Raw genomic sequence first — 72,089 nt, 5'->3', positions numbered from 1 at the left:
AGGCTATTTATGTCATATCATTTTTGAAGTCAATAACTAACACTGTAATGATCTGAAGTCATAGTGAGTTTTCTGTTCCTACTACTGGAAAATGTGTATACAAGGACGTGTACCTGGCACCCAAGCACAGTCCAAAAGTCAGAGTAACTTGGTCCTCCATCTTTAAAGGTTTCTCCCTTGCCTTTTTTCACTATAAATGTGATCGTTTACCACCTGCTCTCCTTCCCACTAATGATACTGTTTTTTTAAGTTGAAGGGAGACTAGTCCTTTAATAGAGGTTGGTATTTTTGCTTCCTTATTGGCAAGGATTTTGATCCAGATTGTCAGCTATGTAACTTTAAGAACGAGGAGAGTTTGTATGAGTGTGTGTAAGAGGAGACATTATTGTTCCAGAGAGTAGGCATACTTACAGATTTCAGCTTTGGCTTTCAAAATGAAATACTGCATGAGACAGGATGAATACTGCAGGAGACCCAGTGGCGCATACTAAAGTTTTGACTTAGGAGAGGGATTTCAACCTTAGTGGAAGAGGTGTCTGCTTGAAGAACCCAAACAGTGGATATAAAAGCCTGTGATATGCTGTAACAAAGAAAATATATATTTCATCTAGAGTCAGTTAGCTTAACAGGACATCTGAACCATATATGTATTGTACTTCTAGCTATTGCCTTTCATGTAGCAGAGACACTTAATAAGGACTACAAGCTGAAAGAAATCACTTTGTCTACCTTTATTACTGAACCATAGCCAAAGTGACACAATTTCCCATGGACATAATTCCCCAAACAATGAAAACGTTACAAAAAAAATCACAAACGTCACTCTCAAATAAACATATTTTTCAGGCAAATTATTCTGCAGCCTGTGAGCATATTTCCATACGAAGCTGCATTTTATGAAATAATTCATTCATATTAGGAACAGACCGCAGTCTCCTCCATATTGATTCACAGCAAAACGCAACTAAGTTGGCCAGCTGCAATTGAAGGTGGCAGGTAATCACCCACCCTCCCCTAAGGCCATCCAATAACATATATGCTTCCCTTTCCACTCTACTCTATACTCATTAAATGTTCTGAAGGTCGCTAGTATGTTTGAGGAGTTGAAAATTCCTGAACTTTTCTACGGCTGTGCCTTTGGTTTCCGTACTGTGCTGCTCAGTACATTTCCTGATGGCCCGCTTCGTTTTCCTGTTGTCTATTGTATGACTTCATGGACTGCTCCAAACCCTACAGACATTCAGTAATGCCACCCTACTGATGAAGCCGGTCTAGAAACCAGAAATCAAACTCAGCTCTGTGACAGAATCAACAGGGTGTGAATCTACAACTCTTGAGTCCAGAGTCTTTAAGATTACAGGAACTTTGAGAGCACTTAGAGACCCACACACACCTACTAATGGCCGATTGCACACTACACAGTTCTCTATGATATAACATTACATTCTTGGGTTTTGAACTCACCTTTAATGTGTCCACATGTAAATACACTTCCTATTGAAAACTGGTTTCATCATAGCAGGTTTTTACAACCGTGCGCCCAACATAGATCTAGGAGACAAGGTGCAAAGGTTCAAGAGATATGCCTAAAATAAATGACCAAACAAAGCATCACAATGGAAGTGTTTAACATAGTTTGATGTCACTCTTAAAATATCGAATGAATCTGAACTTTCCTGGCATTCTTTGAAATTGATTGTTTTATATTTTACACTTTTTCTTAAAAGAAAATAAATGTCTGCAATGAATGCCCATAAAAATATAGTAGATAGGAATTAGAAACAGTACGCAAGGAAGGAAAAAGAAACAGAAATGTGCTTATTGCTGTTAATTTCGTTTTTGTTATTCATGTATGCATTGTGATATTTCGATTATTAATTGTGCACTCTGAACCAGCCTACAACCGCAGATACGTATTTTGAAGCTTAGCATATAATAACAGGATCTTTCATGCTTCTTCATTAATAGGCCTGGGAAAGCAGGCTTGCAGGTGATCACCGGCTCACATTTCATCATTTCATTGGCTCTATTGAAAATGCACACCATGCATGTCTGAAATAGTTTCCCAGATGGAGAATTTTATAGAGTACCGTGCTTGAATGAGCATTTTGTGTTAAAGTTTTATTGGCTAGCAATTGTATGTAAAGCGAGGGTTTGAAGTATGCGGGGCCGTTGGAATTGTTTTCTTTTCTTCTTCTAAAGAACATATGGTCAGTGTTTGGGGGCATTTCATCTTTTATGTCTATAATGTGGTCTAAATCTAAGGAAAAAGGTGACAATTTATCTACATAAAAAGTGATCTGAAACCTAATCTGGTGCTTTTACGTGCAGTAATCAATGAACTTTTCCATATGAACATGCTTCTTTCACGTGTGCTGAGGATATGTGTATGTTTGATTTTTGAGGTTTTCAAAAGGGCCACCCCAAACTCCTAAGGATTGTGGTTCATAATAACAACGTGGTTACCAGAATACATTTTTTATTTTGTATGTCGTAAACAAAATTTTAAAAAAATTAAAAATAACATACTAATATACTGATTACATTGTGAATAATCAATCTACATTCCCTATAGACTATATATTAATATGTATCAATAATTTACAGGCACATTGATGGCTGTAGGGGCTGCCCCACTCCACATAATGGTGACACGTCTAAAATGATTGGTAAATGTGGGCCAGCTCCCTACTTATGTAACTTTGTTAAAATAATGATAATGCAGACATATTAATACCATGGGACAAAAAATGTTGCAGTGCTTGGAAGCCAAATGGTAATGACATTTGAGCAAACCAAATGCCTTCTATGCATATATCTTTTTGAATGTATGTTTTATTTATTTATTTATTTGATGAGGCTGGAAAGGTTAGTGAGGGCTGTCTGGAGATTAGATCTGAAAACATTTGTTCAACTTTTATGATAGACAATCTGGAGTATCAACGTAACTGTATTAGCGACGAGTCTGTGACAGGTAAATAAGTGGATGAGTAAATAATTTAGTAATGTGACCAAATGCACCTGGCCTTATACTAAGGTAGGATGCTCTCATGTTTATAGCAAATGTCCCCAAGATCAACTGCACTCATTCAGTTAGACTTGTAAAGAAACTGCAGTTGGCTATTGCCCTGTTCCTCACTTCCAGGCTACATAAGATCAACAAGATTGAAGTCGTAGCTTGGGCAGGAAAGGTTTGCCGACATTATTGTGGGTTTCGTGACAGATTACCATTAAAAACATATATTTCTTCAAATGAACATTGTGTTCTAAATATCGCTCATGAATATTCTGAATTGGGCGTAAATTTTCAATTATTATCAACAATGGGGCGATATTTTTGTAAAGAATCTTTAGAACACAATATGTTTGTCAGAGAATACATAGGCCTTATAACACACTGTCTTCCTAAAGAGGCATACATTTTAGGTTATATGACATTTTCTTGCCGTACCCAAAGACATACTTAGGCTTTCACATCCATTGCTGTCTACAACTGGCACCATCCACTTCAGTGTCACCCATGTTATTCTTCAATTCATCTACCGTAATTCTAATGAAGTGCAATGTAGATGCCCAGATAATCACAGTGGGTCTCTAGGAGCTGTTAGTAATGACCTTTTTCACGTTTATAACATATCCTTATAACTGGAGAAAATAGTTGAATCCTAATACAAGTGCCACTGACACTTAGGATCAAAACATATCATGAACAAGACCGACTTGTGGAACGATACATTGTTGTTAATTATGTAACATAATTTACTTTATATACATATATATATATATTCACTGAAAAAACCATAGGTTATAGACCATATATAGTTAGGAATTAGCATTTACAAAACCATATTTTACTCACACAAAACCATTGAAATTTCATATATAGTTAGTTGCCCTAACTATATATCGCGCACCCGCAATCCACTGCTGATGATGTCACATATTACATCATTCATGACATGGTCAGTGACATCACTGATGACATCACTGATAACATCTCAAATGACATCACTGATGACATCACTGATGACATTATCCAGTGACTGTATGTTTCTGTAAAGTTAAAATATGTCTTACATATTGAAGAATGAGTGGATGTATAAGTGTCTGGATGAAGGATTTAGTAGGTGCATGACTGACTGTATGAGTGAGTGATTAAATGTGTCTCACTGAGGGCATGAGTTAGTGACTAAACTGTCTTAATTTGTACATCATTATGTCTGTTGTTCTGTAAACTGCTGCATGTGTTGATCAGGAGCTATTTGAGTAACTATATGGGTTATTGGTTGGTTGCCCAAGTATTTGTATGGGAGACTGGATGTGTGTGTGGGTGGCTGGGAGGTGTATGACTCTGTGCATAGATGTGTGAGCAGTTGATTCACTAGATGTATGGGTTCAAAAGTGCATGTGGAAACAGCTGTATGGGCGTTTGACTGTGTGCATGAGTGTATTGGTGAGTGAATGGATATCTCAGTGCTACATGTCAAAGTAAGTACATATGTAAAACACAGTACATGTGAGAGTTGACATATATAAATAACTGTGCATAATGTATATATCATTGTGAGCTTGTATCAGGGATTGTATAAGAGAGTAAATATGTGTTAGTATATGTTTGAATAAGTAAGGTGTGTATAACTGTATAGTTGAGGAAATGGAGGTGTGATTGATTCTTTGCATGATTGACTAGGCATGTGAATAACTCCATGGATGAGTGACAGTCTGTGAGTGTCTGTTTACACTGAGTGTATCTAAGGTTATATTAGAGTCTGAAGAGGTTCATCGTATTATCACATGAATGATGTCATCAGTGATGTGATCAGTAATGTCAAATGAGATGCCATCAGTGATGTCATCAGTGATGTCATTTGAGATGTCATCAGTGATGTCATCAGTGATGTCACTGACCATGTCATGAATGATGTAATATGTGACATCATCAGCAGTGGATTGCGGGTGCGCGATATATAGTTAGGGCAACTAACTATATATGAAATTTCAATGGTTTTGTGTGAGTAAAATATGGTTTTGTAAATGCTAATTCCTAATATATATGGTCTATAACCTATGGTTTTTTCAGTGAATTTCAATGGTTTTTTAAAAGCTAATATCTGTAGCTGTAAAATGTCTTTTTCTTTACATCCCAAATTATATTTTATATGTTTATGATTAATTTTTTTAAAAATATTTTTTTGGTTCGCTCCTGGTTCGCGAACCGGGAAGCTTTCCGTTAGCTCAATTTGATGCCGCGACCCGGTCCGCTAACCGGTAAACGTTCCGTTTGCGCAACTACCGCATCAGAAATCAACATCGTGACGCGTCACGGAAACGCAACATATCACGTTGGCGCGTAATGCGTCTTATGACGCGCCGCGTAAGCGCTCCCGGAAGTGCTCCGGACCGCGAACCGGAAGCGATCCGGGGCGCGGCGCGCACCACGTAACGTGAGCGGAACAGGTCATGTGACTTGTTTATAAAAGTTTTCATTGGTTCATTTCACTTTTGGTTTCCTAATGATGTAAGACTAGGTCATGTGACCTAAAAATAACACTTTTCATTGGTTTAGAACTATTTTTTTCCCAAATGATGAAAGCCCCCACCTTTTTTCTCACTCTGACTTTCAACTTTGAGAAAGGAAGACCTATTTTGCTCTGTTTAAAAAATGGCTTCAATAGTAGCTTCAGCTGGTGCACCCCCACCACCACCACCACCATCTCCTCATAGGAAGAGAGGACCACCTGCACAGTTTCTTGGAAACCCAGAGGAGGAAGAGGATCCAGAAGAGGGAGAGGAAGAAGAGGCACCACGATTTGTCAAAGAGTTACCCCGGGTATCTCATCACAAAAATAGTTTTATCTGGCAATTTTTTTCCATTCCACCAGGAGAGAAAAAAGTTAATGCACGCTATGCTACGTGCCTTATATGCCAAGATAAATTATCCAGGGGCACTGATAAAAAGTACAGCTATGGAAACTACACGATGCACCGACATATGCAGAGGTGGCATCCATTAAATTATAGTCGGGCAGAGATGCGTGAACTACAAGAGAACCCCCCAACTTCGGTGGCCAGAACATCTACTGATATTTCTCTCACAGTTGCAGAGGCAAGCGAAACAGTGCCAAATATTCAAAAAAAAATTGTTCATATGAAGCTTACTTGCTTATATTGTGGCACTTTAATTTCATGCGCAAATATGAGTGTGAAATTAATTAATTTAGCATTTGAGAAACACCGATGCTCTAAACGCTCCAAGTTTTAATTTTTTTTTTTGCTCCGGTTGAGCCCTTTTCAATGCCTCTTTTTGTTCTTTCCCTTTGAAAAAAAACAAAAAAAACAAAAAAGTGTTCAAAAAATACAAAAAAAACAAATAATGTTCAAAAAAGAAAAAAAAATATAAAACAACAAAAACATAAAAAAAAGTTCTTTTCAGAACTACCTCCCCTTTTTACAAAAATTGCTAGAAAGTGTAACACTCTGGCAAGCTGTTTTTTTTTTAGTTCGCTTTCCGGTTCGCTCGCCGGTTCGCGAACCGGGAGCTAACCCCAATTTAAAAAAAAAAAAAAAGGAGTAAGTACAAGGGAAGAAAACAGAGAGTAATGTTAAAAGAAAGACAGCTATAGGGACTAAACCAGAAATGGTGTTTAATAGATTTATTTACCTAAGAAAAGAAGGAAGAGGATATAATTGTGGAAAACAAAATACATAAGGAAGTGAAAGAATCAAGCATTGAAAATGCAATAGGTTTCACAATAGAAGAGTTTGTTCTTTTGGTTTTGCAAATGGATGAGTGGCGTTGTGTGGATGAGAGGCATTGCGTGGATAATTGGCGTTGTGTGGATTATTGGTGTTGCGTGGATGAGTGGTATTGCGTGGATTAGTGGCATTGCGTGGATGATTTGCGTGTGTGAATGGCATAGTGTGTGTGAGTGACGTTGTGTGTGTGAGTGGCGTTGTGTGTGTGAGTGGCGTTGCGTGTGTGAATGGCGTTGCGTGTGTGAATGGCATTGCGTGTGTGAGTGACGTTACTGTGAGGGGGGGGAGGAGAAATGCATACGGCAGACAGGGGAGGGGACGGACCGGGGACAGTAGAATGAGAAGGTAAAGCAGCCGGGGCGTTTATAGTGAAGCTAAACTTCACTCCAAGGTGTGGGAGGAGTACGCCTGAGGAAACAGACGGCGATTTAGTAATGTGCACACGCATTTTAGGTCAATGCACTTGTGTATTGAACCAAAACCCACGGGCACAGCTCCAAATTTGCACATTTAAAGAATCTTTGTTTAAAGCTCTATAGTCTGAAGCCTTATAGTAGGTGAATGTGATTGAAATGTAACGAAAAGAGTAGAAAACATTTACCTTATATATCTTGTTAACTTTTTCAATTCTTTTTTCATACTTTCAATCTGTGAAAGAGAGAACAAACATTTCAAAAATATTAAAACATGTATTTAAAATTTAGAAAAGACAAGGGAAAAGGTTCAAGAACAAACAGTTTTTCAACAACTTTGACATTTACAGAAGCCTCTGCTTCTCTACGTCCCCTACACAGTCCTAAAGATATATATTTTAAACAAACAGTATCTTGATGCTGATGAAGTGAGGCCTATTTTGGGACATGGTGCATCTTTTGCACTGCTGATGTCTCACAATAGTGATGCAATGGCAGCGCAAAAGAGATGTGAAGCCATCATAAAATTGTCTCTAACATTTACAATGATTGTTTCAGGATGCAAATAAGATGTGTCCTTTCCAGAGGTTTGTTTGAGGTGAGGCCTATTCAGGTTTAAAAAAAAAACAGTACCCAGAAGTGCAGCACTGTAAGCATTAACTTTGACACTTACAGAAGCCTCAGTTTCTCCATATCTACCTCAGATTTCTAAATGTATATCATAAGTACAAAAAGTAGAGAATTAATTATACATGTTAAATGGTTTATTTTTGCTGTTCTCAGAATGTATCAAATTTCACTAAAACAGTGACTTGAAGGTATTCATCATGTAACAGCGGGGAAAAAAACACAATCAAAATGATTGTGTTTAAAAAACCCATACAACATAAGAAATCTGAATTCAAAACTCCTTAAAATTAACTTACTTTCCATGACGTCGAAGGATGTCCTATGAATAGCTTACACTCCTTTGTACTATTAATATTTTCAGCCCGCCACTTTCTGAAAGAAACCTCCATCGTTTTGAAAAATATGTTACATACAATAAAAGACTTCTCACATTCTACCACATGTTTCCACATGGCCAAATCATGTTAGAGCGATTTACAACTCTTGGAATTCTTGTAAGCAAATCCCGTCATTTTCTATTTTCGCAACTTTCAGAAAGAAAACGTTTAAGATTACTTTCACAATCCTGGACTACTAATATCTTACTCTTCTTGCTCACTCATGTTCTACTTTTCCTATCACACTGATACTGCTTACTATGAAGCAGACTTACTTGCATCAGGTTTATATAGTTGGATTTTTAAAATGACATTATAATCAAAAATTTGGACCAATAATCTAGACAGCATAGCAGACTTACATTCCCTCTACTCCATGAACCTCTTGAAATTCCTCAGAGCACATCCCGAGATTCTTTCCCAAAAATTTTGGTTTTAAAAACACCAGGTAAGAATTTTTAAGGTCATACGGCAATTTTTTTTTGAAAGTTATAACAGAATCGTTGCAGAATGACCAGCCGTTTCTAGACTTTAAATAAGCTGTGTAATGTCCTGATGTTGTTGAAGGACCGTCATGATAGATTATTGCTACAGTTACAAAAGTCCTTCCTGATATTGACAACTGCGAAGCAACACATTTTTTATTAAAGTTGTCAATTTTGTTCCATCAGGCCGACATCGTTGGAACATTAAAATGACATACTGGTCATATCTTTGTATAAATAATGTTGACATCATTTCAGATTTACATTGGCTACACTCCATGTTGTGATCAGCTGCTTTTACTAGCTTATTAAAGGACACTGATTTACTGTCTGGCAAAGTTAAATATATAAATCTTTCTGAGTCTACACTAGATGTACTTGATACCCTACAGTTCTCGCAGTCATGCTGCCATTGATAAGAAAGCCCAAACAGGTGATCTACATCTACACCCTCATCTTGCAATACATCAAGCATATACATTAAAAACTCCTGACAATCCTGCTGAATATTTTCAGAGAAGTCTGTTTGACCTGAACATTCGTCTAACAGATAACGAACTTCAGACACACTTTCTACTTTTGTTCGATCAGTGCTACATTTGTCTAACACAGAATTCAACAAACAGCATAAACTTTGTTCCGAATTGAACACAATCTGTTCTTTTAAAGTCTCTAGTGAAAAGAGAACATTAACCACTACATTTGCATAGCAGTTGACACCAGAACTGTTTTCAAATTGAAAACCGACAACATCTTCAACAGAATCCGTTTTCTTTCTGCTTACAATTTTCGGTTCATCGACTTTTGGGCTTTTTGCTACAACCTCCCTACTATTACTGATATTTCTTCGTTTCCGGCCTACCACACGTTTCTCAAACAAAGGATATTGAGGCAAATGTGGCGCATACTCTCTTCTTAACCTATTGTATTCCTTAACACAATCTAGATCCGCACAAATGTTTGTGACAATAACAGTCAATCAAGTACAATCCCGATAAAGTTCTAACTCGTGACAATGCCACATATGCCATACCCTCCTTGAACACAGAACTGCCAATATTCACCAATGCACTGAGGTTCCGTGACGATTTGAACCCGTGTTTTCAACATTGTCGTAAACTCATAATTTTGGTACCGATGAACCGCAAATGATCCATTTAGTATATCCTGGTGTTTTCGCTACGCTTCGAGCAAGAGCACTCCTGTTATAACCCCATTTCCGATTTACCCATGGCATCCATTTTAGATTGTGGCATCCATTTTGTATTTCTTGCCCTCACATAGTCAATGGACACGCAGTGACCTCTGATCACTTCATTTCAATTAAGGACACGTAAGCTTTAGCCGCCGATTCACCTCTTTAGTGACACGTGTACCTTAGGACAGAAACGCTGTGGCCGCATGACTCGGCAAAAGCTGCCTCCTCTGCCCGAGGCCAGTCCTGCTATACTGGTTCTCGTGTTCGTTGGCCTGATCATGATTAGGCGGCCGAAGCTGGTAGCCTTGCCCATTTACGACCCACAAACATCTCTTATCCTGCTTTTCTATCTTCTGCACCTGGCTCTGCTCCTTTCCTTCTGGGCCTTTATTAGGGGGAGGTAACAAAATTTACGATGAGGCGGTCCGGCTCTTGAATGAAGAGATGACATGGGATTATGATGGAACAGTGGGAACCGCTCGATTGTAATGTTTTGACATCAGATATTGTTGACGATTCTTGTGTAACGCCAAATATTTATTGTTTAGGACATGAAGGTTTAGAAATGTACTAGCATGTGAAGAATGTTGCCCCAAGCTAAAAAATCTGTATTTAAGGAGCAACCACTTAATGCAATTCGAACAGGCTCCTAGATTCTGCCCATGTGTAGTTTCTGTGACTTCTGTGTCCCTGCAGTAATAAACCTTTGGTCTTTGACGCCACCATCGAGAAGCCCGTGTTTCTGTTTATTTGTGCACCGAGACAGGTAGAACTCAGGGGTCTTCGGGTGTTGTCCCTGACACCTCTGGATGGTACCAAAAAGTCCAGAACTCCAATTGGCACCCAACGTGAGGCGACGTCATTCGGTACCGGTCCAAAAGCCTGAAGAGCTCGAGAAGCTTCGTGTGAAGATTCCGTAGGGAGGCGCCCCACTTCATCGATCCTGGCATATCGCAAAAGTGGCCTGACGTTCTCTTCCACGAGGGTTCCCGTTCGGACGGCTGCAGTGGTCCGTTGCCTTGACCGTCGCCTTGTCTTGGACCCGAGGTGCAGACCTTAGTACAGCGAGACGTGACGGGTTTCTCCTTGGTGACGTCTTCAGTGCCTCAGTTAAGTATTAAGTGGTTGCTAGTTGTTTGGTTACTTCGTAAGGGTTTGGATAATCCTTTTTAGTTCCTTGGTTTGGTTTGGTTTTGTAAGATTATCACTGGTTGTTCTAGTTACGATAATCTTTTGGTTTAGTTTGGGTATCGATACATTTGTTCACCTTTGGTAGGCCTAAGTTCGAATGCGCACCGTTGTTTGTGTTTGTTCTGTGTTCCGGTTTATAAAATGGTAAGTCGGAAAAGTTCTATGTTTTCATGTTTTGGTTGCAACAGGGATTCCCGGTTGGAGGACTCGTGTTCGGTTCCTCCGATTGGAACTCCTCTTTATGATCTTTATTGCAAATTCGGTGTGGGCCCTATCTCTTACAATGAGGTATGGATCCGCTATATGGAGAAAGATGGTGTCCTTAGTTGGCCACTACATGGTAGTTTCGAACCTGAAATTCTCGATAATCTAGAAAGAAAATTGTTTAAAAAGAAAGCCCGGCCGGCAATGTTTGATTCTTTCCATTGTTGGCGAAAAGAATCCAAACAGAGAGAGACTAAAAAGTTGAAGAAAGAGCAGAAAGAACAAGAGTTGACTTTAGAACAGTCTGCTAAGCAGCTGCAACTCAATGAATCTGAGAAAGCGATAGAAGTAGCCGATAGAGAGCGTAATTTAGCGATAGACAAGTGTTACCCTGCTTTGCCATCGAGTACAGCTAAGATAGTGGAGGACTCTGAAAATGATCCTCTGTTGTCTTATTTGTTGAGGTCACCTCCACCGTATGCACAGGGTGCTACAGCTCCACCTCTGCCGAATGTTGTGTTACCGGTTGCTGGGCAGCCTGGTATACCTGCTCCTGCTCCCCTGAATCAAGCTCCTGTCATCCCCGTGGTTATCAATGTTCCTCCGGCACCCCCTCTTCCAGGGTTGCCAGCTCCTTTGCCTATGCCTGTACCGCTAATACCTGTTGTTTTGCAAGCTACTTTGCCTCCTACACCTACTGTTGCTGTCTCTTCTGTCCCAACTACCACTCTACTTCAAACTTCCTCTAGCTACATGACTCCGTTTTCTGTTCGTCGGAGAATTACTGAATCTGTCTCTAATATTCTCTCTCCCTTCTACAAAACTCTGATTAAAAGTCCTGCCTCTGAATCTGTTCAGAGACGTAGTCAGCTTCCTAGTGTTGAGGAACGAGGAATATTAGATTCCACTGCTCTTAGGTGGATTTCGAAAACTGGAAGGTATAGTGTACGAGATGTATTAGATACATTTATGCAATGGAATGAACCGACACAACGCTATGTGTTTGATGTTATGTGTTCACTATTGCGTGAGGAATGGGATGAGAATGATTCTGAACAAGTTCCAGACGAATTAATTCATATTCAACAAAAGTTTGCCGCAGGTATGATAGTTGGCCAGGAAATAAAAGAAGCAATGGAACTAATTTTAGACTTTAGAGTTGATCATTCCCTTCGTTCACCTAGAAATTTAGAGAAAGGTAGCACAAATAAAGGTCGACAATATCCTATGAGGGAGGTTCCGCCAATATGGCGCGAAGCCGTTCAAGCTGACGCAGTGAATGGTATTGCAGCCGCTCCAGCGCAATTCCAGAGAGTGTGGATACACATTCCGTGGAAGCGAGCTGAAGTGTTAGCAGTGAAACAGGCCTTGCCAGATCCGCGTAAAAATCCCGCTGGATATTACAAAGAGTTGGCCCAGACGGTTGAAGCTTGCGTAATGAATCTAGCGGACATTGATATGCTATTTGGCAATGTAGTACCACAACCAATTTGGGCTAAAATTCGTAGAGAAAATCATCCAGTTGCTCTAGGTGGTGATTGGGCAGCTAATATTGCGGCAGATGGTCAACAAATTGGGGGTTCTAAACCTGAACCTTTAATTGCTAATTTGCCCGGTAGAATAATCGATTTAATGAAAACTCTGATGCCAGCATTGCGCGTTAACTGGGACAAGTTGTCCGCATGCAGGCAGAAGAAAGACGAAAGCGTCTCCGACTTTTTCACCAGATTCGAAGAAACTTTCGTAGATCACAGTGGTCAGGATATGAGCACGGAAGGAGGTCAGAGATTATTTGTCGATAAATTTGTGCACAATCTGTTACCAGAACTCAGTAACAAATTAAAGAATTCTGAAAGTGCGTGGGCTGTCTCTACGACTGCACAGATACTTGCAACTGCCCAGTACTATGAAAATAGGGATAAAGAAGAGAAGTAAAAATCAGATAAGAAAACAAAAGATTTAAAAACTAAAGTCCTTTTGCAACAAGCGTATCCGCCTCGCACGAATCAAACAAATACACAGCAAGGGTCATATCAGAGGACCGACTATGGTTCACAGAGACCGCAATACCAATGGAATCAATGTGCCTATTGCAAAAAGGAAGGTCATTACAAGAATGAGTGTCCGGTACTGGCACAAAATAATGCTGCAGCAGCTCAGAGAGGTCGTGGTGGTTCTATGCAAAATTCTAGAGGACGAGGTACTATGCCTCCACAAACAAACGATCGCCCTTCTAATTATTTTGATCAACGAAATGGTCAGTCTACACAGCCAGTTAGATCTCAACAGTATCATGTTGAAGATTACTGCGAAGTTGGTGAGGAATTTCAGCAGAACGAGTACTAGGACAGCCAAGGACAGAGAGAGGGAGTAGTATCAGTTCCAGTAGATCAGAGTGGGCCTTATGTCGCAGTAGCTACATCAGGTGTAGTCGAACCGTTTCTGTTGGATACTGGTGCAGCAAAAAGTTCTATCATACATGCAAAACTCCCTGGCGCACCTTTGTCCGGCTTAACAAATGATTCTGTAGGTTTTTCAGGCGCCCTTGTCCACAACCCTGTTTCTGGTCCTTTGTCTATTTCTGTTGGGCCTCGTCAATTGAAAGCACCCTTGATTTTGACGACTGGTTGTAATGAAAATCTGCTTGGTTTAGACTTGTTAAAACGCCTTTATGCGACATTGTACTGTTCTCCTTCAGGAGTACAGCTTACACTAGGTAGAAGAATAACATCTCCGATGTATTTGTCAATGGATGCGCTCCCACTGGAGCTGCGTTCTCTCCCTAATACTCTTTGGGCGACTGGTCCTAACGATGTAGGTCTTTTGGAAATCCCACCATATGCAGTGACTTTGAAGGCAAATGTCAAATTTCCACGAATCCCACAATACAAAATTTCTAGTGAAGGTGAGCGTGCGCTCCTATTGATAGTGCAAGATTTGATCAAGAAAGACGTGATAGAGGAAACTAGAGGAAATGTCTGTAATAGCCCTGTACTGCCTATTCTGAAACGCACTGACCCCACAAAACCTCCAGTCTATAGATTTGTAATTGACCTTAGAGAGGTTAATAAAATTGTGATTCCACAGTTTCCTGTGGTTCCAGACATTACTGCATTGTTAACGTTGATTCCTACTACAACCACGTTGTTTTCAGTGATCGACTTGAAGAATGCCTTTTTCAGCATTCCGATAGCCGAGGAAAGCAGAGATATTTTTGGCTTCTCTTCAGGAGGACGAAGCTTCAGGTTTAAACGTGCTCCACAAGGCTATTGTGAAAGCCCATCCATTTACAGTCAGGCATTAAAAAGTCAGTTAGATTCTTTTGTACTTCCTCCTGGTTCTGCCTTAGTGCAATATGTGGATGATCTTCTAGTGGCTGCCGATGACAAGGAAACTTGCAAAGCAGCTACAATCTCCTTATTGCATCATTTGTCTGACTTGAATCACAAGGTATCACCTTCCAAAATGCAATACTGTTGCCAAGAAGTGACCTACCTAGGTCATCTCTTGTTAAAGGAGGGAAGAAGGTTCAGCTCCTGTGTTGGGTACACCTGACTACAGTAAGCCATTTACACTCTATGTTCACGAGAGAGAAGGTTGCGCGTTGAGTGTTCTGACGCAACGATTTGGTGATAAACAACGCCCTTGTCCGTATTTTTCATCAACATTAGATCCGGTAGCAAGAGCGTTGCCAAGTTGCTTAAGAGCTACAGCCGCAGCTGCAGCGTCCATTCGACAATCTGCTGGTTTGGTCATGAACAACATGCTAGTGGTCATGGTTCTACATGCCGTGGATACACTCATGAACCGAACAAAGACGCAGCATCTTACCAGTGCTAGATTATCAGGCTATGAGCTGACACTGTTAGCGAGTCATATTCAGATCAAAAGATGCAATGTATTGAATCCAGCAACATTGTTGCCGACTAGTCAGGAGTCGAGTGATTCCGAACCATATGACCTTTGTTTCAGAACTGAGGAAGAGACAAAAGGACGAATTGATTTAAAAGATACTCCGTTGTCAGATCCAGATGGCACGTTGTATGTTGACGGGTCTTGTTTTAAATTGGAGAATGGTGATGTAACAGCTGCCTATGCTGTAACGACTTTGAGTACGATTGTGGAGACTGCAAGAGTGAGTCAGAATTCTGCCCAAGCTGCAGAGTTAATTGCTTTGACTAGAGCGTGTGTTTTAGCTAAGGGAAAGAGAGTGAATGTGTTCACAGATAGTCAGTACGCGTTTGGCGTAGCCCATAGTTTTGGCCGATTGTGGAAGGAAAGAGGTTTTATTATGTCCCATGGGACTAAGATCCAGCATGGTCAACTAGTTAATGACTTGTTGGAATCTCTAACCTTACCAATGGAAGCTGCGATTGTGAAATGCAGTGCTCATCGAGCTATCACGGATGATGTTGGTCGAGGAAATGCCTTTGCTGATGAGATAGCAAAACAGACAGCTAGGAATCCGATGAGTGGGATGTATGTTGCAACGTCTGCAAGATGGGTTACTGATTCGGGAATGTGTGAGGATACAATGGAAAGTGTGAGAATGATTCAGAAAGAAGCGACTGAAGAGGAAAAACTTGCATGGAAAGAGAAAACGGGTAAATTGGACTCGAATGGATGTTGGATTGATTTGACGGAGCAGCAGCGTTGGATGTTGCCTGATGCGTATGTGCTTGCGGTAGTAACGATGGCGCATGGAGCAGCGCACATCAGTTCTAAAGGGATTTGTAAGGTGTTGGCTCCAGTCTGGAAGAATGATGGAATTAGTAAGTGTGCAGAAAGAGTGGTGAGAAACTGCATGATATGTTTGCTGCATAATCCTGGCAAGGGAACTCCCACACCTGCTGGTCATTTCGCTCCCCCTTCCTATCCCTTTGAAGTGATTCAGTTAGATTTCATTCACATGGACCGATGTAATAATCTTAAGTACGTCCTGGTGGTAGTCTGTGCTTTTTCAAGGTGGATCGAAGCCTATCCACTCAAAGACAATACTGCTTTGTCCACTGCCAAAATTCTCCTAAAAGAATACTTCCCCAGGTTTGGCATGCCACGGATTGTATGGTCGGATAATGGAAGTGAATTCGTAGGGAAAGTTATGCAGAGTGTGTGTGCAGGCTTAGGGATAAAACAAAAGTTCCATAGTGCGAATCACCCCCAGTCAGCAGGTTTAGTTGAAGGGTACAATGGCACCCTTAAACTGAAACTGGCTAAGATACAAGCCTCCACGGGCTTGTCCTGGCCAGACGCCTTACCTTTGGCCCTGTTATCCACAAGAGCGACTGTGCATTCCCGAGTAGGGCTTAGTCCCTATGAGATAGTGTTCGGTCGTCCTGCTAATGTTTGGGGGGTACCTAGACCAAAAGAGTTCAAGCAACTGGAATACACAATGTTAATCGATTATCTTTTTGACTTGACTGCTAAATTGAGTCTCATTCATCAACAGGTTTTCGATGCATTGCCAAAGCCTCCAGAGAGTCCAGGTCATCAGCTGAAACCTGGAGACTTTGTCGTCGTAAGGAACTTTGGACGAACCAGAAATCTTCAACCCAAGTTCGTTGGACCATTCCAGGTGCTGTTGGCGATGAGGACTGGTGTACGTGTGGCTGGTAGAAAAAACTGGGTCCACGCGATGCATACCAAGCGTGTACCCTTACCACTCCCTTATGACAATTGGGTGAGAAAAGGAATTGGTGCCTCTGAAACCGAACCAGTTCCTAGATACATTCCTTTCAGCGATGCAGAACTAATTACTGATCCACCGAACTCTGACTCCCCTTCTGAAACTGCTCCTTTGAACACTGAACATTTGTCCTCAGCATCAAACGAACCTTTGTCATCTGCGAACTCGAACATTGCAACCCCTGCTGAAAATAGTCTATTTCCTGATCTAACTACGCCAGGAAAACTGAGATACAACTTACGTTCTCAATCTAAGGACAAATAAAGCAGGACACTGCCTATTTTTAATACTTTTGCTCTGATACATTGCCTCCAGCCAGGAAGTTTGCTAAACATTTTTCATTTCACTGTATATTTCTATTTGTGCTTAATACCTTGCCGTCTGGGTAGCCGTAGGGTCGTGGCTTTGTGCCTAGTTGAATCTGCGGGGGCCAGACACAAGGTCGGTCTTTCTGTCAGTTCTGGGAACTCCCAGGGCTGGTAGAGGCATTTTCAACTACGTACATACCATCAATGGTCGCGAGCGGTTGTAGAAGATGGAGCTTCCTGGGCTGCACCGAGAGAATGTAATTTATGTTCGCAGAAATAGACTGAACAAGATTCTTCATAACAAATGTTTCCTGATGCAATGTGCAATTATGTTTTTAATCGTCTTAATAATGTTGGTGGGTGGAATTGTCTTTGGCATTCATTTGATTTTTGCACCGATAACAACTACAGTACCTCCCCTTGATCCTGTTTCTACTACTATTGCTTCTTATCATTCCTTTCATCCGTTTCCTGAACATGAGCAAGCTCGACGCTCAGAATTTATAAATAACACTTTTGTACAACTCTTGCATCAACACCAACTGGTAGTTAACACAACAGACTGCTGTGTATGTGGTCTGATACCACACACTATGGATAAAGGCATTCCCTATCTGGTCTTGCCTTTCAGCTATAATGGATCATTTCAGGCCTTTCAGACTATATTTGTTTATGCCCTTGAGACCTATCCCCCGCGTCCACCACGTTCCGCTAAGTATAACTCCGCTAATAAAGCTTTAGTCAAGGGAATCATTGACATGATTAAAGACGTCAATAACACCCCATCTTATCCTAGAGATGAACTACGAGTATATCTGAGTTGGAATTCAATGGAGTATCGCATTAGTTTGGGTGAAAGCAAGCGTAAGAGCTCCACTCCAGTTTGGGTCGTGAGTCACCGAGGTCAAGTCTGTTTGCAAGGTAATGGGAGAAATCCAAGAGCTCACCTAGGGAAGAGTGACTGCGTTGAGACTTATGTGTATCCGTCTAACTCTTCCCCTGCCTTTCTAACTGCTAAGGGTACCTACTTCATTTGTCAGGATAGGGCATATACATGGTTGCCTGCTGACTTTTCAGGTTCATGTTATATTGCTCGACTGTTGCCTCCAACATACACTGCTTCCCCAGATTATCACAAGACCAGAGTAGCAAGAGGTGTTTTCAGCAAAGAAGATACCGCTGGTCAAGAAGCCGGAGACTTCTTCAAAGGTTTCCTTCCATTCTGGGGGCCTATGGCTAATAGTAGAAATCTACGTCAGCTAACACGGGTAGTTGAATCTACTATTACAGAAACTGCGGGTGCCCTTAGTAATTTAACAGCTGAGCTTCAGGCGGATCGTCTCATGATGTTGCAGAATCGTATGGTTCTTGACGTAATACTTGCAGATCGAGGTGGGGTATGCAGAATGATCCAATCGAGCTGCTGTGTTTTTATACCCAATAATGCTCCGACTGTATATTAAGCGATCTCTAAGCTTCACAAAATTTCCGACTCTATCCATGTAGACAAGGGAAACTGGTCCTCAATGCAATGGCTTTGGACTCTACTATCAGCGTGGGGATGGAAGGTTCTGATGGTCGTTGGTATTATCTTAATATTCCTATTCTCGTGCTGCCTTATTATCCAATGTGGTCCCGCTTTGGGTAGCCTCTGTGCTGCAACCTGTCTTAGAAAACCGCCTGTATTTGGAGACAAGGTACGAGAAAGGATGATGATACAACAACATGTCACTGACCTAATGAATATTGAGATAGATTCCGACATAGATTGAGTAATTGCCTATGTTAGGGCAAAAGGAGGGTCTGAGGTTCCGTGACGATTTGAACCCGTGTTTTCAACATTGTCGTAAACTCATAATTTTGGTACCGATGAACCGCAAATGATCCATTTAGTATATCCTGGTGTTTTCGCTACGCTTCGAGCAAGAGCACTCCTGTTATATCCACATTTCCGATTTACCCATGGCATCCATTTTAGATTGTGGCATCCATTTTGTATTTCTTGCCCTCACATAGTCAATGGACACGCAGTGACCTCTGATCACTTCATTTCAATTAAGGACACGTAAGCTTTAGCCGCCGATTCACCTCTTTAGTGACACGTGCACCTTAGGACAGAAACGCTGTGGCCGCATGACTCGGCAAAAGCTGCCTCCTCTGCCCGAGGCCAGTCCTGCTATACTGGTTCTCGTGTTCGTTGGCCTGATCATGATTAGGCGGCCGAAGCTGGTAGCCTTGCCCATTTACGACCCACAAACATCTCTTATCCTGCTTTTCTATCTTCTGCACCTGGCTCTGCTCCTTTCCTTCTGGGCCTTTATTAGGGGGAGGTAACGAAATTTACGATGAGGCGGTCCGGCTCTTGAATGAAGAGATGACATGGGATTATGATGGAACAGTGGGAACCACTCAATTGTAATGTTTTGACATCAGATATTGTTGACGATTCTTGTGTAACGCCAAATATTTATTGTTTAGGACATGAAGGTTTAGAAATGTACTAGCATGTGAAGAATGTTGCCCCAAGCTAAAAAATCTGTATTTAAGGAGCAACCACTTAATGCAATTCGAACAGGCTCCTAGATTCTGCCCGTGTGTAGTTTCTGTGACTTCTGTGTCCCTGCAGTAATAAACCTTTGGTCTTTGACGCCACCATCGAGAAGCCCGTGTTTCTGTTTATTTGTGCACGAGACAGGTAGAACTCAGGGGTCTTCGGGTGTTGTCCCTGACACCTCTGGATGGTACCAAAAAGTCCAGAACTCCAGCACTATCTACACTTAAACCTTGCGATTTACGGATTGTCACCGCATATGCCAAGCAAACAGGAAACTGCTTACGGCGAACATATAAGTCTTTAACAAGCAAAAACCTAGCAGAACAACGACCAATTAGCTGTACTTCCTCAATGCCATCAAATTTAATTTTTAAAAATTCAATTCCATCTCTACTTCTGTATTTCTCAAAATCAACAACATTACCCATTGATCCATTTACCAGACCTCTTTCAACATGTAAATTCCTTCTCAAAATGATTCGGCAATTTAAACACACATTCAAAGTCTTTTCAAAACCCGCTGTTTTAGATATTGTCTTCTCTAATGCATCCAATTTTGATTTCAAATTCTCAGACAAAATAATTGTTGATCCCATATGCTCTATTCTGTCAATAGCTTCCAGTTTCACAATCTCTTGCTTTTCTAAATGCAACATTTTGTTGTTGAAGATGGCACATTCTGCAAGAGTTGGCATCAAACATATTCCGGATTTCTTCTCAGTAATTTTCTGAAAAATATTCTCAGGCACAACGTCTTGTTCTGGATATAAATTTGACAGTAATCGTGCATTTAAAGCTTCTTTCCCATGCTCGGTCACTTTTCCAATTCTAATATCTTGTAGAATATTCTTGTAATCTTCATCCTTTGCCTGACGCATATTTTCATGCAGTTCAGCATAATTGAAGTTTAACCATATATTGACGTTGCCAATGCTCCCTAGGCACTTCCTGGTATCTTCATGCGTGAGTATTTTGAACACAGGTTGTCCTTTTACTGGTGTCAGCTGCAGAAGATCTCCGAAAACAATGATGTGTTTGCCACCAAATAACACATCATACTCAGTTTTAAGAACTTCTTGCATTCTCAAATGCACAAAGGCAAGCATGACATTGGAAACCATGCTTACTTCGTCAATGATAAGAAGTTTCATTTTCCTCAAGACTCTTGAAACTTCACAACAAGCATCTCCAGATAACTTGTGGTATTGTATTTTGTTGTCATGCTCCACTGGCAGCATCAGTAGACGATGCAAAGTAATACCTTTAATGTTATGTGCTGCCAGTCCAGTTGGAGCGGTAACAACACAAGACAGCGATGACTCAGTCCTTTCCTGCAAATAACAAGAAATTGCTTTAATGAGGAAACTTTTTCCAGTTCCCGCTTCTCCACTCACGTACAGTCGGACAGGCTTCAACGACGTACATGAGCACTCTTTCTTCTCATGACTTAATCCATGATCAATTGCTTGGTAACTTCATCATATATTTTCCTCTGCTCAACGTTGAGTAGTTTTTCCAAGTCTTCTAAGTTAACCGCATCCTCCTGAGCATGTGCCATGGCTCTTTCCACTTCATTCATAGCAGTGGCAGCTTCATTTTCGATAATAGGTCCTCCTAGTGGATCCTGACTCAATGAAACAGAACTCTGACTGTCCTGAGAACTGTCTCTGGCAATCTCGGCTGCAATCGTTGCTTCCTGCTCAATTTCCAAAGTCAACATTTCTTGATATTTGGGGAAAGCAGGACATTCTATGGTCTCCTTGGCGGCAGTGAAAGAGTCTTCATAACAGAGGAAATCTCCAAGCAGTTCCTCTTCTGCACGCCAAGGCTTGAAAAGTTGCAAAAGTGCTAAATAGAAAAACTCCTTTTTTTCTGGAGATTCGCCACTAAATTTTCGATGGTTTACTAATTGGCATTTTCTTTGCTTGACCAGACATCCCTCACTTCCAATTACAGAATACACTCCTTTCTCAATATCTTCTTTGATGTTCCTCTTGAATATGTAATTTTGTAGAACCTCATACAAACAAACATTCTCAAGGTGACTGCTTCGATTTGGATAATATGTATCCAACATGTTGGTCTTCAAAATGTCGGTACTGTTTGGCTCCTTTTCCGCCAAATACTCAATTTCCCGCACAGGTTTCAGAACTCGATTACGCGTTGCAGCAAGACCAAGACTCGCCCAAACGATACTCCTGGATTTGGCATAAAGACTTGCTGAAGACAACCGGTCAGAACATTTGTAAGCTCCAATTTCCCGATGCGACAACATCTTCAGACTGAAACTGTACAACTTCTTACTGAGGCTCTTTTCATGGGAAATGTCCTCCCACATATCCTTCAATTCTGTCTTTTCTTTTTTGGTGATGTAAGATGTCACATACCGAGCCACAGCCATACAGTTGTCAGCCACGAACTGTATATCCATGTTAGCATTCCACATGGACAAAATCACTGGGTTGTAGTCGTTGATGTACTTGGACTCTTCGTTCCTTTTCAAATTGTATGTATTTTTGGGTGATTTCCTCGTCACATTATGTCGCAGAGAAGACTTCAAACTGTTCACTTTTCCTTTAGAAATCACCGGTCGTGGAAAGTTGAAACAACATTTGGTGTAGAACTTGTCCTTGTTTCTGAATTTACGACGACAGTACTCTCCACAACGATGGCTTTGGAAACGGAGAACTTGTTCTCTTAGGCTTTTCTTCTCCGTTGCGTTTGGAACAGCACACATAGAATACTGTTCTATGAAACTCATCACTAAGTCATCCGGATCTGTTCCAAATTTAGGTGCATCCTTGATCCACAGCAGCATATGTATATGAGGAGCACCTCTTGCTTGGTACTCCTTTCTCCAGAAGAAATCCAACACCTCTCCAAGAGGTGGATTCTTCTTATTCATGATGAAAGACATCATAGCTTGAAATCTATGATTGAAGTACCTGCATACATTCACTGGATCCAAAGAACACAGTTCTCCGGGTGTCTTGAATTCAATGTTTTCAATATTTCCATTTGCCTCTCGTAGAAATTCAAGTAAGTCTTCCCAGCCATACTCGGCACAGCTCAGAGTGAGGAACCATGTTGGAGTTCCTAAGTTCCTCAGCATACATTTTAAATCACCATGACGACGGTACCAGTACTCATTAGTACCACGCTGACACCCCATGAGATTAATTAGGTGAGAATCCAAAATACTGTCTTGGACATTGACTTTATGCATAAAGTCACTTGCCGAGATGTTTCGCATCTGTATACCACTTTTCAAGATGTGGTTCACTGCATATGAAAGTCCAGACAGATCGCTTTCAAACAGGAGATGAAACAAATAGGGAATGCATTGACGAAACCTAGGATCTTCTGCATACAAGCGTAAAGTCCGGTATTCAGAAGCAGGAATTTGATGAGGTCGCTCATCATATCTTCCTCCTTGACCTGTTGGAAATAGCTGTGGGAAACACCGAGCTTCCAAACTTTCCTCCCAAACACTGATTGGACTCCCTTTGGCTTGTTTCATTTGAAACAACTCAATAGCATTCCCCATGACTTCCTTGGAATGCAAAGGATGAACACTATAATGTTCATATATTTCTTCACTTTTAGAGGCTTCTACTTTCTCAATTTGGCCAGCACACAAATCGCTATCGTCTTCATCACTTACTTCCTCTTCTGCAACATATACATTCTTATAGTACTTATTATTTTTTTTCAAATACAATGTTGCCTTTTTGGCTTTCCTAACATCCACTAAATCTTGCCATATTTTCTTATTCTTTGTCGGAACCCCATTACCTAAGGTAACCAGAGGTTCCTCTTCCACTTTTTCTACTCCAATTGTGTTAATGTTTTTGTTCAAATCTAGAGGCAAATAAACAACTCTTCCCTTTAATCCTCTCTGTAAATCTGATGGAGGCAACTTCCCTGTCTTTGGCTCCATTCTTACAATAGCCTGAAAGGGATGGGATGGATACTTTGAATCAAAATAGATTCATAAGTATTTAAATCCTTCAATTCAGAAGGAATCTCAACCAATTCCAGATTATTATGAACCGCCCTAGCAGGCATCTGGTTTTGGTTTAATTTGTTACAACAATAAGTACACACACGTTGATCCGAACCCAAATCAAAACAATTTTCTACCATCAAGTATGTTGCGAAATCCTTTCATTCACTATTATTTTCCTTTTCACTTTTTGCATATAAATCCACTAACTTAATCTGATTCTTATAATAAGTGCGTCGACAACACACACAAGTGAAATTAGGCCTCTCACTTGATTTCACCTGAAACGTGGCAATTTCCTTCTGAAAATTATCTGTACTGGAAACCTGTACATTATCTTCAACATTACCCTCTACTTCTGGGTCAATTTGAACATTCTCATCTTTACTTCCAAAGTAACAAAACTCAATTTCTTCACAAATATTCTTGACATCTATTTCAGAACCATGCAAAAGAGCAGCACATAATTGTTTAAGCATAATTGCTGGACTCTTAGCATAATACAACATTCTGACTAATTTCCTCACTTTATTATGATGCACTGCTAGCATCCTGAAATGATGAAAAACACTCTGGCATACTCTCCTGGAAAGACAAGCCAGTGAATGACCACGCAAACCTGTCACTTCTCTCACTCTGCAAGGATCTAATTCTTGCAACAACTTCATTTTCTGCTTCAAACTTTTCTTATTAAATGTCCGTACAAAATTACAAAGCAAATTGATGGAATCCTGTCGCACACTGCAAATAGAACTACACTTCCAAATGTACACAGGACCTTTAGGACGTCTTTCTAAAACCTCATTACCTAACACCTCTTCTATCTCTGTTGTCACAAGTTTTTCTTTTTCAACTGGACAACCATCCTTCACTTCATAAGCTCGACCACTGGTGTCAACTGCAAGCACCAAATCATTATCCTGAAAATAACTCTCCTCATTAAAAAATGCCTCACAACTTGAACTATGCATCCATTCTCCGGAAAAAACTTCACAAAAATGACTTCGATTAACTACTCTCTTCCATCTACTATTTGATTTGAAATCAGAAATTACCTTGTTTAGTTTCCTAATTCTATTGATTACCAAAATAAATAACTTTCGCTTAATTTCGAAAGCATGATCAATAATTTTCTCTACACTTTTCTTTTTCTTATAAAATGCCACTTTCTGTTGGCCTTTCTTAATATTTTTTAATAAATTAACTATTATCCTGTTGCGGAACATTCGTTTTCGAATGTCCCTAAACTGTTGTTTCCTTCTACTATCATGCACAGAGTTATCTCTTGCACTAACAGTAACATTTTTGATTGGTCTTTTCTTTCCGTTTAAATTGCTTCTCTTTTTCTGGACTGAAACATTTTCTGTAGAAATAATTTTTTTACTACAATTATTTCTTATGAATGATTTTGTGGTCTTACCCGGAGCTTTCTCTCAGGATGACGATAAGGTGTGGCCTATCCAGAGGTTTCTTTGGGCCCAGATCTTTGGACTGGGGTGAATGTGTGACATTGATCCACATTCGGTCCATCACCTGTTTTGTTTGTTTGAGGTGAGGCCTACTCACGGTTGCAGATGAGATTTTCGCTTGTTGAAGAATACAAAGGAGATAATACATGTGAAGGCCTACCAATGAAGTAAGTCATGTCCACTTCACTCTTGAACAAAGGGCAGACCTCTTTTGAATCTGTGGTCAGACCTAAACTTCATCTGCACAATGTCATTCATAAACTTAGGAAACACTAGTGATGTAATTGAAAAATGTGGAGTTTCTTTTCCTCATTTCAGAATTACATCACCTGTGTTTCCTCATTGACGTAAAATGTCCTTAAGACACATGAAAGCGTTTTTTGATTGCCCTTGCACCATTTTTGGGTCATTTTTAACATGGCTATGTAACTCCCATAATCAAAAACTAAATTTGCCAAGCACAGGTGGGAGCATGTCATCAGTGATGTCATCAGTGATGTCACTGACCATGTCATGAATGATGTAATATGTGACATCATTAGCAGTGGATTGGGGGTCCGCGATATATAGTTAGTGCAACTAACTATATATGGAATTTCAATGGTTTTGTGCAAATAAAATAAGGTTTTTTAAATGCTAATCCCTAACTATATATGGTCTATAACCTATGGTTTTTTCATTGAATATATATATATATATATATATATATATATATATATATATATATATATATATATATATATATATATATATATACATTTATTCACTGAAAAAAAGGTTAAAGGGACGTTATAGTTAGGTGAAAATGTGAGCTAAAACACACCATTTTAAAATAACAAAACCACTGAAATTCACAATTTAAAGTTAGTTCTCTCAAGTAACTATAACTCCTTCCTGAAAGTAACTATATCTCCACATCATGCTGAGTTGTTCAATTATGTCATTTTAGATGTTACATTGATGATATCCGTAGGCCTGGGTGGTGAACTCCGTTCTGTTCCCAGAGTTTGTGGTAAGTTGGCGAGCGCAAGCGGGGAAAATCCAACACTAGACACTTCCCAGTGAGATTTCTAGACACAGGTGGTCGTGGATTGTTGCTACCACTCGCATCTAGAAACCTTCTGTTCGCATTGAGAAAGCTGCCGCTAGAGTAGAACTTATACTCAAGTGACAGAAAGAAGCAGTGCCCTCTTGCGCTATGCGGAACGCCGTTCGTGCTGGTTTTACAGCGCAGGTCAAACATCTGGCACTAAAAATCAACGCGAATGGAATGAAGTAACCCACTCAGAGAAGTTTGGCAGAGTTTTTTTGTCACTTCGTGAAGTTCCGCTGAACTCCGCAAACTCAACCTAGGCCTAGTTATCAGTGATGCTATACAACATGTCATGAGTGATATAATATGGTAGGTAATTAGCATTGCATACTGAGGGCATGAGTTATAGCTACTTTAGGGCATGGTTTATCGCCACATGAGTAGAGACAATGAGCCTTTACGTAGGGAAGCGGATACCTCGGTGAGCATGGTACTCACGGAGGGCACAAGCAAGGGGCTCAGCCACAAAAGCATAAAGCATCGGGGAGAGAGGGCATCCCTGCCTCGTGCCCCTGCCAATCTCAATGGGCTCAGAGGTCAGAGGTCCAATACGGATCCGGGCCCTCGGCTTAGAGTACAGGACCGATAATAGCTGCAGGAAGAGAAGACCAACACCCATCCTTCGGAGAACATGATGCATAAAAGTCCACTCTACAGAATCGAGCGCCTTCTCCATATCTAAAAATACGGCAACAGCTGGTACCTCCGGACGAGTATGTGAAAAGCAGCAAAGACTGTTCTAATGTTATAAACAAGATTGCGCGTAGGGACCAAACCAGACTGCTCTGGGGCCACCAGCGTCGTGACCATAGGATGTAGACGGTTAGAGAGCACTTTAGCAAAGATCTTCACATCTACGTTCATCAGCGAGAGTGGGCGATACAAGGCGCAGTCATTAGGGTCCTTGCCCGCTTTAAGAATTGCCACAATTACAGCCTTGCGCATGGAGGGCGGCATAGATCCCGAATTAGCCATATCATCGAGGAGACTTAGCAGATGGGGAAGCAGAGTCGCCTGGGACGACTCTTGGTGGCTAACGGCCCTAGGAAAAGCTCCCATACCGACGGACCACGCACGGAACCTGGGCATCATCCTGGACTCCTCTCTTTCGATGACCAGACAAGTCAACGCCGTCTCACCATCATGCTTCAACATCCTACGCATGCTCAAAAAAAACATTTCACTGGATCCCCACCGAAACAAGAAAAACAGTCACCCACGCACTGGTTACAAGCCGTCTGGACTACGGAAACACCCTTTACACCGGCACCACCGCAAAACTGCTGAAAAAACTCCAATGCATTCAAAACGCCTCAGCCAGACTCATACTAGACATCCCCCGCACAGACCACATTTCCGATCACCTGAAAGACCTTCACTGGCTCCCCATCAACAAAAGGATAACGTTCCGTCTCCTCACCCACGCACACAGAGCCCTCTACGAACTTGGACCTGACGGCCTCAACACGCGCCTTTCCTTCTACACTCCCACCCGCAAACTGCGTTTGTCCAACCAAGCCCTCGCTGCTGTTCCGTGCATCCACAAAGCCACCATGGGGGGAAGATTCTTCTCCTACTTAGCGGCCAAAACCTGGAATTCCCTTCCCATCCACCTCCGCCTTACCCAAAACCACCTAGCCTTCAGAAAACAGCTTAAAACCTGGATATTTGATAAGTAAACCCCCCCCCCCTCCTCAAGCACCTTGAGACCCTCTGGGTATGTAGTGCGCTATATAAATTTTTGACTTGACTTGACTTGACTTGTAGAAAGCCACCGCGAGGCCGTCGCTGCCCGGGGCGCTACCGCCCCTCATGGAGGACAGTGCCAACACCACCTCCTCTCTCTCAAAGGGGCGAGCCAAGAACTTACGGTCCACATCATAGAGCCACGGGAACTCTATGTGCAACAAGTAGTCTACTATCCATTCCTCCGGAGCGGGTCCCCTCGAGGCGTACAGAGCCTCGTAGTAGTCCTTAAAGAGTGCAGTTATCTCATTGTTCGTCAGCGGGAGCCCGGCGTCACCAGATCTCATTATCGGAACATAAGAATGCTCTCTGCTCTGCCTAGCCAGCCCCCTGGGTCTAGCAGCTTAAAGTGAACAAAACAGCAACCAAACTTGAGGTGACACAGCCAACAGCAATCGGCTCGCAGCATGCCTCAATCAGTCCTGGTCCTCCAGGGAGCCCCCTTCCAGTTCATCGTTTTCCTGCCTCGGCTGTCGCTTCTCTCGCTGCCAGTCCTTCAAGATCTTCTGCAGCGCCTTATTATCTGTAAAAATTAGGGACTTCCCCTGTCGATTAACGCGTAATTTCGCCGGGTACAACATCGCGTGATCTGTGCCCAGATCGCGTAGATGGTGTTTCATGGGAGCAAACTGTTTCCGGGCCTCCTGGACACGAGCCGTGAAGTCCGGGTAGATGGACAAGGCTGTTTCTCTCTAGCCAGTTTGTGCGCAACATCACCATCTCTATAGTTTAAGAGTTTGGCTATGATAGGTCGCGGGGCAGCCCCCGGCTTGGGCCGCGGCCCCAAGGAGCGATGCACCCTCTCAACCACAAACATGTGGGAGAATGCATTGTACCCAAACAGTTTCTTCAGCATGTTTTCCTTAAAAAGCTCCATATTACCCGTAGGGGTACTCTCCGGGAGGCCCGTAACCCGTAGACTGCAGCGTCGCGAACGGGCTTCCAAGTCCTCAGTTTTATCCAGGAGCGACTACATAGCCCCTCCAATCTGTCGATTGTCTGATTCCAGCGTAGTGTGGGCCTCCTCGACCTCAGTAAGGTGGTGCTCCGACATGTCGAGTCGTTCCACGTGTTTATCTAGCCTCTCTGCCATGCGGTCCATAAGATAAGTCAGGGAATCCAGTTTTGTGCCAATCGCAGCCATGCCCCCCTGAAGATTCTTTTCCATGGCTAGGAGTATTTCTCTGAGGTGCAATTGCTGCGCCCCCTCCGCGCCGGCTCCATCGGTCGTGCCGCCACTCCCAGCGCCATCCGTCGCCTTAGTGGTCTTCTGAGGAAAGGAGAGCTTTGGCTGTGTTCTATCCTGGTGTCCCATGCTGCCAAGAGAGGCCAGCAGAGATCAGGCCAAGGGAGTCGCAAGGACCCTCAGGGGAAAAGGCCCCAGCACAGCAGGAGAGTTGGGAGTGCTCACAATCCTCACGCGACCCACAAGTCGTCAGGTAGCGGACTAGTGCCCACAGAAATAGATGCAAAGAAGAGGGGTGTGTTGGTGTAGCCGGGCACTGCGCTCGGGCAGGCAGGTAGTAGCAAGCAACCCACAGCGGCGCCTCAGGCTTTTCACTATGTCTATTCTCGGGACCTCAGACTGGAGAGTAAACTGTAATTGGCATCAAACGGGTCTGGGGCAGCCAATAAAAATGCGGTCAAGTGGGCTCCCCGGTCTCCTGTACACAGGCCTTGCAATAGGGAGGGCCCCCCGCCTCAAACAACAGGGAGCCACAGATACATGAAGGATAGGCCCTTCGGCATCCAATCCTCCTGCACAACACCAACGGGGTGCCCCAGCAAGAAAGGTATACATGGGTACGGTGAGTCCAGGCTGCACCCCACCATCGCAGTAGGGCCACCAAGGCCAAGCGTCACTCCGCACCTCCAGGCCCTTCAAGGGCCTCAAATCTGCCACACCAGGGGCAGGGGAGTAAGGAGACCCCCCCTCGCCAGACTTACAATCCTGCTTACCGCCCGGGTATCGAGCTGGGTCCTCCACCTCCACACAGGGTCGCGCAGTGCTGTAGACCGGCAGGTGTGTGTCCAGGGGCGGCCGCGGAGTTACTCGAGTCCGCAGCTTCACAGGCCCTCTGTCCACCACCTCACTGGGTGCTTGATCTCCGCTCTCCGAGCAACGGTTCCCAGCTGCTCCCCCTCAAACTAGGCTTCGGCGATCCCTGTCACCTCCGGGCACAAAGTCGCCTCTCCAAGGGCATAAGACAACAGGATAGGTCCGCCATGCCAGGGCCACAAAGATTCCACGGGCGGGACAGGGGGGGAGGAAGATCCCCCCACGTCGGATGACACTCCCGCTCACTGCCAAGTGTATAGGGCCACGTCTTTCTCCCCAGTACGGGGTCCTGCAGTTTGTAGCACCGGCGGGTGCAGATGGGGGGACAGCCCCGGTGATAATGGAGACGGTGGTCTCACAGGCCTGTCTTCCGCCGCCTCACTGGTAGGCAGTTCCTCGTCTTCCAGGCAACAGGCCCCCACCGCTCCACCTCAAACTAGACCCCAGAGGTCACGATCACCTCCGGGCACAAATCCGTCACTATATGGGTCCCAAATCAGCAGGATAGATGAAGGATGGCGGTTCAGAGCGGAGGAACTCCGGACTCAGGCAGCCATCTCGGTTGCCGGCTAGCTCCGCCCCCCTATTGCGTCTCTTTGTACCCATGTTGTGGACTTGTAGGAGAATATAACGAAAGAGTGTTCTTGATTCCCACCATTCCTTAGTGTATCCTAAGTCGCATATTCTGGATTGTCTAATCATTGGTACCTTTGCTATAGGATGAAGAGCTAATGAGACACTGATGCTAGTCGGTTAGGGGGTTCTATGTACTGAGGTGAGTTTGTTGGTCTACCACAATTCACTGAGGTCCTGGGTCTCTGTGAACAGTTCTGTGTATGAGCAGAAACCCTGCAACATGGCGCCCAACGTAAGGCTTTTCATTTGACACTAACTCCAAGTCCCCATCGAAAAGTTTGTTTTTTGTTGTTTGGTTTAAAAAACATTTTATGATACCCCCATGGACTTACATTTGGCTGGTGCTTTTTTCTACTTTTTTATTCATGTCAATTGGATTTGTGGTGTATTTTTTCCGTTTTGTAAATGGACACTATGTTAAAGAAAGAACTTCAATTAGACTAATTGATGGAACTTCAGCACCCCACTCCTCATCTCACATCATGAAGAGGGACCAGACTTTTGTTAACATTACAGCTTGGCCCGTTTTGGAGGTGATTGTCTGGGATGCTGTAAAATTTCAGATCCACAGCCCCACAGATGTTATAAATGTTCCCAATGTACTACGTGTTACAATGGGGGATGTGGTTAAACAAAATATACGCTCTGATGATTGGGAGGTCCAGGCCGTAGAGGCCCTGTTTTCTGATTCAAAATAATATGCTGCTTTTGATGCTAAAGATTTGTATTTGGATTCAGCCAATTATGCTGATTTATTTTCCTACCAACATTATGGCAATCATTTTCTGCACAAAGCAAACACATTTAGAAATATGGTTAATTACCCACAATGGGAACACTGTCCAGTTCCCGTTGAGGGCAGCTCAAAATCACTTTTGAAAAAGTTTACATATTTTACTGATTTTATTCAATCAAATCCTGACTCATTTTATTTTAAGATGACTTCTAAGTCCTCTTCCAAAGTTAGACTCACCCACACTAAATTACTATATTCTAAGTCCTTTCTTGACCAATTAACAATAGGGGGCTATGAACTGTGGAAAGATATTATTGATCTTAAATCAGTTTGGGGTTCTAAATGTTGGCAAGTACAGGGCACTGAAGCTTTGCAACGTGCATTCCTCATCCTGAACCATATGTTGTTTTTGAACTCGAATATTTCACAAACCACTTGCTTTGGATTGGCTATGTCTAAAAAATTAAATGCTCCTTCCATTCCGGTTTTGGGAGAATACCCTACATGGTATAATCACACTGATATGTCCCTTAGTGAATTATAGTCTTTGAATTACAGTGAATTACAGTCTCTGCTGCTAAATTCGTCTTTTAACATTTTCAGTTTTGATTTCCAAGGTTGGTTGTTATGGCAAAAAAGTTCTGATTTATTCCAACATTGTTTTCTAGGTTTGGCCCCTGGCTATACACAGGTGAGGGTGTATCCCCGTTTTGAAAGTGACCATACTGTGACTACCTAAGAGGTAGGCAAATTACCACCTTAGCTTCAGTTAAACTCCATTTGTCTAAATTAACTGAATATGTTGATTTAAATGATTTAAAGGCCCTGTAGCAGCCAGGTCAAAAAGATGGCTTTTTGGTTTATATGCGGTTTATATGCAGTTTACAACCAAGTTTGGAAACTCAAATAGAAGCAGCTTCTGGGTTACGTGCAATCGACCAGGCTAATTTGGAAAAAGTGCTTGCAGTCATTGATAGCAGCATTAACACCCTTTCTTCCTGAATTTACACATTGGAAAATATGGTTCCATCTGTTGTTGATATCGTACAAGATGAAGTGTCTGTTTTGTATCATGGTCAGAATCAATTACGTTCCATTATGCATTTTGCTTGGACATTGCAAAGGTTAAAGGCTGGTAAAGTGCCTTGGGACTACATGAATACCTCCTCTCTATTTTTACCATTTAATCTGACTGTGAAACAACAATTCATGTCTACGAAGGATGCTACGTATTCACTTTTGCATAATGAAAAGTTAGAACCATTGCCTTTTTCTGTTGCCGAATATAATTCAGCTGTATGGCTCAATCATTGGTTAATAACATTGCCTTTTCCACTATTTAAATTTGATTAATGTATGAAACACTATGCCATAGGCATATATGAACCTTTTGGTAGCGCTTATCTCTATGAAGTTTGGTCTCTGCCATTTACCTATAGGTGCCTGAGGGAGGGTAAAGAAGTTTATTTGAAGGGTGAATATTGCACTTCAACACCTGATCCCTCATTGGTTTGCAGGAATATCCAATTGCACGGCTCTTGCATGCATTTTAAAAGGAAATCCTGTCCCCGCCAGGACTCCAACTTTCACGTTGCTAGCAAACAGTAGTTATTTGCTTTTAAATAATGAAGATTGCTGTGGTATCCTGGCAGGGATTTCCTACATTGTGACTGTCTCCCAATGTGTAGTTTGTTGCAAAAATGTGCTGTTCCCTCCTCCGCAAGGGAAGCTCGATGTATCCACCAGGCCTTCCATTCCGACCTTGAAAGCAGAGTTCAACAAGATGAGTCGAATAAGGGCTCTTTTGTCTCAGAAAGAAGTCGCCATTACTTCTTTGTGTGAAACATTCGTCCTTCACGTGGCAAACACTTGTACCGAGGTGCATGCCCTATTGAATACTGATCTCCCCCTGCATTTTGGTGCCTTGATTCACACTATCTTCAATGCCTCGTCTACCACAGGCTTGGTGCATTTTTTTTTTTAATTGTAAGTTCTGGCTTTGTGACCTCATTGCAAACTATATTTGGCGTTTTTGGCATTGTGATTTTTTAAATTTATTTTTTACTCTATTCACATTCTGTGCTTTGGACACTCTACAGCCCCTACTTGGGGTTGAGTGAAAAAATGTTTTGGTTACTTATTCGGAACTTTACTCCCAATTGACCAGTTTGGCAAATTTTGAACTTGGTTCTGTCTCACTCAAACTTGAACTCTGCGTTCTAAATTGCCCCCCTTTTATGTGTGTGTTTCGATCAAGGGAGGGTGTAGTAAAGGCAGGGCCCTGCTTGCGCTCATTGTTATGTTAGCATAGGCTTATTAGAATTTTTAACTCCATTTTACCTTTTGGCTGCTTTTGCACATGACACTACATGAAACTGTTATTGTAAGTTAGGCTGCGTGAAATCCTTCACATGAGAATGGCTTGTTTTCCAACATTTTTTTTTGTATCAACAAGGGGGAAACACAGGGTTAGGACAATTGTTAACGGGGTCCAATGTATATGTCCTAGGAAGACTATCAACAAAAATAAATACAGAGTTCCCCGGGTGCAGTCAACTAAATGACTGGCATTAGCCTCTCTCTAATTAAGTCAAATGGAAAGGGTGAGTTATGTGAGCCCTTTCTCGGAATTTGTAGGGGTACCTCACACAGGTCACCGGTTGGACTACATTTGTAATCCCACCCGGTGATCGTCCAGCGTCATCATCGGTACCCTGCCCCTGCGACAGACTGGCGGTGCAATGCCTGTCGGGCAACAACAGATGTTGCTCTTTGGCGGGGATCTTCTATTCCTTCGCCAAAGGGTGTGTGGGTGTAAGGGGCCTAAACAAAAAGGGATTTGTGATAGTGCAAGAGTGAGCGTGAGTGAGATAAAAAAAGTCAGTAGAGTCCAAAAATTAAAGTTTTAATGGGATGGCTCACTGCTTTATTAAAAAATAAGGGGTATAGAGGCAGGACAATCAAGGTAGTCAAGCCTTATTCAACCCTTAGTGAATCAACGGTCAACATGTTTCTTGCCAAGGAGGCAATTCGTCAGGACCAATGAGTGCTCATATAATTGCAAGGGATCCCCCAGTGATCAGAGGGATCCAGAATACGACCTGGTATGTGTCGTATGGCAATCCTTCGTCAGGGCCCTTCCCAGAACCGTATACTGTACTAGGGAAGCTCCCTCGAGCTGACCTGGCCGGCTGTCCTGCGGTAACGTCCGAAGTGGGAGGGGTAGGTGCCTAGACGCCCTCTGCCAAGAACTACCAGGTGTTTCACACCAAGTTCTGGCCCCACCAGGTCAGCTCGAGGGAGCTTCCCTAGTACAGTATACGGTTCTGGGAAGGGCCCTGACGAAGGATTGCCATACAACACATACCAGGTCGTATTCTGGATCCCTCTGATCACTGGGGGATCCCTTGCAATTATATGAGCACTCATTGGTCCTGACGAATTGCCTCCTTGGCAAGAAACATGTTGACCGTTGATTCACTAAGGGTTGAATAAGGCTTGACTACCTTGATTGTCCTGCCTCTATACCCCTTATTTTTTAATAAAGCAGTGAGCCATCCCATTAAAACTTTAATTTTTGGACTCTACTGACTTTTTTTATCTCACTCACGCTCACTCTTGCACTATCACAAATCCCTTTTTGTTTAGGCCCCTTACACCCACACACCCTTTGGCGAAGGAATAGAAGATCCCCGCCAAAGAGCAACATCTGTTGTTGCCCGACAGGCATTGCACCGCCAGTCTGTCGCAGGGGCAGGGTACCGATGATGACGCTGGACGATCACCGGGTGGGATTACAAATGTAGTCCAACCGGTGACCTGTGTGAGGTACCCCTACAAATTCCGAGAAAGGGCTCACATAACTCACCCTTTCCATTTGACTTAATTAGAGAGAGGCTAATGCCAGTCATTTAGTTGACTGCACCCGGGGAACTCTGTATTTATTTTTGTTGATTGTTTTCCAACATACCTAGACTTACATATCAACATAGCGAGTGCTGAAACCTCCAAGATTATCATAAAAATGTTAGGTGTTGTTCAGACTGATCAGCTCATGCTCTAGACATAACATGTATGCAGCTGCAGCTAGCTGAAATTCTGGTGTCTGTAATATCACACTGCATGCATGAATTAGACACTTGGAGAAAATCAGTTTCCAAAGAGAGAGAGAGAGCTTTTGCAAATCCTGATTAGATTCACCTCTGCTGATCTTGGAGGTATGGGGTTTCCCATTCAAGCCTAAGAGACCTTCTATTATTATAAAACATAGCTCCTAGCTAGGGAGGGTGCTACACTAGGCACTATAGTTCCTGTTTCCACTAGCATTATAATATGCTTTCTCCTTTTGTGTTTTAAGGAATTGTAACAATGCTGATTGTATTATTTTTAATCATATGCCTGCTGATGTTAGCAAAAATACTGCATCTCAGAGCACGTTGTTAAAATAAATATTTTAAACTTTATTGTGTTTCTTTTTACCCATGTTGTGGACTGGTATGAAAATGTAACAAAAGAGTGTTCTTTATTTCCACCATTCCTGAGCGTATCCTAAGTCGCATGTTCTGGGCTATCTAATCATTGGTACCTTTTCTATAGGATGAAGAGCTAATGAGATATTGATGCTAGTCAGTTAGGGGGTTCTAGGTACTGAGGTGAGTTTTTTGGTCCACCGCAATTCACTGAGGTCCTGTGTTTTTGTGCACAGTTCTGTGTATGAGCAGAATCCCTGCAACACTACAAATTGGCTCCACACTCAGTCTGAGGAGCACAAAGCTAAGAGTGCTTCAAGCATATGGTAACCTCACTTGGGGTCATGGATTTATTAACCAAGGAGATTGATTGTTGCTGGGAGTGCTGTTGCACTCCTTGCAGCCCTCAACAGCATTAAACAAAATACTTGGTGAAGCCCCTGCCCCTTTTAAGGACATCACAACCACCCCAAAAAAAAGTGTACCGTACACCCTACAAGAAGCAGTGAATAATGAGAGTGGCTCCTGTTGCTAATTTATTTTTATAAGTATATTTATTATCATTTTCTTTAATACATTAGAAAAACATTAATAGCAGCACACAATGGCATCTTCAGTGCGAATTCAGCATCGTATAAGAACAGTGACGGATAATCCAGTAACTGTTCCAGATTCTCACACATTTGACGGGAGCATCTTTCAGCTGCATAACCCATAAATCCATCGCAAAAGATCATTGGGAATCAGAGAGCGACAACTCATAATGTGGCAACCATGGCTTCCATATTCTCCAGAACTTTTTGTGGCTGCCCCGTGCTTTATAAGTTGTCTTTTCCCCCAACATATACATATCCATACTTTTTTCCTACTCCGTCAGGGACGGGATCGCCACCGCCCCCCATGCCTTGGCCATCACGTTTCGCAACCACCAATCCCAATTGAAGTAAGGTTAAATTTGGTTTAGGGAGATCAATGTCAGTAAATATCCCCAACAATACGAACTGCAGACTGAATGGTACCGTCTCCCCCAGGACTGCACCCAACCTTTCCAGCATACTGGCCCAATACTGTTGAATCCGTGGGCAGTCCCACACCGTGTGAAAAAATTATGTTTCCGACCTCCCTATACAATGTAGTCGCGCCCTATCATAATATGCTCTGTGCAGGCATTTGAATTTTATCAGTCGAAGCCTGGATTTAATAGCCACCTCACGTGGGTGCATCAGTGCCATTTCCCAATCTAGGTCTTCCATCTATCTTAACTCTGCTTCCCATTTCGCCCTCAACTTCTCTTGAGTGTCCGGCTTATTGTTAATTATCGTCCTATAGGTCCATGAAACTGCTTTCTCCGCAATTATTCCCATTAGTAGTTGCCCCTCCAGCGGCGCATATTCTGGAATGTCGTTAGTGTCTAGATGTTGTGCTCGCCAGGCATGGGTCAGCTGCAGGTACTTGTAATGCTGAGTCTTGCTCATTTCATATTCAGCCTGTAGGTGTGAGAATGTCACCAGGTCTTTACGGTGTATGATATCTTTGAGTTGTGAAATGCCTAGTAGGTCCTATTGTTGGAAGCCTCGGAGTTTTGTAATTTTGCTGAAGCAGGGTGCCGACCCAAAGAGGAGTTTGCCTAGTGATCCGGCCATCCCACTACATTTGTCGTTCTGGCTGTTTCCAGGTTGTTATAACAATCCGTGTCGCAGTGAGGAGTCGAGCTGCAGCCTTCCCTCCATATAAGTAGTGTGTGTGTGGACATTTGGCAAATGGTGTGTGTTCAAGTACATATGTGGGGTGATCTCTTTCAGCATGCTGCCACTCGTTCACTATTACTAGGTGGGCCGCCCAGTAGTACGCCCGAAGGTCAGGCAATGAGATACCGCTGCTGTATTGGTTACGTTGCAGTGTCGCCAATGCTATCCTAGGCGGCTTCCCCTCCCAGATAAATCTGCGCAACAGATGATCAATTCTTTTTGAACACCTCGACTGGTATGAACAGGTAGGTATTTTGCAATATGTGAAGATAATTGGGGAGCACTATCATTTTATACAGTGCTGCCCTGCCCAACAACGTTAGCAGCTGAGACATCCACCTTTCGACGTACGCTCAAAACTCCCTGAGCACCCTATAGAGATTGCGTTCCAGCGCCCTTGCTGCATTGTGAAACCCTCCCGGGCCAACTGAAAGAGACTGTGGCCAAGAGCCTGGTCTTTACTCTTACCTAGTGGATATATGTACGATTTATCTCAATTAATTTTGTACCCAGCATGAATACCCTAAGTCTCACAGCTATTCATACTAGAGGGGATCATCCTCTTTGGGTTTGTAATGTACATCAAGATGTCGTCTGCATAACAGGATATGTGTTCATCCGTTTCTGCATCTCCTCTGCTCCTAAATCTTGTGATGTCCAGGTTCAGTCGGTTCACACAGGCGAGTGGTTCCAACACCAAGGTGAAGAGCAGGGGCGACAAGGGTCAACCCTGTTGGGTGCCTCTACCGTCAACCTCTTCTATCCAGTTGTGTAATCTCCTCAAATTGAGCCTTGTTGATCATTTGGGCATAAAGCCGGATTGATCCCTGTGAATTAGACTGGCAATGATTACGGCTAGCCTGTTTGCTAATATTCAAGCCAATATCTTTGTCTCCATATTAATGAGAGAGATTGGGAGACATGAACTACACTCTTGTGGTGACCTGTCATTTTTGGGGATTACTACAATTGTGGCCATCTGCAAGTCTCTTGGGAGGCTGCCCGCCTCATGCGCCTCCAAGTATAGTTGGAGAAGATGCAGGCCAAAAAGTGCTACACGTTGCTTAAAGAACTCCAGAGGTAGCCCGTTAGGGCATGGTGCCTTTCCTGCTTTCATTTGGCCAATCGCTAACGCAAGTTCTTCTGCTCTGATTTTGTCATCCAGTATCTTGGACTCAGCGTCCTCTAATTTGGGGAGTTGTATAGCTCTAAGATATGTTTGTATGTGGGACTTTTCAGCCAAGTGACGCTGTGTGTAAAAGGCCTAATAGTCTGCAAAGGCATCAGCTATTGCGGTGGGGGTTGTGTGAGTCCGACCATCCTCTGTTTGTATCTGTTCAACCCACCTACTGCTGAGCTCCTTCTTGCTAAGCAATGCAAGTAACCTACCAGTCTTGTCACCTACGTCGTATATGTGCCGGTACATGGCTTGTATTGCATTCTGTGCATCTTTTTTGGCCAATGAAAAGTATTCCTGCCTGAGGAGGAGTTGTAGACTGCGTAGCACTGAGGGGTTACTACCTGCGCTTGATTGCGACTTGAGCTGCGGCAACTGGGATTCTAGCCCTGTGATTTCCTCATGTTCTTTGCGTTTTTATGTGCTATAATGTTGTGTGCCCTGTCTCTTAGCACCGATTTGTAGGCCTCCCACAGGGTGATGGCCGAATCCACCGACCCCAGATTTTCTTTCAAATACAGCTCCGTATCCACCCTAAGCTTCTTAGTAACCTGAAGGTCTTTAAGTTCCCACTGGCTCATTTTCCACTCTCCCTTCTGTTGGTGTGTATGGGCCCCCACCGCAAGCTAGAGGGGTGAGTGATCCGAGAGGCCCCTTGCCAAGTACTCCACTTTGTGTACCTCCCCAAGTTCCCCCACTGGAGCAAATATGTGATCAATCCTTGAAAAGGCCTTGTGTGAGTAAAATGAGTAGGCTCTAGACTGAGGATTTTGTCGACGCCATATATCCGCAAGCGCTAGGGTATCTAAAAAACGTTTGAGTGGTGTCTCCCTAGGGTTCCCAGTGGGGACAGTCGTGCAGTCCATCATGGGGTCCATAACATAATTAAAATCACCCCCTATAACGTGCGTGTCTGACCTGGCTTCTAAGAGAATTGTTATGAGTTGGTCCATCATTTGCTTTTGGAGCTTAGGTGGTGCATATGCGCTAATAAATGTGATGTGTCTCCTATTTCATACCCCTTTAATCGCCACATAAGTGACATTGGGGTCTGCCCAGGTGCATTCTACTCTGAAGGGTGAGTTTTTCCTGAGAAGTATTTCCACGCCCCTTGCCCCTGTGGAGAATCCTGCATGGGCCATAAGTCTAAAGGCCCCCCTGCCTAGGAACCCACATTTCGTGCCTTTCAAATATGTTTCTTGTAGGAGGATGAAATCAGGTATCAACCTTATGAAGTACGCAGCCACTAGTCCCCCTTAACCTTTCATCCCATCCCATTCACATTCCATGAGAGGATCGAACACATACCTTAATTAGATGTAGCCATCCTGGTAGTGTAGTGCATCTGACATGTCAGCGATCCCTTTGCCCCCTCCCCACCGCTGTCCGTGCCGTAATATCACAGTATTTGCCTTTTCATAACTATGCCACCCTGCATCAATTTCATTGCACTTGCACTTTTGTAAAACAAAACAATCCCCCCTCTTACCCCAAATTCTGGATCCCAGATAACAAGCAACCCCTGCATACCCCCTCTCCACACTCTGCAGGCACTCCCATCATCCCATAACTGGTCAACAGGACAACACTGGTGCAGGTAGACCACCCAGAGGTCTGTAGCCCACCCCCCTCCCCTACCCACTCAACTATAGAACACTAATAAAGGAACAGTTCACTGTGTGCCTCCCTTTACCCAAAAAGCGGCCAAAGTCCACCAAACCTCTGAAAGCCCACAATGTCCCTCAGCGGGTGGCTAGCCCCAGTTCATCCCTTCTCTCCATCGTGCAACTATTGTAATTGAAGGTTATTGCATGGAGGGTCTGAACATGATGCCTCCAAGTTTTGGATCTGCTCCAGAAGGGGGTGCACGCCTTCTTCAACTGTGGATCTGCAAGCTTCTGTTTGTTCAGAGTTCTCGTCACCACTTGACCTCTGCTAGGTTTTTGACATCCAATTGAGGGCAGTATCATCATCTGTATCTGAACAGTTCTCTGGCCCCTGGGTCGTTGAGATCTACCCAGTGTAGTCGTACTCAGGGCCCGGCGCCTAGGCTGTCGTCTCTATTGCCTTTCCTTGCTCAGGCCCCAATCCAGACCTCGCTGATTGTCAGCCATTGAGAGAGCCGCTGGCGAGGTTGCCCGCCTCAAATGAGGTCTTTCCTCAATACATGTCCATGCCTGCTCTGGTGTCTGGAAAAAATGTGTCTTATCATGAAAAATAACCTTTAGTTTGGTAGGAAACAGGAGCATATATTGGATCCCAAGAGCTTAGAGTTTCACCTTCACTGGGTCAAAGGTGCAGCGTTGTTTTTGCACGTCTATGGAGTTGTCAGGGAAGACCATCACCTTTGTATTCTCATATTTGACCTCGCCCTTTATCGGGAACTGTTGAAGTATTAGGTCTTGGTCCTGAAAATTCAAAAGTCTAGCTATCATTGGCCGGGGTGGGGCTCCTGGTTGCCGGCGAATTCCAGGCATTCTGTGTGCCCATTCAATGACGAAGCATGATGAGAATTGCGCCTCCGGGAAGGTATTCTTGATGAAACTGTGGAGGAACCGGGCCGGATACGAGCGTTCTGCATTTTCTGGAAGGCCCACAAATTGCAGGTTGTTCCTACGGGCCCTGTTTTCTGCATCATCAAATCGTCAGGCCACCTCCTTCACAGTCTCTAATAAACTGGCCACTTCTGTGTTTTTGGTCCGCCAGTGATCCTCCAGGTCTAAGACTCGTTGTTCAACCTCTGTCACTCTTTCCGTGACTTTTCTCAGATCTTGACGCAGAAAAGAGACCTCCGTCCGCACCACAGCAATCTTGGTTTCCAAGCTTTCCCGTGTAGCTTGAATCACCTGTAATATTACATCCGTGTCTGGGCGGGAGGTAGAACTTCGCTCTGCACCTGTTGGGCCCGAAAGAATTGTTGTGAAGCGGTCCAGCCTCCTCTGTTTGGTCGTTTTTGGTTCTTTGTTTCTTGCCATGGTGGTGACCCTGTAGTCCGGCTGCTGCCTATACTTCTCCCTCTTATACGTTTTTTATCAGGTATCAGTGGGCCAGGGAAGGACCCACTATGTAGCGCCAGTCCACATCAACCAAGTCAATTTCTCACAATTACTTTTGCAGAAGCACCCACAATGTCCTTTGCATGGAACCCTTTGTCTCTTCTACCTGCCCAACAAAGGGATGAGCAGTCTGCCGTTGTGTGTGGTGTAGCAAGCCTCCCGTACCTGTCACCACCACCCACTGGCTCTCTGTGTCCTGGTGAAAAGCGTGGGTCCGGCCAAGAGCCAGGGATCACCCCAAGGGCCACAGCTCAAAGCTAGGGGAGTGCGAAAGGGCTGCACCACAGGCGACGGCTTCTGCACCACCAGCTGCCTCCCAAAGCTCCGGGTAGAAATGTCTCTTCAAGCTGTATAGGCCCCCCAGAAGTGGCACACCTCCCAGTGCAGGCTGTCCATGGGATTCAAGTGTGTAGACGTCTCTCACCTCCCGATCCGTAGGCCAGGCTCTCCTCAGATTGTGCAGTGGGAATGGCAGCGGCCCCAACGCACCTGTAAATCACAGCAGTCAAGAATAATATCCACACCCCCTATACTCGCACTCCAACACAATGATGCATACACTCTACAGGGTTCACAGCTGCGGGGGGCTGGGACACAGGCACTGCACTTCTTGGGTTCACCTTCCAAGTCTTAGACTGCTCGTATGTATTGCGCCACTGTGGGCACTACCCAACTTGCAAAACTGGCAGCTGGCACCAGTGTGGGGAAGGCGGGTCCCCCACTGAGTGAAAGTCACCTCCTCCACACGTGCAGGACAGCACATCTTGCTGGCTGCTGTTACAGTAAAGCCCCAAGGGGGCGATCACTCCTCACCTTCAGGCTCAGCTCCGGGGCCTCCCCACGCTCCAAACAATTCAGTGCCTGTCCTCCATGAGCTCTGCCATGAAGCGCTAGTGTCACCATTCGTGGTCCCCCATGTACGGCAGTGATGTGTCCCCTGCAGCGCCTCCGAGACAGGCAGAGTCCCGGAAACCTCAGTGGAGGTCACCACAGCCGCCGCGCAGAGCTCAGCCAGCGTGCCTCAAATCAGCAGCTCTCCACGGCCCCTCTGCACCAGCAATCATCTGAAAGCACCAGCAGCGGTATGAGCTACCCCACCGGTGCCTTTACATTCTATGTCCGTCACAGGTCCGGCTGCTGCCACCGTGTGCCGCTCCGGTGATGTTTCCCAGAGCGGAAAGGCCGGCCGCGGTGCCCTGCTTTTCACCACTTCCCGCAGACCACAGGTTCCTTCACCAGGGCAACGGCCGCTACACAGCAACGCGATCCACATCCTCAATTAGATCGCTGCCATCTTAGATAGAACTGCATGTCGGCCAAGTCACTGAGAAAACCCTCCTTCTCTTTTGCGTGCAAAGTGTATCAAGATAAGAATCCTTTCTTTCAAAAATGTATTCCTCACATTCTGGCACCTAAGAAAAGATATTGTTCTATGCTTCTTGACTATTCAAGCCCTTGATTTTCCAAGTGACAATTCTTTTCCCTAAAGCTATATGGTATCTGCACCCTTTTGTGGGGATTATGGATGCCCCTGTCACTTCTAAGACACTTCTAAGACATGTCCATGTCCATCATAGCACAGGATACTGCAAATCTTCCCTAACCATGCCTGCATAAACAACCTAAAAAAACAAGAAAACGGCACCAGTACTACTTTTCCCATATACATGGAACACTGTATATTCAACCTATATTTATAAACCGTCCATTCTATTTGTAGAAGTTATTGACATGAACTTAAGCTGCTTGTCTGCAAGACCTCATACCTCCCTAACAACACACAATACAAAATAATAATAATAATAATAATAATAATAATACTATTAATAATAATAATAATAATAATAATAATAATAATAATAATAATAATAATAATAATAATAATAATAATAATAATGCACAACACAAATTAGCAGCAAGCACCACCATGTCAGGAAGTCGGTCAGGAGATGTGTTCCAATAAGCTCTGGGGCATGGTGCTCAACTCAGAGGTTATAGCGATCAAGGAAGGTAGTATGTACCAAGTGTGTACATCACCTGGAAGAATACATGCTTCTGGAGAACAAGTTGTGCAATGATGTCTTACCTGCAAAATATAAGTTCCAGAATTCATGAATGCTGAAGCTATTTGCAGATGTTGGTGCCATTTTGGATTACGGGATAGAACGGTCCTCATGTTACAAGGTCACCTGTGGTAGGCAGTAAGATGCTATCTAACTATAGCTATGACCCGTCTTCATGAATTCACCATTTGTGTTTATGTACTGTCTTATGAGCAGCATAAAATGGCCAAGGGTCTGATTTAGAGGTTTAGAAGTGCCACTGAATATAATGCACTGGTAATTAAGTTGGCAGGATAACCACCACATTTGTGACGGAGTATCCCATCTGCCAAACTATAAATTAGGCCCCAAATTTCGAGGGAAGTATTCTAGAGGTTGACATATTTGGAGACTGAATTGTGAACTAAACTTGCTACAGATTTGACCTCTTGCACTGTTTGAATATATATCAACAACAGAGACTTGTTGGGACATTGTTAAACTTGAACTTGAATTATTTTGGAAAGATTAGGGTTTCTTTTTTCACTCAACATTGATATTATTATATACATGTCATGGGCTCTAAAGAATGGATGATGTTTTCAAGTTATATGTCTGTTGTGGGTTAGAGGTCTACAAAGTTATAACAAATATTTTCTTTCTTTCCAGTTGTATCAATGTAGTGAGGAGAGAACCAAGTAATACAGAAGGTGCATCTATATCAAGTCAGAGGTAGGTATATTACAGATCGTTTAGTCACATATTGTTATTTCAGTTTCAGAAAAAGTCTGCTTCACATACTGAATGAACTGAGTGTTTTTATACAGAGCCATTTAAAAGGTATATCATTTAATTGGTGTAGTTAGATGCAAGAGGTTATGACATGTTACTAAATTCTCCTTATGTGCTTTCAGATATCCAGTCCACTCTGCAAATGTTTGAGTCTAGCAGGGTGGCAAAGGCAGAGTGACAAACAGTATCTCTAGTTTCTTTCTCATCCTATTCCCTTTTCCACACTTCTACTACTAGTTTGACATAAACTAATATGGGTGGTTAGTAGTGGATGTGATGAAGGACCAAAGAATGCATAGTTCTTGCTGGATCTAAGATACAAGGTTATTGCCATCTGACACAACAACAGTCCTCCCAAAGAGAGCTCTTCCAAAGCATGTATGTGCCTTAGCCAGCTTCATCTCCGCTCATGGGTTTTTATTGATGCAATGAGTTAGCTAAACATCTTAGTTTGCTGCTCTGCGTTAATTCAGTTCTCCACCACAAGGGTGCCTAACCTTTTCACTATCATTTACCTAAAAGGATGATTTCTGCTAAAGACCCCCTTTCTTTTTTTTTTAAGTTTGAGTTTATTAAAGATTAAAGAGGCAAAGACGCAAAGACAGAAAGCGAAAAAACAATCAAAGATTACAATCAATTGAAAGTCAACTCATGAGATTAATTAAACATAAAAAAGCAGAAGAAATAATTGAAGATAAAAAGTATGCAATATAGAATATAGAAAGAGGCAATGGAAAAAACATATTAATTGAAGGTAAATAAAAATATACAGTCATGAACAATATTAAATAGCAATATCAATGGTGAAGTCATTGAAACAAAATCATGGTGGTTTACGAACTTCAACAGTTTCAGAATGGGAAGATTGAGGGGAGGACGCAACTGAGGACAGATAGTTGGTCAGTGGGAGCCACAGGAGGTCTTGTTTGACTGCAAGGGTAATGGGAGTAACATAATTGGTGTCCAACCTGTGATTGAAACAAACCGCATTCCACCAAGCTCGAAAAGTGACATCAGCAGCTTGTTTCCAGTTAGAGGTGATGAGGTGAAAAGCAATAGCTATCAGGAGATCCACTAGAGCGCAATCCTGTGAAGGTTGGGAGTAAATAGGGGAAAGGGAACCTAGAAAAATGTTAACAATGGAGAAAGGGAAATGAAAGGCAAAAATCTTCTGAAGTTGAGTCCATACCAGATTCCAAAAACGAGAAATGGGTGGGCAATCAAATAACATGTGTTTTAAATCTGCCGACGGGTGGAAACAAGACCAACAAGTGGCAGGAGTATCAGGAGAAAAAGTCGATAAAGTTGATGGGATAAATAAAGTGTGGTTATAAATAAAATACAGATTTTGGGTAGTGTTAGAAGCTCTAGAGGTTTTATGTATTTTCGACCAAATTTTATCCCATAAAGGAATGGGCCAATCTTGCAAAAGATCTCTTTCCCAAGCCAATTCAATCTTGGATTTTGCTCTATCTAGGTCATATTGAAAGGATTTATACAAAAAGGAGGCCAAAGGCGCGCCGTCCAATGCAGAAGAAATGGGACGGAAAGAAGTAGGAATATCATTGGAAGGGGGTAGTGAATGAAGATATTGAGTGAGAACGGGACAAAGCGAGAGATATTGTGAGCGGGAGGAAGAGGGAAGGGAAAAACGTGATTGTAGTTCAGGAAAAGAGAGGGGAAGATTAGAAGAGGTGAGTTGGGAAATCTATTTGAGACCACAAGAAGGCCAAGAGTTCCAGAAAATGGAACGGTTTCGAATCTTAAGAAGTCTGTTGTGCCAAATGGGCTGTAAATGAATAGAAGCGGCAGGCGGAAAAGAAGAGGACAAATAAGGAGTAAGAAGTTTACGAGAATGAGAAATGATAGGATTAAGTGAAGAGGACATAGAAGAGGTAAAAGCTAGGATTTCATGAAAATCAAAAGGAAGAAGAAAGGAGGATTCCATCTGAAGCCAGAGAGGAGGATAAAAGGGAAGATCAGAAGAAAGCCACCTAGTTGCCTTTTTCAAAGAGAAGGCTCTGTGATAAGATTTAAAGTCAGGAAACTTAAGACCGCCAACAGATTTATCTTTTTTCAAGAAAGCAACAGCAATGCTTGAGCGCTTCCCTTTCCACAAAAACCTAAGAAGAATGGAGTCAATCGTTTTGAAATAGTGAGCAGGAATATGAATGGGGATCATAGAAATAGTATACAGTATAATTGGCGCTAACATCATTTTAATAAAATCGAGGCGACCCCACCAGGAAAGAAAGAGAGGATTCCAACGTGTGATAGCAGTGGTCAATTATTGGGAAATGCAATCAAAATTAATCTTAAGAGTGTCAGAAAGACGAGGAGCGAACCAAACCCCCAAATATTTAATTTTCAGAGGTTGCCAAGAAAAGCCAGAGTGCTCAAAAAGATGTTTTGACAAAGAGGATAAGGGCAAAATTTCACATTTATCGACATTTAAACGATATCCAGAAACTTCAGAAAAGGAGGAAACTTGTTGAACGAAAAACGGAAGAGAGGATTGAGGGTCAGAGCAATATAAGAGAATGTCATCAGTGTAAACTGAGAGTTTAACTTGCTGAGAACCAAACTGAAATCCAGAGATATTATCATCCTTCCTAATTTTAGTGAGAAAGGGTTCCAAGGCTAAAACAAATAATAAAGGGGATAAAGGACAACCTTGCCGAACTCCTCTCTGTAACGGAAAATAGTCTGAGACCATACCATTTACAAAAATTGAAGCTTGAGGACATGAATAAAGTAATGAGATGAAGGAAATAAATTTAGGAGGAAAGCCGCCCATTTGAGAGCCTGAAACATAAAATCCCACCCTATCCTGTCGAAAGCCTTCTCCGCATCCAAGGAAATGGCAGCCAATGGAAGAGAGAGTGAAGAAGCTTTGCTCAAAATGTTTAAAAAAAACACTGGAATTGTCGGACGAAAGGCAACCTTTTACAAAGCCGGACTGTTCCTGACCAATTAAGTCGGAGAGAAGAGGATCCATTCTAAGGGCCACAATTTTTGCAAAAATGCTATAATCTGTGTTTACTAAAGATATAGGGCGATAGTTTTTGCATAAAGTATGATCTTTATCATCTTTGGGTATCAAACAGATCAGAGCCTCTTGGAAGGAGCCACGAGAAGAGCCGAAAGTAGCAAAAGAATGAAAAAATGTAAGTAATATTGGGAGAAGAAGAGAAGCAAAAGAGTTATAAAACTCAATATTAAAGCCGCCAGGGCTAGGTGTTTTACCAAGTCTCAGAGAAGAGACTGCGTGGAAAAGTTCAGAAAGAGTAATATCAGAGTCCAAGGAATGAAAATCATCGTGAGAAGAAGGAGGGGGGGGACATTTTGAAAATAAGAAAGAAGATCAGTCGAATAAGGGGAGTGCTCAGGAGTATTAAGAGTTTTATCAAAAGAAACAAATTTGTTTAACCCCTTGCGTGCGGCGGGAATTCCCTGCCCATGCTGACTCCGCCTTGCGCGGGCGGAGTCATGACGGAACGGTTCCGTCATCAGCACAGCTCACCCGTAGCTGATGACGGAACCGCTCCGTCATCAGCATGCAAGGGGTTAAAATATCTTTATCTTTAAACAAAGACAAACCGGTGGGGCTCTGAATAGATTCAACCTTTTGCCTATTTTTCCGTATTTTGAGGTAATTGGCTAGTAATTTCCCCATTTTATTTTGACCACCATAATAACGTGAGTTGCATTTCAACAAAGAATTCGAGGCAGCATTGGTGGTGAATTTATTAAAAGCAAATTTAGCATTGATACGTTCTTTGAGGGATGATTCAGTGTTGGACTGATAATAAGTATATTTAAATTTTTTAATATTATGTGAAAGCTGAGCCGACTTAGCGTGGGCTTGTCTCTTTTTTTGAGATACAAAATTTATAATAAAACCTCTAGAAGCAGCCTTAAAGGAATCCCATATCATCATAAGAGAAGTGTCAGGGGTTTGATTATGAGCAAAAAACTTGGTAGCAATAGTTTTAAATTTGGTCAAAAGGAGGCATCAAGGAGAAGTGAAATATTAAATCTCCAACGTCCAGGATGGGGAGAAAAGGGAAGGATAATCAATGTCCACAAACACAGGAGCATGATCAGAAATTAAAATGGAGCCAATGACTGAGTGTAGGGTAAGTTGGGCTAGGGATTTACTCAAAAATAAATAATCAATGCGAGATTGGGAGTGATTGGAGGGGGAGTAGAAACTGTTTTCCCTAAGGTCAGGGTTGCATAAACGCCAAATATCAACTAGAGCATTGTTGCGAAAAGAGCAGTGAATTGGGAGTGCATTTTAGAAGCAGAAAATGTAACTTTAGAATTCCTGTCTAAAATTGGGTCCACAATTTGATTACAGTCCCCAATGAAAATAACATATTCATCAGTAATAGTAGCAAGTTTATCTGATATAGCAGGCCAGAACAATTTATCAACACCAGTAGGTGCATAAACATTGTATATAACCACAGGAATTTTATCTATGGATAATTTAACCAAAACCCACCGACCTTCAGCATCACATTCTTGAGAGATAAGAGAAACATGTAACTTTTTGTAACCAAGCAGTACTACTCCATTTTTCTTACCTAAAGCCAGTGAGTGAAAAACATGACCCACCCAGCAACGTTTAAGCTTTAAGGCTTCAGCATCAGAGAGGTGGGACTCTTGCAAAAGAGCCACATCCGCCTTAAGTCTGGCCAAATGGGATAAAACCTGTTGCCTCTTAATAGGGTTATTCAACCCTTTAACGTTCCATGTAACAACTCGGAATTTAGAGAAAATAGCAGTGATGAGGAAAAAAGCATTAGAGAAGAGGTGAAAGAAGAAGGATATATAAGTAAAAGTGAAAGATAGCTGAGAGTAAACCGGTGATGCAGACCAGCAATAGAGTGACACAAGTGCAAAGATAAAGGAAAGAAAAGGAGAGAGAAAAGAGAGTAGAAAGAGAAAAAGATGATAGACAGTAAATGACAAAGAGAAACAATGAAAAACATACTTACAAATACAAATTGAAGAGCGGGGGTGATGACGCAAGGAGAAGACGACTTCAACAGCAAGAGCATAACACCACCGAACATCCGGGAGAGGACAACATGATACTTGACTAAGGGAGAAGAAGGGATGGTAAGGAACAGAGGAAATTCTGTGGAGGTAGAGAAAGAAGACGAAAAGTTGACGAAAACGAAAAACAGACCAAATATGCAATAATACTAGGACGAAGAGATAAAAACACAATTATACATATGTATATAAGGGGAGGGCACAGAAAGGACAATAGACCACAATGAATATGTGAACAAATTAGATTACATAACAAACGGAAAAGCAGTTAAACAACGAAGAGAACGGAATAAGAACACATTAATACATATGTAAATTAAGGGAGAACACAAGAAGAATGCGACACAACAATGGATGAGTGGACAAAATAGATCACATAATAATTGAGTAAACAATTAAACAACTCTAGAGGTGTCCATAACATCAGCTCCATGTCGGCGGAGAAATTCCAGCAGAGCAAGAGGATCTTCAAAAGTCGTCATTCGTTCTTTGTAGGTTACCTTGAAGAGGCTTTTTGGACCCAGTCTATGAGCTCGCTGGAGCTCGCTGGATATTGAAAACAGAGGAAGACGGCAGGCCCAAAATCTTTGGTATAAACGATTGGGAAAACTCTGTTGGATTCGAGCCCTCTGTATGTTCCGGCAAACCATAAAGACGGAGGTTGTTCCTGCAGTGCCTGTTTTCCAAATCCTCTGCCTGCCTCTTGAGGAGGGATATATCCTTTTCCAAAGTTGAAATCCGAGAGCAGGAAGTCTGAAGAGATTCTGTAGATTGTTCCAGGAGAAGAACACGGGATTCTAAGGATGAGCATTAGTCGTGTAAAAATTGCAAAGTTTGGGCCATAAATGGCTTTAGTGCACGGATCTCTTCCAGGATGAGATCCATGGCAGCCGAATTTGAGGAGTTACCTGGAGAAGGCAGGTCCTTCTTGAGCCTTTTGGTCGACGGCGATTGCGAAAGCTTGCTTAAAGGCTTTGATTTTGGAATACCACTAGTGGTAGCATCCGTCTTTTGTGTAGCAAGGTCCTCCATGTCAGGAGGAGTAGAATCAAAGTCAGAACAGTTGCGCCGTTGGGTGGAGGAGGAAAGCTTAAGGTTGCGCAATTTCCCCCTAAAGAGAACGTATAAAAGCTGAAGAGAAGCAGTTCATGCAGAAAAAATGCAACACAATGGAGAAAACCTGATGGTCAGTGCACACACAAAGAAATTGGATCCACAATGATGAAAAAAAAATACATCAGAGGTTTTCAGGAGAACGTTAATGACGAGAAAAATGTGCCAGGCAACTCCCAAGACAAAAGGGTGGCACCGAAGAGTATACAAAGATATATGACAAGCAAAGGTCAAGAAAAGTCAAGAAGCGTCACTTCCTGGAAAGCCCAAAAATATTTGTGAGAAGGGGAGTTCCATCATACTCCTGAGACAAAATGCCGGCACCTCAGGTCAAAAATATAGAAGATTGTATCAAAAATAGAGAAAAAACAGTAAGCAGCGTCTGCTGAAGAGGCCCCACATGTATCAAGAGAAAATGATTGCAAAAAAGCAGGTATTTGGGCATTGCAGTGGCATTGTACGTGGAAAAACAAGCATTTCTTGAGGAGATAAAAAAAAAATGGCGGCCGCAGCAAAATGGGCCGATTTTCGGAACAAATCCGGAAGAAGCAAGTAAAGTCAAGGTATTAGAGCGTCACATTATGCTCACCTCATGTTCCGACTTGTGTATCAGTGTCCAGATGAGGTTTCTGACAAGGGAATCCACACAAAAAAGCCCTTTTCGGATATCCGGTGGTGGAGCTCCGCTGCTAGCCTGCCATCCCGAGCAGGCGTTCAAGCCACGCCCCGCCTAAAGACCCCCTTTCTCCAAAGGCAGTAGGATCAGTGCGTATTTGTTCCCAGTCTACATTGGGGGTACTATCATGGTTTTGTGATCTCCATGGGCCCCTTATATCCATCAATGCAACCTCATACTGTTTCAGGAGGCATGCAGAAAAAATGATTTCCCATCTGTAATTATCTTCAAGTTTGCTGGAAAGAGCAACAGGTATTTAAGGGATTGTCATTGAAGCTTATGTCTTACTGCATTAAAAGACAGTTGGTAGCATGAAATAGGCTGGATGTAGTCCAGGAACATGTGTCCCACCAGCCTTTCAAATTTTTCATCTATTAAGAAACTACAAAGTTTAAATCTGGCTATAATTGCCTATAGTGGGTCTCCTGTATTGTGTGAAAGTACTAGAGCCCTTTGGGCTCCTTCAGTAGAAAAGAGTTTGAGGAATCTGTCAGATAGCTGTGTTTCAAGGATTCATTATCTCAAGAACATGTCAGAAAACAAACCACCTGTCTACTCAGGAAACCTCAGAAAGAGAAGTCATTACATGAATAGGGATCCTCTGTCTCCTCCACTCTTTCATGCCAGTCCTTTGAAACTTGATTTTCTTGATGTGTATCTCTGTGAAATTGCGATATTCTCAATTGCCACACCAGTTGCCCTTGTCGTCTCTGCAAGGTTTTGGAGATCTGTCCTAATTAGTGTCATTTTAACAGAGACAGTGCTAATCTTGTATTCAAGCATGGCCTGAGAATCCTTGATAGGTTTCATAAGATGCATGGAAGCAATGCAGACAATATGTCTAACCCCTGTCAGTTGCTCAGCATAGCATTTCATCCCATTGACCTTTTTCCCACCATGCCACCTCAGATTTTGCCAAGCCATATTGAAATCAGTCTTGACCCTGCTCCAATATGGACAGCCCTACCTGAACTGCATAGCCACACACTTCCTGAATCAGAACACAAGCAACCAAAAACCAGTTACACACTGATTGGGACTTGTCATTCCAGTGTAATTTGGTTCCAGTGGCACAGTGGGCACAAGACTGCTGTCTGCAAATGCCCTTCCCACTAAGAGAGGTACATCAAACAAACAAAAGGTGACAGGAGGAAGCATACAAAACGTGTTTAACAGATTAATCATCAGCAGTTAAATATACATTAGCATCGTATTTACACATTAAAGGAATACAAAATTTCAGTCGGAAAATAGCAAATATCTCTTATAGCACACTCTCATCACTTATTTTATTACTTGGAATACAACACTGTTCAGAAATCTAGGTAGAAATCATTTGTTCTAAGATCAATTAGATAACTTTACTAGTCTACTGTGACACTGCCATGCTCCTTGAAGATCTGACTGCCTCAAAGGTACAACACACACTCAGAAGTGACCATTTGCCTCTTGGCAGTGAGCGCCCCTGGGAACAGAGACGTTTCACCAATTGCAATTGCCAGAACTTGATGTATCTGATAACATGTCCGTGCCATCTCAAGTACGTAGGTATGACAACGAGGAAGGTGAAAATTTGCATTTCCGAGCACAAGAGTACCATCAGGTGCCTGAAACAGGCGACCCGCCTCACAAACCACTTCCTTGAGGTGGGCCATGCTCCTACGGACTTTACTTGGACAGTTATCGAGCAACCTCTGATTCCCGCACAAATAACAGATGTCAGCAAATACCTATTCAAAAAAGAACAGAAATGGGTCTACAAATTAAACACAGACAAGGATGGTCTTAACGAAGACATTCTTTGGATGTCCGTATAGATACCTAAGTGGTAGGACCAAGATGTAGAACCCCTCGTGGTCTGAAAATATCTTTCTCTATGGAACACAGCACATTACTAGCTTCCTCTGTCATTAGTACTCACCAGACATAGATCATACACTCGGACAAATTACTACACTTTCCTTATGACCAACATTGACATCTCTGTCCCTCGACTCTATGTAGATTCCTGTAGCGTAAGACAGGATTAACAGTGTGTCACCATCAATTGTATCCATCCTGTCACTATAGGCGTCATTTATAAATCCATACTGTTAGTGTTATTGACACATGCTAGACACTAGTTTCCTGAAATCATCGGAAGAATATAGGATTCAGAGCGTATTATTCAAACTACGATCTCCAGAATCCTTGGAGAGGTTAATATTGTTCTAATCTTGCTGTTAGTTTTTGAGCACACACAGGACATGCATTAATATCTATTTGTCCTATTTTTTGGTCAGTATTTATTAATTGCCGTGTGTTCTGTCAATGTACACAGGATACCCAGTATTGTTCATTCTTGGCCGATATTCATTTACGGATGCCGTTAGTGTTGCTCGCACACGTGGTACACTCATAGTTTTGCACTACGTAAAATGAAAGAATTCGTAGTGGATTATTTGAACTACATTTCCCACTATTTCCAAGATGCAATCCTTTAATACTGAGTCAGTATCCATTAATTGCCTACGTGATTGTTGTTAGTACAAGCAGGACACTCACGTTTTTTTTTTTTTAATCTTGCAGCGGATCATCAGCACCACGCTGTCCATTAATCCTACTATGGAACACACTGTTGACGCTGGTGACATTTATATGCCCCGTTGCGCTTTAACATCCATGAAACACTTGCGGGACACTCATAGTTTTGAACTTTGTTAGTATTTTACTATATGAACTACATTTCCCACAATTTCCTGGATTTTAACCTTTTAATTCCTGGTAGTTATCCATTAAGTGCTGCCGTAAATGTTGCTAGTATATGCTAAACTCGTAGCGTACAATCTGAACTACGTTTCCCATAATTCTTAAGATGGAACACACTGATGACTCCTGTGACGTCTACGCGCCCCTTTGCGCTTTAACATCCAAATGAAAGACACGCGCTCAGTTGACCCGGTACCTCCCCGAGACGGCCCAGAGGGACGCACGGAGTACCGACGGTCAGGTGAGTGAACGCGCATTTGCAGGACGTAGCGCGATAGGCGCGTGAGATACTGATTACAGGGGTCTGGAGAGCTTGGTAAAAGGTGATCATTGAGCAGGTCGCTGATGACACCCGGAACCATTTTTTTCCTTACGAACAGTTTTGGGCTCAGTCTAGGAAGGCTCTGGGAGAATGGCGTCTCCCTGCAATTAAATGTTTGTTTTTTTATGTTCTGACATCCAGGCCCATTCGGCCCTGTCCAGGAACAGTCTGGGTTTATTGTGGTAGAGCTTTGGTGGACGCTAGCGATTGGTTCTGTATGGCTTCTCCCTGCTGTGCGTGTCTGTCCTGCAGTGCTTGATGGAAACGGAGAACGTGAGAATACTGTGATTGTAAGCCTTAGGTTAAACATACCTGAGGCCAGTATCAGAGTCGCCTTGCTAATTTGACTCGATAGAAACAAACAGAGGACTACAATTAAAGAACTGGGGTGTATATCCCGTAAGATGCACGAGGAGGTGGTGTGTAGAGGGTTTCCCACTGCAAGGGTATGTTCGTTAATGCCTAAATTAATCAAAGGAGACTTTTCCTTACACGAGTAGCCGTTATGAACAGTTCACAAAGGGCAGAACCCGGTGTTTTGGACTAATTTGTAGAATCTTTAGAGTGTTGTGCATATAACTGAAACAATAACATGAGCCAGATTATACAACTGATCGGATAATACCAACCACCATATCAGTTGATCTAAGTAGGAATGTGCCGACATCCTTGCCATAAGACTTCTTGGGGGTACTCCCTTTGATTTTAGTGACTATGTGTAGTCAGTGATCACTGACCTATCCTGTTGACTCTCTCTTTCTTACACTCTCTCATCAGAGCAGTGCTCTGTTTACCTGTGCCGCAGCCAGGTGAGGTGGAGCTTTTCTCTTCTACCAAATAGGTAAGCGGGATGTGATACTTAAAAATGAGTTATTTGGTGTAAATGAGTATAACACAATGGGTGTTATGAATGTTTATCATACATCTAAAATTGGCTGGCCTAATTCCAATATCTGTTTGTAGTTTCCAGTCTGTCTCTTTATGTATTTGACACATCTGCCTTCCAATTTTGGACAAACATCAGCAGCTAGGAGAATGATTACACCTAGGATACCCAGGTGATATCTTTTATTATACTTTGTTTATTACCAATTTTTAAGCAGTAGCTATACCCGGTCCTGAAGAATGCAGGGGGCACCTATTTGGGCCTATAAGACTGCAGAAACATGTTGACCTATTGTTACACATAGTAGGTATTTGTTTAAACTACTATACTTTCGCACTGATTTTATTGATTTGGAAGCTGAGAGGTACTTATTAAATTAATTTTCCTCTTTTCTCTCCAATTTTAGCTCTGTTTGCACCTTTTTCACCCTCCCTTTATTCACGCACTGCTTTTCAGTTATCAGTACACGCTTACATACCCACAGCCCACAGCCCACTGGAGCACCCACATTTTGATCTTACTCAGAAGTGGCTGTTATGTCTACCCTTCCTAGTGTGAAGGGTCCCAGATGATGACAAGGGCGGTATCGGTCGATAACTGATGGGTATTTTTCACATCTGGAAAGTATTCATCTGGCCATGTATTACATTTTTAGATACATTTTTCCTTTTTCTCCTTTTGTTTTGGATTCATAACTAGTCGAAAAGTTTGTGTTTGACCTACAGTTACTTTCTGTTAGCTTATACTGCCCTTAATGCCTCCCCAGCATCTCCATGGGCATCCCATTCAAATAGATCTGTCTCACGTCTCTTCCGAGTCCAAGTTCTACCTGTCTCCAGCTAAGTATGCTCTGTAGCTGGCTCTTGTACTCCAACCAATAAGGGTCTAACAGTGTCAGGTCAATCTTGCCTCATTCACCAAAGCATCTGGGGTTCTCACCTTCTCCCAGCACAGGAACACCACACTCCTCATTTCTGGATTCATCAAAGATATCAGCCTCTTACCTTCCACTCCTAACCCCAATGCACACAGCAGAGTTTGTCATCTCAGTCATAATTTGTTTTTGTTTGTTCCTCATTCCATATAGCTGCCCAGTGAATCTTCCTATGTGACAGATCACTCATCACGCATCAGCTCATTGAAGAAGAGTTTGTCACTGCAGGAGATTTTTCCCTAGGTCATGGTAAAGGAGTGCTCCTGGCACTGGCTCCCACAGGATAATGTAAAAGTACGGAATGGTTATCTTTACTTCCCCCGCCTTTTAAGGACACCAAACAGTGGAGAAATTGTAGATAGAAAGCAAGACTCTGTAGGAGTTTATGTCTGCTTAGCCATCTTGCTAGCCACTTCTCCATTTACAGGCACAGATGCTGTAAAGTTCGCTTCCACTTGCTTGGAGTAGTAGGAATGCGGACTGTAAAACACCATACTAGAAATGTAAACCCAAGATGTTCATTTCCATCCCTGAGGAAGGTGTTAGGCAGTTTTATTAAAAGGCTGATTCATTCTTACCCCTGAATGGAGTTCCACTCTTGGTAATAATAAATGAATGTTATTACATTAGGTTGAGCATGCAGAGTTCCTTTGGAATCTTATACATCTGAGGCAGAGCAGTGTGTGTGGCCTGAGAGCTTAGTAAACATTATTTAATATATATTTTTGTTTCACATATATATATAATCCTCCTGACTCAAGATTGGTGAATGTAGATTTGGAAGGAGAATGCCCACATTGTAAGATCCAATGTGGTAATGCTTATCTAGTTTGTTTTGCAATGCAGTTGCATAGAATGGTTGCATCTTTGAGGACTCTAATATGCACTTTGGTTCATGACTATCACAAAATATGTATACTAAAATTAAATTTGTTTGGAAATCTTCATTAAGATGCTTATCCTCACTAATATTAATCTTGTAAGTATATATAGTGAGTAAAATATGGTTTCTGCATAATCACCTTAATCAAAATGCCTTGTTCTAGCACTTTCAAATGTAGCATGAGCACAGCAACACATGCTAAACATGTCACATATTTGCTGTCCTTTTAAGCACTTGCCGAAAGATTGTCACACTTCGTAACACTTTCCTGACAATCCGCACTCACCTGATTTTAACCCTACTAAGAAGACCACTGTTTAAAAAATATTTGGTATTCCATAGGTAGTTTTAATACTTTTTCACCACATACTCCTCAAACACTACCCACATACATCATCACTGCTAAAAAGAAAATATCTCCGCTAAAGAGCCCCTCATAGGCCCATAAGGAATTCAAGCGTCGGCCCCCACAAGAAGCTGAGCCCTATGATGAAGCATGACACCAACATGGGTGTGGGAGGGCAACATCTTTCAATAAGGAAGAGCCCCTATCTTCATATACATCCCAGCTGCACTTCTTTTTCAGAGGAACAGCTACTCCCTTTTTGTTCAGATATTTGCTATTTGATGGGGTCATAATTGTCTCAGAAATGATGAGAACTCTTGGAGTCATAATTATATTCGCGAATGTTCTGAGATATAGATGGAACTATAAACATAGATAATTAGCTCATATGTCGACACTAGTAGGAAACAATACAAACAAAAATTTCATGAACACTTTCCCTAAAGAAATTTTACTGGCTCCCCATGCCAGCCCTCATGTTTTTAAAGCCATCTGCATCTAAAAAAGTTCTTGCAACCAGCACCCTCAACTGCCTAGCTCAAGGCATCAGGAAACATTCAGACTGAAGACGAATATGTTTTAAAAACTCAAAACCAACACAAAAGGCCTTCATGTATGCACCCATGTTCTGGATTGACACTGATCTATGCAACCCTGCTCCGATTAAGGAAAGAGGTGAAGACATGCCCATTTAAAGAATATTACATACTAGCAAAGAAGCAATCTGTCCACAGCCTAATAAGCCATCTTTTCTTCCAGTCACCTTCTAATGCTATATTGGCCTTTGCTCCCGTACAGCACTCCAGTGGCATCACTAGGGGTGTGCGGGGGGTGCGGACCGCACCGGGTGACACCCTCACATGGGCTGTCACCATCTGGTTAGCTCTGCTCGAAGGTGTGGGCGAACACCGTTTTACTGTACTGGCAATGCTTTGTCAGAAGATGGGGTTTGAAACCAATGCGGCTTCCACATGTTTAATCTGTATCATGAAACCGGGGGCTGGCAGCAAAACTGTAGCAAGTTTCGGAGGTCTGGAAAAAAAAAACAGATTTCGGAGGATGCTGTGGGGGCAGCCCTTACTGCAGCAGGAACAGGTTCCTATCCATACAAGGATTGAACGGTCGTTTTTCCTTTTTTTTTTTGTTTAAACTTAAAAGATGTACATTTTTATAAAGCTTGCAAAACATAACAACTGAAATTGTGAAGTTGTTAGTTTATGATCTTTGAAACATTTCACCCTAGTTAAAACTGAGGACTGGAGACACGGGCAGAAGGCAACTGGCTTTGGCACACTGGGGCTTATTCACAAAGGTGTTCTGGGGTGGCTAGAGTACTCTTATATGCCTTTGTGTATTGACCTCCAAAACATTTGAATTGGAAATTTTCAAGCAATATTCATATAGAATGAGTACAAATAGAAAGGACTGTGCCTTCTCTCCACTTTTACCAATAGGGAGTTGAACGTTTCAGGCCGATTTACAAAGGCAGGTAAGATGTGTGTAACAGTACTCCATTGGTACTACTTCCTGTGCTCATAACTTCTTTTGAGAATTGACTCTAAAGTGCAAATGCCTTGGCAAAAGACAAGAATTCCACTTTCATTAAAACAGAGGCCTTGGCATCAGACCAACACTGTTAGACCCGTCTGACTTTTTGCGTAGTCCCTCCAATTTATTATTTATTTTGTCCACTTTTTGCCCCTCATACCTTTATTAATTTTTGTGTCCACTAGCTTTTTCAAGATGTTGGTCAAGGGGATAGGTGTTCTTTCCCCCTCCTAGTTTTTCACCTAAGGCCTAGAGGCCTTTTCTGACAGAAATATAGTTGGAGCCACAAAATGGTGGCTACCAACTGTCCCAACTGACAAACCTAGAATCTGTCCCATAGGATAGAGTAGGGCATTCCAGAACCTTCTGGACCTCTGAGGGTCAGCCTATAAAAGGCGGAATGCTAGTCAGCCATTTTGTCTTGCAGTGTAGGCTGGCTGGAGGACAGGCTGTAGCGGAAGGTGGGGGTAGGATAGTCAAAGGGTTGACCTCCCAGTCTAGGGACGCTCCTTATTGATTCACCACCCGACCTCCCTTTGGTTACTTGACCTGACCCCGCTAGGTGAGAAATCTTGGAGACCCTGGGCACCAATTTCCCCCCTGGTCCCAGTATAAGGTGTGGGTGAGGGAGACTGTTCCTGAGAGGAGCCTTTCCCCCCTACCCAGTGAGAATAGAGGCTTTAGGGTGGGACTTGAGGGAAGTGACTCCGGGATACTACTAACAGTGGCTATAAGGACTGTGAGCAGGAGAGAAGTCAATCGCCATAAACCTCAAGCCTATTTCCCCCTTTCCCTGTTACCTGGGGCCGCCCTTGCTAAGGAGATCTCCAAGTGACTGTAGTGGGGCTGGTAGCGTGTATTCAGCGAGGCGCCACAGAGTGCACAGGCCGCCGTGTTCTGCCCGCCTGTGTTGCACTGAAACCGGTGGCTGCGGCGGTCGCTTCGTGAAGAGGATCATCCTTCCCTAGCTGTCCCCTGTCAGCGCTGGTCCAGCACAAGGAACGCGTCAGCCGGCGCTTGTGGGCGGGACCGGAGGAGGCAGTACCGCAGTGCGAGCAGACTCCAAGCCGAGCCGCTGTTCTTCCGCCCATGCCCGGTCGCGCCGCTTCCCTTCAGGAAGGCGGAGGCGGGACCGGACGGGGAAGCGCCTGAAGCACAGCAGCGGCTCGAAGATAGTGCAGAATCTTCCTTTTCCCCTCAGCGCCACACGGAGGAGCTGGGCCGAGTGAGAGGGGAGAGCGGAGGAGTCCCTAGAGGGGGGAGAGCCTAAACGTCATTCGGCTCTTCTCTCCTGCCTGTTTTCCCTCGCTCCCTCTGGCATACTGAGACCCAAGCCAGCAAACTCAGTCACAAGTAAGGAGGCGGTTCAGAGGGGAAGTGGTCTTCATAGGAAAAGTAAAACGAGGGCAGGGAAGTGAGATTCATCAGTCACTTTAACAGAGAAACTGACTCAGTTTGTGCAGCGCCCCTGAGGAATCCCTGAAGGGTTTACATCGTCTGCTGTTTACTTTGGAAATCCCCAGATCGGTTTATTGCCTTCAGTGGGTTATTTCTCCAGGAGAGCAAGTCTAAAGCAAAGGGGAGTTTGAAGGGCTGGCCGGATCTTGCTGGAAACAGTGGTGGAGAGGGAGGGAGTGTTTAAACCCCTTTTTCTAGAAGAGTACTAACTCTGCTTCTTGGGAACTACTGCCCTGTGATGCAAATGTGACCAGCCGAGTAACATGAATGGTTTAACAACTTGTGAGGAATTTAGAAATCTTATATCTAAATGTACTGTGCTGTTAAGTTGAGAAATTGCTTAATTTTCATAATTTAGCATCTTTTGAAAAGCTTCAAAATTTCATAAGTAAATGTGATACACTAAACTGTAATTTCTAAAGACAAGAGAGCAAATATTATTTTTATAAACAAGCTCGTATTTTTCCAACATTGGTGTAGTGTCATTTTTGGGTGTTATTGCGTTGGTTTACTGCTGGGTGGTCTGCAACCTTCACACATGTGCCTCTAGTGAATGTGTCTTACCCTAGGCCAGGCTACCCTAGGTGACCTGACATCCCAGGTTCCAACAAACACCATAATGGCAAAAAACATCAGGACCTAAAGGCTTTCAGCGGGTGAAACCCCTCTTGTCTCTGGAGACGAGTATCCAGACATTGGCAACAGATTATTTTATTTATTTATTTAATGCATTTTTATGTAGCGCAGACTCACCTAATGGTGTTAGAGCGCTTCACAATAGACCAAGTATGCTAGATGAGGAGAATATTACATATTTACACGTTACAGAAACAAACGAGAAACAAGAAAAGGTAAAATAAAACAATAGACAGAACCAGACTAACATTGAAACAGAGAGCAGAGCACCAGCCAACTGATGTTAGAACTGGGGGGTTTGCTTTTAGAGGTCAGAGTTGACAAGCAGCAAGGGCCTTGGCTTTCAGGGTGTCCCATCATGGACGTCAATTCACAAAAATGCCACTTTATAAATGATAACACATTCACACACTCTTGAGCACATAAAAACACTCTCACCCGCAAGCTTACATACAACATACATTTAACAGCATTTTTATACTTACCTTGGTGTCCAGATAGGGTCATGTTCCAACTAATGTGCTCCATTTTTCATTACACTAATAGTGGATAATATACCTCAAAATAGACAGATACCAGGCAAGTGGCGCGCCAACCAGCTTCCATTAGAAAGAGCTGCACCTGTGTTCCAGGAACTGATTTTGCCACCCCTGAGGCCAGGGGACGCAAAAACAGTGGCAGAGTAGCAAGGGGCAAGCCAGGGGTTGCAGCTGCGACTCCAAACTGACGTCCATGTGCCCTATTGTCATAGCCGGGCTATCATCAATGAGGGAGGATCAGCCATTAAGAAGCCTGTAAGTACAATAAAGTGTGTGCACAACTGCATAAACAGTCAGTGGTGTCACTAGGGGAGGTGTGGGGGGTGCGATCCGCACCGGCTCACACCCTCACATGGGGTGACACCATCTGGTTACGCTGTGTAACACAGCTCTGCTCAAAGGTGAGGGCGAGTGTGTCTTCTGTGTCTATTTAAACGTATCCTCTCAGTGTCATACGCACAAATGCAAAGCACATTTCATGAGTTATTTCAGTCACTTTGTGAAGAACAAGAACTGTCAGGGGGAAACCATGGGGGGTGGAGAAGGCGCTGAGGAAAGGGTTAAAAGAGCAACACCCAGGGGAGGGGGGTGCAGGCGGGGGAGAGGGGTGCAGGCCGAATGGGAGGGATGGTGCAGGCAGAGAGGGAGATGGTGCAGGCAGAGGGTGAGATGGTGCAGGCGGAGGGTGAGATGGTGCAGGCGGAGGGAAGATGGTGCAGGCAGAGGGGAGTTGGTGCAGGCAAAGGGGAGATGGTGCAGGCAGACGGGGAGATGGTGCAGGCAGAGGGGCGATGGTGCAGGCTGGGGAGAGATAGTGGAAGCAGAGGGAGAGATGGTGCAGGCAGAGGGAGAGATGGTGCAGGTGGAAGGGAGATGGTACAGGCAGAGGGAGAGATGGTGCAGGCAGAGGGAGAGATGGTGCAGGCAGAGGGGAGATGGTGTGGACAAAGGGAGAGATGGTGCAGACAGAGGGAGAGATGGTGCAGGTGGAGGGGAGATGGCACAGGCAGAGGGAGAGATGGCGCAGGCAGAGGGGAGATGGTGCAGGCAGAGGGGTGATGGTACAGGCAGAGGGTGAGATGGTGCAGGCTAAGGGAGAGATGGAGCAGGCAGGGGATGAGATGGTGCGGCGGAGGGTGCAGGCGGAGGGGAGATGGTGCAGGCGGAGGGGAGATGGTGCAGGCAGAGGGGAGATGGTGCAGGCAGAGGGGACATGGTGCAGGCAGAGGGGACATGGTGCCGGTAGAGGGTGAGGTGGTCCGTCCAGTAAGTTGTGAGGGGGTGACACCATGAGTTGCCCGCACTGGGTGACACCAGCCCTAGTGACGCCACTGCAGCACTCCACTGTCTTTTGACTAGGTTCACTATATACAAATACCACATTAGTACATTGATAAACATACATATCTATAAACATACTTGCAGAGGGATAGTCATGCATCACAAATCACCATAGATGATGCATGCTATGTGGATAAGCTTAGCAGTGAATCACACAAAACTATGTGCTAAAGTTGTCAGCATCAAATAAAGAAAGTAGAATGGAGTGGATTGGAGCACATGGTTTAAATGTGCAAAAGTGCTAATATAGACTTTTTTGCATGATGCATGAATGTGGGTATTAGAGAAAGTGGCCTTAAGACACACAATTTAGTATGAAATGTGCTTGCAGCAAGTAGGTATCAACACATTCACAAAGAGATGATTCTTTATAGGTATGACTAATGGTTTTAACATTTGACCTGGCACATGTTATAATATTACAACATATGCAGGGACAAAGAAGCCATAAGGAAGGTATAACTTCTTAGCCAAACACCGGGTAGCCAACATTTTGCCCTTCCTTTTTGGGGTGGTCCGGAGAACTCCTCAGAGTTAGTCACATTTAGTACAGACACTTAGAGCTATATTTATCAAAAAGTGATGCAACACAGCACAGCAAGTGACCTTGCTTTACGGCAATGCATGACAGTAAATGGGCAGGAATGCACTATATTTAACACAATATGGCACATTCCTGTGTTTTCCCAGCCCTGGCACACAATGTACTGCCAAGTGCCAATGCAGGCACTCTTACACCATGGTGCAAGGGTGTCTGTGTTGTAAACAGGGTTGTTTTTGTGCAGGAAGGGGCCCCTTCCTTCACCAAAAAATCCCTTGAGGCATTTTCCTCTTTTTATGTGTGCTGCAGAATGCAGCTCACATTTGAAGACGAAAAAACAAAGATATTTCTCCTCATTACGCCACCCCTGGGAAGACATAGCGTTTTAGTGCATTCCCAGGTCTACTAGTAAATGTATAACTGGGAATGCGTAGAAATCCATGGGTTGTGCGGGGAAACACCCACGCACTCCCTGTGGAGCACTTCCCTGGGGCATAATAATTCACTGTAGTGATGTGTGCTGCTTTGCATTACTCTGAATTTATCATGCCACCCAGAGCCACGCAAGGTGGACTTGTTTGGCTTGATACATCGCACCTTGAGGGTTGCGTCAAAGGGGTGCTTTCTCCATTAAGGCAGAGTATCACCTCACTTCTCTCGCAGCAGTGAAAACATTTAAAATCAAATGATAATAACAAAGGTTATTTTCGTTTTATTTCTCCTCACTTAAGGGTCTAGGGCGGAGTGGGCCATCCTGGTGGGCAGCTCCAGCCATCAAGGAGGAGGAGTGGTGGCACTGCAGCAAGTGCACATGACGGTTTGGCCAGCTTTCTTAGGACAGCCAAATGGTCATGCGCACTAAGATCCCCACGAGCTGTAGTGTACAGCTGGGTGAGAACAGGCACAGGTTTGTTGTCCCTTAGTGAACACCGAACCAGGATTCACAGACCAATTCTGGGGCTGCTCTCATACTGGGTAATACCATCATGAGAGCAGCGTCTGTATTGGCATAGAGGAGCCTGTGAACTGCAGGGAGTCAAGGAGCAGAGGCGCAGAAGAACAGGGAGGCAGTAGATGGCAGATAAGCACAATTTTGTTATATTCTCCCTGCACTGCTCCCCACGCTGCCCCATATTCTGCCCTGTGTTGCCCCCCATAGTGCCCATCCCACTCGGCCCCCTCACACTGCCCCCTCACACTGTCTCACCACTTCAATGCCACAGTAGCCACCATTGGCTTTTGCACCACTTTGCGCGGTGCAAAAACGACACAATCCCTTGATAAATATTGCCCAAGCTATTGTTCTACCTGGAACCTTGACTCCTTTCATGAGCCTGGCAATGGAGGTAGCCCAGCAAGACACATGAAATCTGACTCCACACTAAGAGACCATGAGCAGCTGAAAACTGAGTGAGGGAAGGTGGTATGAGGGTGACTGCAGCCAGAGTTTGCACTCCTCCACGTACTACTGCGGTGGGTAAAACAGTTTTTTCTATAGGTGTCATGCGCTATGTGGTTAATGTGGATGTTATGGACTTGAGTCCATAACTCACATCTCAAACGAATCAAATTTGAAACTGGGTTTTCGGAATTTATTGGGCGCAATAATTATTCCCTATCACGAAGTATGCCGGTCATAATATGTGTATTTTGGTGCTTACCACACCTGAATCTGCATATCCTGGTATTTTTGGAGCCTTTTACTCCCTTTAAATTTCAGCAGGTTTGAACTGACGAAATGTAACTGGGGATGTGTTTATTATGACAATCAGAATGTAACGGGAGCGATGAAAAACACAAAAAATCGTAATTCCAATATGTGCTGTAACAGGAGTTAATTCACATTTCACAAATTGTAGGAATTAGGGTCCTAATGGCGGGTTCATTGAGTAACGGAAGTCTATGGGCTACTGTTTGTGGCAGTGTCTGGCTGCTATGCAGGAAGTTTAAGCGTTTAAACTGTGATATGATGGCCCTGAAATTAACAATATTTCAAATTTGCTCAAATTCATTCTCTGGACCTGAAAGTGTGTTTTTATTTTTTCATCTGTTCACAATCGGATCTCATAGGCAAACACTGCAAAAAGTTCTTCATGCTAGGTGTACCAGAAGTCTTCTTTTATTTTGCTATACCCCCCAAAAATGGTAATAGTGAACTGTTAATGTGACTGGGAATGGTGAAATAAGTTGATAAAATAACAATAATAGCGATATGATAATATTACGGAAGCTGAAAATGATACAGAAAATACACATTCTCTTGCAATGCAAATTAAAGGCGAGTTTGAATAATAATAAGAAGACTCGAGGTCTGTTTTTCAGAGGAAAATCAAATGTCATTCTTGTGTTGGTAGCTAGGTCAAACGGCAACAATGCAGCACTTGTAAATGTGCCAAAACAAAGAGTAACTGTCATTTTTGATGCGATAGTTAATGTCTGCCATGCACCAGAGGCCCTTAAGTAGCGATTCAGCGGCAACATGATTTCTTTTTCTTCCTCTTACTACAGCGGCCTCTGTGTTTAGTGGCAGATTAAGGGGTTTGATTTACAGCACAAGGAGACCTTTGTCAGGGCCAGAAAAAATGACGGACAATAAATATATGGAGCATGATTCTTACAGCCGCAGCACAATGCCCTGTCAGCAGCGGCTTGATGGCGCTCCATTTTAATTTCGTCTTTCATACAAATCTTGGCATGTGCGCCGCATTCGAACACAGGCTTGAAAGTCAAGTGTGTCATCCAAGCATGCAGTTTATCACCCTCTATATTTTTTGTCCTTTTAATTTAATGTCATCTCTATAGCAACAGACACCACCCTGGAAATCATTTTAAATAGAGATTATTTGTTGAAGAGGACAGGGTGAGGTGAGATGTGTTAGGCCTGGGAAGAGTGGCAAAGGGGCACTGCGTGCCTGGTGAGGTTTTACTCATGCGGTTCCAAGCTCGTGTAACTGTACACCTAACCGCGAATTAAAGCTTTGTACGGATTGTGCTTGTTTGCCCAGCCGGGATATTTTTTTGCCTTTGATTTCAATACATATTTTAACAGATTAAAATGCTGTTTGTTTTGTACGCCCATGCTAAGTAATTGCAGGTGTTCAGGTCCATTCCATTGCAAAACATAATGTAATCCTTTATGTGGATTATAGAAAGTGCCCGTTTTGTAAAAAAAAACAAAAAAAAAAAAAAGTAAATTGTATTGCTGTATACAACGCTCGCAGATTAGTGATGTCATAATCGCGTGATCGATCATCATAAAGTAATACGTTTTAGGTTACAAAAAAGCAATTGCTGTCATTTTGGATAAACATGGACATGTCAATTTATCTACTGGAGTGTGAACATCTAAGATAATCACAACACTGTGAGGCTACTGACATTGCCTGGCCTTGTGACTGTGGGGGTGGTGGAAGGGGGGGGGGGTCATATTCTAATGACCTCACATTCAGCCTTTGACAGAATGGTCTGTCATACCTATGACACCCATTTTAATTACCTCAGATCAGACCCCCTGCTGCAGAATGCCTCATCAAGGGCCTGTAGAAATCAGACCACATAACAGCCTCACTGCTGGAACCCTACAGGCAAGCTTCTCATCCCACGCCATGCTCAAACCCAGCTGCGTCTTCCGCAAAGCCATCACAACAAGTCTCACCAATTATTTAGCTGACAAGCTCACCCTCTTGAGTTTCTGTCCAAACACACATATGACACCATCAGACTGGAGATAACGGAGTGCAGAAAAGAAAAATCAATGGAACAGTCCTCCACTTAGGTACCCATGATTTTAAATAGCATCCCATTCCGTTTTAGGAAGAAGCTGAGGAAAAACCTCTTTAAAGAACATTACATCACAATGCAGTGACAATCCACTGCTGCTCTCAGAATCCAGCAACATCTCCAAACTTTATTCTGCATATTTTCATCTTTGACTCTACAAACCTTCTCTGTCTTTTGTCCACGTTTATGCCAGATGAATACCATGTGCATTCATACACTCCTTCACTCCCTGAAAATTGTCTGTAGACTTGAACCACGGCTATGGAAATCAATTTAAACAGGTGACACAACTCATATTGCCAGACATAAAAGAAATTACAATGCCTCATGCCATCCACAAGCTGTAATATAAACTTGTGTCTCTGATTTCTTTTCACTCCAAATCAGGGTATATTTTCATAATTTCAGATTCCATATATTGAACAGCTAGTATTTCATCCACATCCATTCTCATATGGCTGAGATACCCGCCACCCCCTCTCAACACGATCCCCAAAAGAAGGGAAACCGGAAACAGTTCTTCAAAGTTTTTGGATGTGGGAGGGAGTGACCCTCCCGCGGCCGTATTTATTAAAACAAAAAATTAAACATTAAACGTTTCATATTATGTACAATTTCATTATCACATTGCGATGTTTGGCTAATCTTAACATATTCTCTAATACAGAGGTTCTCCTAGCCGAACTAGCATCCTACAGAAACATTCTCTATAAACACTGAAATTGTACATCCTAACGTTTAAGGGCCAACGGCAAGGTCATAACCGGTGTCAAGATCCCTAACCAGACTTACCCCTCCCACTTGGGAAGGGCGACAGCACAGAGGCTTACCTCAAGTGCAACTACTAACAATTTCCCTTGACTTGTCGGGGGCACTTAAGACTCGACGCCATTTAAAGGTCGTTCGAATACTTGTGTGTGGTATCTAGAAGGTATCGTGGACCTCCCCCCACCCCACACAACTTACCGCATCTGCCGTCGCAGATGACCCTGGCCCCGGGAAATTCCTCAGGAGGGGGCTGTAACCCCTCCTACACAGGAAGGGGCCTTGACCGCCTTTCCTTAACTTCCGGCGACCCGCCCTTAGACGGGACCGCCTCCCCATTGAGGGGCCAATGGCCACCTCCCCCGAGCGCTCCCATCCGTGTTGGGTGACGCCCACTCATAGGGATCTACCAATTAGTGCTCACCGATCATGACCTTACCGCCTACCAAAAATAAATACGACAATTCGAACTTATGAAAACATTGGTCGCTACGACCGAAAGAGCATGCTCAAAAAGCAACACTACATCAAGTCCTTTTAATCGTAACAACCTAAATGATATTCACCATACTTTATTATGAAAACAACAAAACTGATACTTTCACAACCTGTAAACGAAAAAGGAAGAACATACTTAGAAAATCCACTTTATTGCACAACAACTTGCTGTCCTCAGGGGCTGGTGGGTGGGTCAAAATTGGCTCTTTGTTCTGTCCCGAGCTCACGTGTAGCGAGGAGGTGCAGCTTCGGAGCACAAGAACAAGAGGACGTCTTCTGGCCTTGCGTCTCCTTTTATCCGTCTTCAGGGCGGGCGTAAACCCGCCCCTGCCCGTCCCGAGGGCGTGGCTGGCTGCGTCAGTGTCTAGGCCAGCCCACTCTAGGGCGGGAACAGGCGCGCCCCGGCTACGCCGCTTCGGGCATACCAGCCGAGACGCGCCTCCCGCCCAAAAATGGCTTCCCGGGGGGATCGAGGCACTCCGCCATACGTTCGGGGGGACCGAGTGGTCGCCCCTTTCCATATGGCTGAGATACCCGCCACCCCCTCTCAACACGATCCCCAAAAGAAGGGAAACCGGAAACAGTTCTTCAAAGTTTTTGGATGTGGGAGGGAGTGACCCTCCCGCGGCCGTATTTATTAAAACAAAAAATTAAACATTAAACGTTTCATATTATGTACAATTTCATTATCACATTGCGATGTTTGGCTAATCTTAACATATTCTCTAATACAGAGGTTCTCCTAGCCGAACTAGCATCCTACAGAAACATTCTCTATAAACACTGAAATTGTACATCCTAACGTTTAAGGGCCAACGGCAAGGTCATAACCGGTGTCAAGATCCCTAACCAGACTTACCCCTCCCACTTGGGAAGGGCGACAGCACAGAGGCTTACCTCAAGTGCAACTACTAACAATTTCCCTTGACTTGTCGGGGGCACTTAAGACTCGACGCCATTTAAAGGTCGTTCGAATACTTGTGTGTGGTATCTAGAAGGTATCGTGGACCTCCCCCCACCCCACACAACTTACCGCATCTGCCGTCGCAGATGACCCTGGCCCCGGGAAATTCCTCAGGAGGGGGCTGTAACCCCTCCTACACAGGAAGGGGCCTTGACCGCCTTTCCTTAACTTCCGGCGACCCGCCCTTAGACGGGACCGCCTCCCCATTGAGGGGCCAATGGCCACCTCCCCCGAGCGCTCCCATCCGTGTTGGGTGACGCCCACTCATAGGGATCTACCAATTAGTGCTCACCGATCATGACCTTACCGCCACAGGTCCGGATAGTTGACCGGCTATCCGGACCCCCCACCGAACTCCTACCTAAAGGTCATGTTTTAACGATTTTAACCAAGCTAGGAAGTCACCTATGAGTAACTCATTGCCCACCCTCGACAAATGCACACCATCCCCCAAATACATACTGTCATCATTAATACAACTATGCGAGATCGAATGCAATGTCTTGGAACGGAACAACCGACTCACTTTGTTATTCAATTTTTTAACGGAATGATTCAAAGCAGGGATCGAGATAGCCCCCCGCCACACTTTTCGTGGGATCATATGAGACCACGCAATTGTACACCCCGGAACTCTCCTTGCTAACCAACTTACCGTGGAAAGCATAGCCTCCAGGAGAAGTCGTCTACCGGTGGTGACTAGATCATTGCCCCCCAAATGTACTATGACTATGGACGGCGGTGACCTCATCCGCTCTAACAAACCCTCAAAGAATGCCTGAAACTGGTCAATACAGAGACCGCCCCTTCCGTAGAAGGACACTCTGTACCCGTATTCCCCAGGTACGTGAATCATATCACCTGCTTTGAATACGTCTGCGGCCCGTCTCACGTATGAGTGGCCTACAACCCACACCTCCTTTCTCTCAGCCGGTGATGTGTGACCGCTGGCCTGGTGTTGGGTCAACTGCACAGTCCGCCCTGCCGCGTAGGCTTGCGCAACTGAAAACAAACAAAAGACAAGAAGCGTGAGTACATGATTATAGCTTCACAACATGTGCAATCGCACATACCTCTTATAACAATTGGAGGACCAACGCCCCACCCGTTTCACTTGTTCTACATTAAGACCCCTGGCTGTAGCTTCTGTGGCAGCCCCTATACGAAAGGAATGGGTCCCAAATTCACCCGGGTCCAAGCCCGCTGCGGCAATGGCCATTGCAAGCACCCGCTGAAACTGAAACCTCGTCAGCGGGGTGGCGTCTACATGCCTCAACAATGTCCCCCCCCATGATGCCACCCTTCGTGCTAGGTAATCTTCTAAGCACTGAACCGGACACATGGATGACTCGGGGATCCTGCGAATGATCGTGCAGTCCCCCCTCCCATCTTGGTCAGTCTTGGACCTGAGAAAGGAGACAATCATCGCATCACCCCTGATCTGAACCTGCTCCCTGCACAAGCCCCCCGTCACATCCCGTTTGTTCCTTGCAACTAGCTCACTAACTCTCATAGCCCCGTGAAATGCCAGCATAAATGCAGTCCGGAACAAACAGGTCTCGAACGGGGACGAGCATGTGTTAGGGAGTGTGGTCAGCAACTGGGACAACCTGTCTAGACCTATCGGTCGTCTTACGTCTACTCTGCGACCCTCCAGACGTTGCCACCCACGCAGCGCTTTCTGTACCGTAAAAGACGCTGTCGGGTCCAGGATGCCATGGGCCCTGGCAACAAACGAAATGGCGGCACGATGCCTTTGGGCCGTGGCCACCGATTTCCCAGCCCTACGTAAGGACATCAGGAAAAGTACTACCAACTCCTCCTGCCCCCAAAGTCCCCCTCTCTCTGCCCCCAAAAAGGCTAAATAGGCCTGGAACGCCCCTTCATATGCCTTCCTTGTCCTGGGTGCTAGACTCTCTCCCACGAGGTGACGAAGTTCGGGGCACCGAGAGACCAGAGAGCTTCGGGGAAGGGTGCCGGCTCCGGGTCCGCTGAAGGAAGGAAACCCGAGAAAGCCTGCATGTGAAAACGAGACAGTGCATCAGCGGCCTGATTCATCACCCCAGGGACATGTTTTGCTCTGAATACCACGTTCAGTTGCATACACAGTAAGACAATTTCTTTGAGCAGCCTCAAAATCAATTTACAACGGGCTGCCTGACTATTGATGCATTCTACCACGGTCATATTGTCGGACCAGAACACAACAGAAT

Source organism: Lissotriton vulgaris, chromosome 12 (genome assembly GCF_964263255.1).
Source record: "Lissotriton vulgaris chromosome 12, aLisVul1.2, whole genome shotgun sequence".
In the NCBI taxonomy this organism is placed as follows: Eukaryota; Metazoa; Chordata; class Amphibia; order Caudata; family Salamandridae; genus Lissotriton; species Lissotriton vulgaris.
Note: the sequence above shows the minus strand (reverse complement) of the source record.